This window comes from Oryx dammah, unplaced genomic scaffold (genome assembly GCF_014754425.2).
Source record: "Oryx dammah isolate SB20612 unplaced genomic scaffold, SCBI_Odam_1.1 HiC_scaffold_10, whole genome shotgun sequence".
NCBI lineage: Eukaryota > Metazoa > Chordata > Mammalia > Artiodactyla > Bovidae > Oryx > Oryx dammah.
The window spans coordinates 23,760,643-23,818,917 of NW_024070194.1; the positions used below are offsets into that span (position 1 = coordinate 23,760,643).

Here is a 58,275-nt window from a genome sequence, read left to right on the forward strand (position 1 = left end):
ACAGTTCAAAAGTATCAGTTCTTCGGTGCTCAGCCTTCTTTATAGTCCAACTCTCACATCCATACATGACTACTGGAAAAATCATAGCTTTGACTAGATGGACCTTTGTTGGCAAAATAATGTCTCTGATTTTTAATATGCTATCTAGGTTGGTCATAGTTTTCATCCAAAGAACAAGTGTCTTTTGATTTCATGGTTTCAGTCACCATCTGCAATGATTTTGGAGCCAAAGAAAATAAAGTCTGTCACTGTTTCTAATGTCTCCCCATCTATATGCCATGAAGTGATGGGACCAGATGCCATAATCTTAGCTTTCTGAATGTTGAGCTTTAAGCCAACTTTTTCACTCTCCTCTTTCACTTTCAACAAGAGGCTCTTTAGTTCTTCGCTTTCTGCCATAAGGCTGGTGTCATCTGCGTATCTGAGGTTACTGATATTTCTCCCAGCAATTTTGATTCCAACTTGTGCTTCATCCAGCCCGACTTTTCGCATGATGTACTCTGCATATAAGTTAAATAAGCAGGGTGACAATATATAGCCTTGACATACTCCTTTCCCAATTTGAAACCAGTCCACTGTTCCATGTCCAGTTCTAACTGTTGCTTCTTGACCTGCATACAGATTTCTCAGGAAGCAGGTCAGGTGGTCTGGTATTCCCATCTCTTAAAGAATTCTCCACAGTTTGTTTTGATCCACACAGTCAAAGGCTTTGGCATAGTCAATAAAGCAGAAATAGATGTTTTTCTGGAACTCTCTTGCTTTTTCGATGATTCAGCAGATGCTGGCAATTTGATCTCTGGTTCCTCTGCCTTTTCTAAATCCAGCTTGAACATCTGAAAGTTCACAGTTCATGTACTGTTGAAGCCTGACTTGGAGAATTTTGAGCATTACTTTGCTAGTGTGTGAGATGAGAGCAATTGTGCGGTAGTTTGAACATTCTTTGGGATTGGAAAGAAAACTGATCTTTTCCAGTCCTGTGGCCACTGCTAAGTTTTCCAAATTTTCTGGCATATTGAGAGCAGCACTTTAACAGTATCATCTTTTAGGATTTGAAAAAGTCAACATTTTAAGTCAGGAGATTTCACACTCTTTCAATGCAGATGGCAAGCCTTGGTCAGTTAGCATTTTCTGCGTGATACCATTGATGGTCCTATGATTCTAGGGTTCAGAAACTTGGGCTGGGCTCAGCCAGGTGGCTCTCCTGGACTGGGATGTCTTGGCTGATCTCTCCAGGCTTGTTCACGTTTGTGGTCAGCTGTCGGATCAGAGCGGGGCTGGCTGGTGGAGTGCAGCCTCAACTGGGACAACAGACTCTGTTCCATCAGGTCTCCTCCCCTAGGGCAAGAACAGGGTGTGCAAGACTTCTTAAAGCCTGGGCTCAAACTTACACATGCCATTACTTCTGTTGCATTCTAGTGGCCAAAGCAACTTCACAGACTGGCCTAGATTCAAGGGATAGAAAAAGATTTCATCTCTGGATAAGAGGGGAAGAATTTGTGGCCAATTTTGCAAATTTACAAACAGCTTATCTTAAAAAAAAAGTCAGTAGGACTTCCCTGGTAGTCTAGTGGTTAAGAATCCACCTGCCAATGCAAGGGACGTGGGTTTTATCCCCAGACAGGGAACGAAGACCTCACATGCCACGGAGCAACTGAGTCCGAGCACCACAACTACTGAGCCTGTGCTCTAGAGCCCAGGAGCTACAGCTGCTGAGCCCATGTGCCTCAACTACTGAAAGCTTGGGGGCAACTAAGCCCTTGTGCCCTTGAGCCCGAGCTCTGCAACAAGAGAAGCCATTGCTGTGATAAGCCCAAATACCGCAATGGAGAGCAGCCCCCTCTTGCTGCAACTAGAGAAAGTCCGCACACAGCAATGAAGACCCAGCAAGCCACAAATAAATAAGTAAAAATTAATTAATTAATTTAAAAAAGACATCAACAGATGTGAACACAGTGTTCTAGAGCCTAGAGGAATCTTCTCCCTATGAGGGCGATGTCAGCACCCCTCTGCACAAGCTGTGCCCTTGGGATTCATTTACACAATCATCTGGCCCTGAGGACCTGGCAGGGTTTGCCATTCTTGATCCTGGAATAAGTTCCGAGCCGGTGTATCACAAAGCCCCATCCCAGCCACGACTGCTATCTCTGTCAGGAATCACTGGAATTATATACCAGACCCTGGGGTCACGTTTCACTTCTCAGGAACATCTCCTTTCAGTCCATCCTATCTCCCTCCCCCCAATAAATATCCCACTTCCTACTATGAGAATCAGTGAGGGAAGGAGCTGTGTAAGGGGGAAGGAGATGACTCTTCAGCAATGGAAGACCCAAGAAAGAGCAGCTTTGGAGCCAATGGACTTTGGTTCTCCTCAAAGCTCAAGGATCCCCATTCATTTAGTCTCTCTAAGCCTGTTTCTCTTCTGTAAAACCGTACCTGCTATGTTTGCATACTTCTCCTTGAAAAGTAATTATGTTAAATGATCCAAACATTTTGCATAAATATGAACCTGTTTTTAGTGTAACAGAAAGTTAGCCCCCCACCCAAAAAAAGAAACATAAGTAATAACAACCCAGAAAAGCACTCAGAGAAATGAGTGGTTAATGTCATTTTCCTGCTCAGCTGTGAGTTTACATCAGGCTCCCTACAACAACAACAATTCAAGACTCCGGTGCAGAAGTGATTTGCTGAAAGATCTGGAGACCCAAGGGCCCAGGGGGCTGTTTTAGGACCTTGAATTTAAAAACTGTATCTTGCCCCAAACCTCAGAAACACCTGCAGTGCTTGCTGCTCCTCGGTTGCCCTTGGGAGAGCCTGCAGTGCCACCTGCTGGCCAAGAACGCCAGGGACAGGGTTATCGCATTGCGCAGAGCAGGGTTACTGAGTTAAGTGCAGCACAAGATCTGCACCCTAAGGGACCTGCAAGCATCACTGAGAGGTAAGCCAGCAAAGCTGGGGTCCCCTAACATTCACTTCAGAGACCCAGCTCTGCAGCCTCTGCCCCCTTCAGAGCCCCCAAACACCTTCTCCTTAACCTCTCTAACCTTCAGTTCCCTCGTTTGCAAAATGGAAATGATGTTGATCCTTGGAGGTGGCTGTTAGGGGCAAATACACAGACCCAGAAGAAACCCTCAAAGCCTAGCAGCAGAGTGTGCAACAAGAAGCAGCTATTGATGTTAGGCCTGAATTTCCAATGAATCAAATAACAGAACAGGAATAACCAATAGTGCCCCCCCACCATCCACCAGGAGTGAGATACCCAAGAATTACTATCAGTCAGGCTCCAAGACCCTTAGATGTACTGAACATTTTTAAACCTCAAGTATTCCCATAAAGGCACTTTAAAGGTGGTGCTAGCAGTAAAAAACCTTCCTGCCAATGCAAGAGACATGAGACGTGGGCTTGATACCTGAGTCAGGAAGATCCCCTGGAGGAGGGTGTGGCAACCCACTCTAGTATTTTTGCCTAGAGAATCCCATGAACAGAGGAGGCTGGCAGGCTATAAGTCCACAGGGTCCATAGGCAAAGAGTCAGACATGATTGAAGCAAATTAGCATGCATGTATGCATTTCCATACAGTCAGTAACATTTCACAGATAAGGAAAGCTGAGGGAGATTAAGTAACTCGGTCGAGGACAGCTAGAAGCAAGTAGCAGGACAAAAAATTCAAAAGCCAGCAACCTGTATCTAGAAGTAAGACAAATTTTCTTCCTGGATGGATATTGGCAGGTCAGATCTCCCTCACCCCCAACCTTTTTTCCTGGATAATCTATTTAAAAGGGGAAACTAAGAGAATCAAAGAGTTGGACATGACTTAGCCACTGAACAACCACAACAGAGCAAATCAAATAGTTTTGTTTTCCCCCAAAGATCCTCCTCCACACTTTTACTACCCAACAAGCTCCTCTGCCGCAGGGCCTGCACTTGGCTCTGGGACTCAAAAGCACGGAGTTCCGGGGTGCAGTCCAAAACTGACCCATGTGAACCGGGCCAGGTGAGGCCCCAGAAAGAGGCGTACCCTCCAGATGAGTGAGTGGAGCTTCCAAAATGCAGGGAAATTATGCACGAGGCTTGTAAGATGTAACAAGCTGTTCTCCCCCCCTCCCCCCACGCCCAAGAATCTGAAAGATTTATACAGAGGTTTTAGACGGGTTCAGTCATCCAGACAGCCTGGGACAACACATTATTCTCAAGGGTACCTCCTTGAAATTGTTTCCACTGCCGTTTGGTGGGCAGAAGGTGCTTTTCCAGGATAGGGGAGGAGCCTCCAACTCTCAGGGCTTAGTTCCAGAGTCCAGCGGAGGTCAGATCCTCTCCTCCTGGCCTTACCTCCAGGCTTCCCACTTCCCACATCTCCCAAGTCCGCCCACTCAGCCACCCCAGGCGCCCCCTCCTTCCCATTTGCCTCCTCCACCCATACCTTCATGCTCCGCAGTTTAACATGGTCATCAGATTGTGTCGCTCCCTTCACTGAAGATGAAGACCCTTCAGTGCTTACCCACCGCAGCTAGAATAAAATCGGCTGATCTGCGCAGCACCCCACCCCACCCCCACCCCCTGCAACTTTTTCCAGGCCACTTCAAGCCCCTCACTCCTTGCAGTCCCAGCCACTCAGGCCTCCTGATTTTCCCGTCCCCAGTCCACCATTCACATTGCTCTCTTCCTCCTTGGGACCTGCACCCAGCCCTCCCTCGACTTGGTGCCTTTTCCCCAGAAGCTCTGTGTCTACTCCTTGGCACCTTTCACATGTCCAATGCCTCCTTCTCCCAGAAGCCTTTCTGATCACCCCTTGCCCACCACAGATTCATGATGCTGGCTTCCACTGGCGATGTGTTCTCTGTCCATCAGCCCCACCCAACTCTAAGCCCCCTAAAGGTAGGGACCATTTCCAAGCCATTCACCTGCATAATCTGGCAAAGGAGTGGGCAGAAAAATATTTGAGGAAGGGACGGAAGGAATGAGACGACAGAAACAGCCTTCATGGGTGATCAATCAGTGATTGTTAATGTAATTTGTAATGGTAACAGCTGACACCAGGATGGGCCTACTCTGAGCTCTGCACTGTTCAAACTTCACATGTCAATGCATTTAATCCTCACATTGTGTCCTCAGTATATTATCCCCATCTTACACGTGCAGGAACTGAGGCTCAGGTTAGGTTGCCCAGTGTCTTCAGGAAGCAAGCAGTGTGCCTTGACCATGAACCTGGGCTTCCCTCCAGAATTAATGCTCTCAGCCCCCACAAAGGGGGCCCTAGATGTCCAACTCATGAGGAAAAGGACACCCCCTTTTGCAGGGAATACAAGGCAGATACTTAAAGATGGATTTTTGTGTTTACTGACATGGACATGTCCTTGATGGGACAGTGGGTGAAAAAAGCAAATGAAAAGCGTGAGAAATGGTATATCTCCTGCCAAACTGGTGACTAAGAGATATTACAATCATCAGCAATTACAACCACCACCAATGGTGAGCTGGTGAGCCCTGAAGGCACTCAGAAAGGAAAGAATACCTGCCATCTAGCACCATCAGATTGCAGCCACTTCCCACATTGAGCCCTGCGGAAATGCAGGATGTGAAAACACAGGATGCTGGCCCCAGAAAGTGGAGGTGCATATCAAAGGAATGAGTTCAGTGAGCCCGGTCTCTTCCATCTTCCCATACAAAGAAAAGTGCCCAACTCTTTGAGATAAATAATCTGGTTTTCTTTAACAATAATCTTTTCACATTCAGACTATCTGCCCTTTGATGCAAAACTTCAGTATAACCTGGCTCTTCCCCTTGCCTCCTTGAAGCAATTCTCTCAAGATTACTTGAGATGCTGCCTTCCAAGCTTGAAGTCCTAAAAATTCCTGCCAAATGAAACATAGCTCTCAACTTTTAGGTTGTGAATATTTTTTAAGTCAACAAACACATGTTATTATCCCATGTTTTTAGAAAACATCAAACAAAACAACCACCAGATGTGATTGTTCATACACAGAAAGGTGGCTGAAAGGACACGCAAACCTGGCCACCTCAGGGAGGGCATCTCATTGTCTTGCTCCAGGCTCTGGGCACGTGGAATTCTCTGAGACCTAGCAAGGCTGTCTTGTCCAGTCACAGCACCCAACTCCCCAGCCCCTTACTTGACTGACACCGTAGGGCTCACTTATTTGTTTAATGCCTGTCTCTGTAAAGGCATTAAACAATTAAGAATAAATTGAAAAAAGTTGATTTTTCAAAAGAAAAAAAAAGAAAAAAGAGGTGCAAAAGAAAAAAAAAGATGAGAGCCTTCTCATCACCACTCTCCTCTTCTTAGAGCAATTAACTCTTCCTCTGCCCCTTTGAGTTGTATGCAAATGTTTTAAAGGCAAACTAAGCCACTTGCCAGTTTTTATGACCCAAGAAAATGTTAGTTAAGAGTCTGAGAGCTGTCTCCTTGAAATGTGAACATCAAGGAAGACAGCAGCCTATCTCCTAGTCCAGGTGGGGGTTTAACTTCGGTGGCCAGCTCTGTGTTATCATTACAGGTTTGTCACAGAGATGGGAGAAGTGTCTATTCCTTTGGATAGACAATTAGCAAGGACAAACGACCTCCCCAGTTACCAGCGGATTTGGGGTGAGCTATGTGTGACAAATGGTGCCATCAAGTCCTCTTACCTGAGAACTAGTTATTTTTTGTCTTCAGATGAAGCATAGATTCAGCTGCATAAAAGGAGGAACTTCCCATCTTGCAGTCTCTAGTGAATTGCTTGCGATCTGCATCACATTTTATTATACTCATCTATTCTATAATAACTTGATGTTTATTCAATAATTAAACTCTTGTTTTTCTTATCCTTTTGTGGAAAGATTTTCTGGGTCAGCAGATTTTGTCTTGAATTCCTCCCACCACTCTTCCCTGCCTGGCAACTCTTCTCTGGTGGAACATAAGCTCCATGGGGCCTTGTCTTCCTACTTCACAGCTGTGTGCCCAGCACTTAGGAGGTGCTCAAAATGTGTTTATTGACTGAATAAATGATGTTGCTGGCTGTGTCCTTTGAGCTTTATTTTTTACAATGAGCAACTGTTACCCATTACAATAACTAATGTATTCTTAATTATTAATTAATAATAAAGTATTCTTGCCTGGAAAATCCCATGGACAGAGGAGCCTGGTAGGCTACAGTCCATGGGGTTGCAAAGAGTCAGACATGACAGCGACTTCATTTTCACTTTCTTTTCTTTACAATAATTAAAGCAAAAACAAACAATGGAGCCTTTAAAGACTCCATAGTTGCCCATAGAACAGACAGCAGCTAGTTTGCTTTACGAATACTGATTTTATTTCCTGTTAATCCCCATGCTTCTCAGACATGAGTCAGTAATTTTTAAATCGTTCTTTCTAAGTACTTCAGACGTTCATATTAGCAACCCTCCAGACATGGAACAAACAAAAAGGGATCTTCATGCATCATGGTTCCAACTAATTCAGACCTTTCCCGAGTACTGAGAAGTGATCATTTCTATCTTAAAGGCGGTAGAGGGAGATTCCTAGAAAACCAGCAAGTTCATCCTCTACAGGCTATTGCTTTTCTCAGTGGTGGTTTTATAAGTCACATCTCTCTCCCTAGGTGGCCTCATTGGACTGGACAGCTCAGGTCCCACACCCTGTGTCCCTCCCACACACTCAAAGCCTTTAGTCATGTCTAGCCCACACTATTCCTCCTCTTCTCAGAATGAATGAATGAAGAGAAACAGTAATAATAATAATGATGGCCACTGTGCTTACCACAATCAGCTTTAGGAGGGCACTGTGCCAAGCACACAACTACATGAAATTTCTCTTCTTCACAGCAGCTGTGTGATATGGTTGCTATTATTATTCCCATCTTACAGATAAGAAAACTGAGGTTCCGAGATGTTGATTGATTCAACCAGTTACATGGTCAGTGCACCGTAAAGAGGGGGACACCCCCGCCAGGCAATCTGACCCCAAGGCCCCAGCTCTTGGCCCCAAGCCATAAAATGTTATTCGTTTCAAAACAGATTTCTGGAGGCTGGAGGTCTGAGATCAGGATGGCAGCATGGTCAAGTTCTGCTGAGAATTCTCTTCCTGGCTTGTGGACTGCCTTCTTGTTCTGCCCTCTTGCTGCAGAGAGACTGAGAGACTGGTGGCTCTTCCACTTCCTAGACGGGCATTAATACCATTACGTGGACCTGACCCTTACGACCTAACCTAACTGTATTTACCTTCCAAAGGCCCCATCTCCAAACAACATTGTATTGAGGGTTAGTGCTTTAACATATGAACTTGGGGAAAGACCCCTTCAGTCTATAACATTTCTCACCAAGACACTGGATTAAATAAGTCATGGAGTATCTATAGACAGAATGTTCTACAGCTTTTAAATAATATTCCACAATTATAGTTCCAACAGGAAAGACACTAGTGAGAGATTAAGTGAAAAAGTCATATTATGATGTATATATTCAGCATGACCCCATTTTTACTAGTACAAGGGGCAAGTATCTCAAATCCATCCCCTGACCAGAGGGCTACTGACCACTAAGATTCATACAAACTACAGTAGAGAGGGACAGGCATCTTTATTAGAAGGAGAGAGCTGGGTAGATAAAAAAGAAAGAAATGCCAGTCACATTTCCATGTCCTGAGTCTTCACTGTGCCAGACTCAGTTCTGCAAGTACTGAAATATATTATCTCCTTTAACCTTCCCAGTAACCCTTTGAGACAGGTGTTATTACTCCCACTTCTTACAAGTGAGGAAACCACCAGCTTAGACAGTTGGAATCACCTAACAGAGATTCTAAACCAGGCCTGCACTGCATCAAAGTTATGACGCTAACCACCAGCTCACGAAACAACAAAGTCTTATTTTCACTGTATCACCGCTGCTGGCACATGGCAGGTATTCAAAATAATGAATGCTGATTGGAAATGAACAGACAGGAGGCATGAAGCCATACGTGGGAATGGGTAGTTTGGTTTGCTTTGGAAAAGGGGACTGAAGCAGGAGGTGGAGAATGGTGGAGGGAAACAAGTAGGTGGGCTGCAGCCATCAGTTAAGACCCAGGCTTCCCCTGAAAGGTAGGAGGCAAGGGTGTGTGCCAAGAGGGAAGGCATCAGAGCAGGAGGGAGGACCCCAGGTGGGCAGAAAATGTTTAGAATAGGCACTGCAGAATCTGACAGAGAAAGAGAACCAGAATAAATACATAGGTACAATCAGAATATGTAATTGGAGAAAACAAGGCAATTTGTCCCAAATACTGTCCACTTTTTATTTTAACACAGTCTGTCTGCCAGATCTACCTTCCCACATTCCTATAGAAATGAGCCACAGTGAGTAACTCTGAGGCCCTGGACCCCCAGGCAGATTCCCCTGGAAACTGGGGCAGAGTAATTCTTCCATCAGAAGGGAAAAATCCTTGTTCTTCCTCCAGCATCCCAGCCCCCTTTCTGTTTCAACCCCCTCACATACACACTGACTTGTTCCCCTGTCCCCTGGTACACGTGCACTTCCCATGTGACACTCACCACCACACATGGGCACACAGCCCCATCCACTTTCTGGAATTACCATTCACCCGTACCATCCCCCCAGCCATCCTCCTCTACCTCCCTGCCAATAGAACCCCAAGTGTGTTCAGGAGGACAGTGTGGCTGCTCTGATCTAAGCCAAGTCTGTTTCTTTGCAGGATCCTCAAATTCCAGACTCCCCTGCAGCTAACAGTATCATGTGACTCAGTTCTACCCAGTGAGACAAGGTGGGGGCAGGTTAGGAGGCGGTCTGGAGGTACTGAATTTGGGCACATGGATTCCCATCCCTTTGTTGTGCACCTTCTGGTCAGCATGGCTATAATTTCTCTTTGCAGCTAGGTTTCTGGGTACTAATTTCTTTCTGCCAACTGGATGCACTCGTAAAATATTTTGAAGGCAGAGGCATCCTCCTGTGGCTTGGGTTGTTTGCTGCTGGTTAACAAGTTGGCAGAGATGTGGGGTTTTCTGCAGCAGAATCCAGGTGTCCAGTTGCCAGTCCACGAGTGTGGACAGTTAGTGAGGACAGAAGCTGCAGCCTGACCCTACCTTCTGGTATCCAGTGGCCTGTTTTGTGGAAGGCAGCTGCAGTGGCAGCTTTCTGATCATGGGGTCACTGTCTCTGGCAATGTGCTCTAAAATTCATTCTTTTCGCTAGCTTGCTCCTGACACTCACCTTCCTGCTTTTGACTGAGGGGCCACTCCCCTTGCCCACTGGTATTGCTCTAACCAGTCTTTCCTGGGGGCCCAGCCTAATGTCCACTCCTCCAGCTTTTCCAGTGGTTTTCCAAGCAACAATTCTCCATGCTATTCCCCCCCTACCACCACCACCCCTGCTTAAAAATAGCATAGATGGAGAAGGCAATGGCACCCCACTCCAGTACTCTGGCCTGGAAAATCCCATGGACGGAGGAGCCTGGTAGGCTGCAGTCCATGGGGTCGCTAAGAGTCAGACACTACTGAGCGACTTCACTTTCACTTTTCACTTTCATGCATTGGAGAAGGAAATGACAACCCACTCTAGTGTTCTTGCCTGGAGAATCCCAGGGATGGGGGAGCCTGGTGGGCTGCCGTCTATGGAGTCACACAGAGTCGGACACGACTGAAGTGACTTAGCAGCAGCAGCAGAAACACTTTGGATCCTTAGTTTCAACCAAAAGTTCTACCAGGGGTCAGGCATGAGAAGAGGATGAGGATAAGAGGCCTCGGGGAAGGCTTCGTTTCTGTAAGCCTCAGTTTCTTCTGCAGAATGGAGACCAAAGATTAGTATCTTTATTGCAGTTAATAGTCGAATACTGTTGTAGATTGCAGTTCCTAAAGATGGTCACGACAATATTTCCCACTCCACAAGCCCTGCCACCCGTGACCTTGCCACTTCCCATCAAGTCGGAAGAATCTAACCCCTTCATCCTCGAATCTGGGCTGGGCTGGGCTGGCCTCCGACTCGCTTGAAACCAACATGATGAGTCAGGGTCCTTGGGGTGGAATTAACCCGGTGTCAGACAGAGCTCGCGTCTCCAGCCCTCGCATTGGGCACTGGGTTCCCGCTCCGGCCCGCCCACTCTGCGCGCGGCTCCAGCTCCGCCCTCGCCGCTCTGGCTGCGGCGGGGGGCGGGGCCTAGGACTGGGCGCGACTCTGGCCCCGCCCCGCCGCTCCGGGCTCGGGCTCCCGCGGGCCCCGCCCACCGCGCTGCTCCCCCCTGCGGTCTGCTGCTAGGGCGGCAGCGCCCGGCTCTGCCTGCCATGGCCGGGCTGCTGGCGTTGCTGAGCCCTGCGGGTCGGGTGGGCGCCCGGGTTCGGTGCCGCTCCACCTGGCTCCTGGGCGCCGCCGCCCCCTGTGTCCCGCCGCCGGTGTTCCTGCCGCTGCTCGGGCCCGGGCCGGACGCCCAGCTGCTGCGCGCCGCCCGCGGGAACTACCAGGGCCGCCAGGTAAGCCTCCCCACCCCCACCCGGATCCCCGGGCGCTCGGATCGCTGGTCCACCTGCGCCGGAGGAGAGCTTTACACTCGCAGCTGCTGAGACCGAACACCTTCAGGTCCCAGATCCCAAATCTCTTCAAGCCAAGGAAGCGATCTCCCAGTTGACAACCGGGGAAACTGAGGCTCAGGGGGGCGTGGCGAATGGCCAAGGTCACAGCCTCCAGGGTATCCCAGGTGCCCAAAGCTGGGCCTGCGCTGTGGTGGCGGCCGAGAGTATTGGAGGTGGGGCTGGACTTGGTATCGACGTTGTCATCCGGCGCTTAGAGTTCCCTTTGAAGTCACGCTGCGGCCCCTCGCTGGGCTGAGGAGGAAGTCTCGGTGGGTGCTGCTGTCTCTACCACCACCACCACCACCTCCACCTGCCCCCGCACCTCCCTCCCCCCACCCCCAGTACTTGCTGCCACTCCCTTTTTATCTAACCGCGAGAGCAGGCCTCCCAGTCAGACTGCGGGCGAGACTGGCGCCTGAAACGCAGGGTTACTTCTTTGTGTATATCTTCACTTGCCTTCTATGCATGGTAAGTGAAAACTGGTTTTCATTCAAAATGCAAATGCAGACTGCTCCTTTCTGTAAATATGTTTCAGTTTGATTTTGAAGTGGGTCTCCTTAAAGAAAACAGGTGGTGAGCAATGCCTTCTGGAGATGCAGAACTCAGTTGGAAGGAGCAGTGTCTGGAGCTTTGCCACTCTGGTCCAACCTGCCTGCGTCCACTCACCAGGGTTGCTGTCTCACCCTGTCCTCAAGGTCTCTGAGGCCTGGTTGCTGACCTTTCAGGGGGCTAAAAATAACACCTTCCCAACAATAGTTTGGGGACCATTCCATGAGCTGATGCAGGCCTGAGCATGGTGTCACTGGGAGCCAGTGCTTCTTGAGTGTTCCATAGGCCTTTGACCCATGACCTTACCATGCCTCCACCACAGATGGAGAAACCTCCTTCTCTGCCTTGTGCTGTGCCATCTGACAGGCAGTAGATCTTGTCTTTGCCTCCTGAGCCCAGCTTGGGGATCCTCACATGTCTAGCACCCTCTGCATACACCCAGCTGTGTCCTGGTGATTCTCCATACATCAGCCTAGCTGTCCCTTCCTCCTGGAAGCCTTCCCTGACCACCAGTGATCCCTTGGATGCCTCCACTGGCCTCTCCTCAGCCTCGTGGGAGTACATCTTCTATGCTCTCCTCATATGGAATGTCCTTCTGATTTGCTTGTCTGTCTTGTTAGTCTGGCACTGGCAGGTGTGTGTGTGTGTGGGTGGGTGGGTGTGTGTGTCTGTGTCTGTGTGTGTCTGTGTCTATGTGTCTGTGTTTGTGTGTGTTTGCTGCCCTCCCTCCACCAACCCCAGCCACCACTGCTGTATTTATTAAAGTAAGGAGGCTGAATGAGAAGAGTCAAGAAGTTTTGAGGAATGAGCCAAAAATCTTGCTTAAAAGGTCAGATTGTTAAGAGTGACACCTGTTTTCATTCATGCAGTAAATAATATTAATGATAAACACTATATTGTGTTTACTTTGTAACAGGCACTGTTCTGAGTACTTTGAAAATATCAATTCATGTAATTCTCACAACAACCCTGAGACATAAGCAATACTATTATCTTCACATAAGCCCAAAGAGGTTGAGTAACTCTCTGAGAAACACAGAGATTACCTGTCAGAACTGGGATCCAAACCAGTCTGGTTCCAAAGCTTTTGCTCTTAACAACTGTTCTTATTTGTGAATGTCTGCTCTGGCTTGGCACTGCTTTGACTCACTGAAAGGCAGCATGTGAGGGAGAATTGGGAGATGAGGAGAACGCTGGGGCTCAGAAAGCCAAGCCATCCGCAAGTATATGAAAGCACTTTTATCTAAAAACAGACACCAGGGGAGGTACAAAGTTATCTGCAACCAGGGCAGCAACTAAGAATATAAGGTGACATCTCACCAAGAAATGAATGTTTGAAAGATTCCTATTCCTTGCAGGTCACCTCTTCATAAATTCCTTTTGTTTTAACCTCTTTCCTCTCCTTCAGGCTTAGGAAGAAAAATAGAAGACTCACAATGATTAAAGAGATTTTCAAAATAAAAGGAAGAAAAATGTCCATGTTTAAAAAAAAATCTAACTCTAGAAAGTTAAAAACTAACCTTGGCACCAGCTAGCAGGAAATTGTCCATGTGTCTGAATATTTCGTCCCTCCCGTTGTCTGGCAATAGATACTTGTTATTCTGTAGCTGGAAGTCTGGCTGCCTTTTTATTTTTCTTTTTTAGCCAAAAGGCCATTTGCCAAAGTTGAGGTTGCACAGAAGAGGGAGGGAGGGAGAGAGAGTGGCAGCTCCGCCCCGTCCTGTGAGTGGACAGATGGGGCGGAATGAGGTTCTGTCAGGCCAAGTGTCGGGGTGGGAGTGAAAAGGGCTTCCACCCATCGTCATCTGCCCCAGGAGGACATGGTTTGGCTCTGGGAGCCATCCTATCAGCGCCCGGCAGCCCTCCCATCTGGGGCACTTCCTCCGCAGCCAAAAGGCGGGTGGAGACCTGTTTATCAGAAAGAGCCTGAGCTCCCAGCGGCCATTCTGGCTGGTGGGCGTCGGAGAACTGGGAGCGTGGGTGCTGGCCCAACCAGGGAGGCTGAAGACAGTTTTCCTTCTCCCCTCCAGAGTCCTGAAGTTCTGAAACAGGCTCTTCCTCTAGGAATGTTCAACTCTTGGGGGACAAGAAGGGGAGTCTGTAGTGCAGCACCCAGTCTGGGCACTGCCAGCCAGCTCACAGCTTCACCCCAAAGCCCTGGTCTCCCATCTGTCAAAGTGGAAATGACAGAGGTACCCGTATCATGAGGTTGTGAGGGTTTTTATAAAACCTTTAAAGTGCTAAGCTTGGTGGCTGGCTCAACAGAAGTGCCCTCTCCTGAGGATACTCATGGTTTTCCTGCTGCTGCTGCTGCTAAGTCACTTCAAAACCTTTCAAAACATGATAGGCTTTCCTGTCTATCAGAATCAGTCTCTGGGACCCCATAAACGGATACTGGCTCAGCGATAAAGAATCTGCCTGCAATGGATGAGACATAGGAAACGTGGATTTGATACCTAGGTCAAGATCTCCTGGAGAAGAAAATGACAACCCGCTCCAGTATTCTTGCCTGGAGAAACCCGTGGACAGAGAAGCCTGGCGGGCTACAGTCCAGGGGGTCGCAAAAGTCAGACATAACTGAGCAACTAAACCACGCACCACCACCTCTTTTTTTAAGTGTGTTTCGGGGGGGAACATGAGTATGTTTGTTTTTTCAGTCCTAACTGCAGTTTGGGAACAAAAGAGATGCTCTTTCAATTGGGAGGTAATGAAAAGACTCTTAACTCATAAATCTGAGTTTTGTACCAGCTTTTGGGAGAAGAGGGGCAAATGAGTAGCTGTTGCGTATGATTATACATCAAGGATGACTCTGGGCAAATTTTGTTTTCTTTTGGCCGCATAACTTGAAGGATCTTAGTTCCCTGACCAGGGATTAAGCCCTCCCCCTCAGCAGTGAAAGCAAGGTGTGAAAGCAAAGCGGTGAAAGCAGTGAAAGCAAAGTGGCCCTAACCCCTGGGCCGCTACGGAAGTTCCAATTCTGAGCAGGTTTCAATCCAAGACTGGATTCCATCCCCTCATTGCCATGCCCTGGTCTCCCATGGTCTCCCAGTGAAGAACATGGCTCTTTACTGAGCCTTCCTCTGGGGACAATACGATGGTCTGCTTTTGTATCTTACCTTCCACAAACGTGCAGCACGTACACTTGATCATTCCAGCAGCTGACCCAGAGCCAGGCCCTCCTGTCCTGCATGAAGCCAGGGTGAGAGCCTGCCCCAGAGGTTACCAGGCACAACAATGCTCCCAGACACAGCAGACATTCTTTCTAGGGCAAAACTCTGGTATGGCTCCTAGCTTAGCCCGCAGGGTAAATTTTAGAATCCGTACTTTGTATTTCAGTTGAATCAAATTCTACTTCATAAAAAGGAATGAAGTTGGATACCTGCTACAGTGTGGATGACCTTTGAAAACATGATAAGTGGAAAAAGCTGTGGTAGTCTGTTAAGGCTGCTATAACAAAAATACCATAGACTGGGCAGCTTAAGGGCTTCCCAGGTGGTGCTGCTGGTAAAGAACCCGCCTGCCAATGGAGGAGACATAAGAGATACGGGTTTGATCCCTGGATTGGGAAGATCCCCTGAAGGAGGGCATGGCAGCCCACTCCAGTATTCTTGCCTGGCGAATCCCATTGACAGTGGAACCTGGCAGGTTACAGACCATAGGGTCGCAAAGAATCAGACACGACTGAAGTGACTGAGTATGCAAGCACAGGTGGCTTAAACAGCCAACATTCATTTCTTACAGCCCAGGAGGCTGTAAGTCCAAGGTCAAGACACTGACAGATTCAGTGTCTGGTGAGGGTCCGCTTCCTGGGTCATTGTCTTCTGTCCTCTTGGCGTGTCCTCACATGTTAGAAAGGACAAGGTAGCCCTCTGGGGTCTCTTTTATAAGAGCCCTGATTGCATTCATGAGGGCTTCACTCTCATGACCTAGTCACCTTCCACCTCCAAACACCATCAGGGTGAGTGAAGTGAGTGAAAGTCTCTCAGTCATGTCCGACTGTCTGCGACCCTGTAGACTATACAGCCCATGGAATTCTCCAGGCCAGAATACTGGAGTGGGTAGCCTTTCCCTTCTCCAGGGGATCTTCCCAACCTAGGGATCGAACCCAGGTCTCCCGCATTGCAGGCGGATTCAGGGTGGGGATTCGGTTTCATTGTATGAATTTGGGGGAGGGAAGACGAGTTCCACAAACATTCAGTCTGTAGCAGAAGCCAGTCACAAAAGGTCCCCTGTTGCATGACCCTATTCATAATAAAAACATCCAGAATGGGCAAATCCATAGACAGAAAGGAGCTTGGTATCTCCATTCCCCCCTGGCAAGATGGGGGAGAGGGGAATGGGAAGTAACTGCAGATCGAGTGGCGAAAATCTTCCCAAATTAGACCCTGGTGATGACTGCACAATGGCAGACACACGTGAACCATGCAACTGTATACTTTAAACGTTAAAGTGGACTTAACGGTTTGTAATTTCTATGTGGGCAAAACCGTTTCCCAAGTGGATGGGCCCCTCCCTGGGGAGGAAGAGGAAATGCACGGGGGATGTTAGATGATGAAGTCAGGATGGAGGGAAACGCACAGGAACCACAGGGTGAGGGGCTCTTGGTTTTAAAGAGAGCAGTCCAGGAGGGCCTCCCTGCGGTGGTGCTGGATAAAGATCTGGAGGCAGCACTATGAGGCCCTCTGGGGAAAAACTTGCTGGCAGATGGAACAGCAGATGCCAGGGCCTGTTGGGCCTGGCCTGTCCTTAAAGCAGCAAGGAAGCTGGGCGGCTGGAATGGGAAGCAGGAAGGAAAAGGGTGGTGGGGAGGTGGAGGTGGTGTCTGGAGGGCCAGGGGGGCTAGTGCACAGACTAGCTTCCAGGAGGCTTCTGAGCGGGGGCGGTGCTGTAATCCCACCTCGGATTTCACAGGCTGTCTCTGGCCACTCTGTTGAGGGGTCAAAGGTGGGATTGGGGGACAGCTAGGAGGAAGCCATCACAGTCACCCAGGAAAGAGGTGAGGAGCTTGGGCCACGGTGATAGGAGTGTTGGGTGGGGAGGGGAGGGGCATTGAGTTTGGACCTGGTGGGGTTGGCTGATGGCTGGTTGTGGGAGTTAGTGACTCGGGTTTCAGACAGAGCATCTGGGAGGATGAGGTTTGCCGAAACAGGAACAGCTGTGACCTGGAGAGAAGCATGTGGGTGGGAGTGGGTCAGGAGCTCATCCAGACGTGTTGTGGATGTGTGACCGTGGACATCACAGCCAAGGCAGATGCGCCAGCTCAGAGTTCAGGGAGACGCGCATCTGGGTCACCGCCCGAGGTGGGGTGTCAGCAGGGCCCAGCTAATGTCATGCGGGGGTTTGGACCAGTGCCCTCCCTTGGTGGACACACGGGGTGACTAGAGAGGAAACCCAGCGGCCACCTATGCCTCCAGAGCAGGGCGGGGCTGGGAGGACCGCTGCCTCGTTCGGTTTGGAGGCTGCTGCTCTGGATATCTGGGTATCATTTAATTTCATTCCTGGGGTCTCCATGATGCATGTCATTGTCCCTACTGCCCAACCCCTGCCTTGCCAGCTTTTGAGGTATGCCTGTGCCCCCGCATGTTCTAAAAATATAAGGAAATGGCCTCCGCTTCAAAGTCTATAACCAGAGCTGGCTGACCCAGATCCTGTCCTTGAGAAGATCTCTGTGAGGTCTGTCATGAGAGCTGAAGCAATCCTTTGATGAAAAAGCACTCTCCACATGGAGGAGTTTTGTCTTTTTAATCCAATATTGTTGTTTTTGTTCCAGGCCTTGTAGATGCTCAATAAATGTTAATGGAACACCCTACACAGTAAATAATTTCTCTGCAAATCCCCAATGCTGCATTTATGGCCTGGGAACTAGCCCTCCCCCTGTATCTGTTCAGATCTCAGGGATAAATCTTGATTCCAAAAGTAAATATATTACAGCTTCTGCTCCCATTTATTTCACACCCACTGTCTTGTAGAGTCTAGCCTGGTTGTCGTGTGCATAAGACAACACCCATTTGTTTTCTTACAGTCAAGGAGGTCAGAAGCCCATGAGGTCTCATAGGGGCTAACCTCAGTGCATCAGCAGGGCTGGGTCCTTCCAACTGCTCTGGTGGTGGTGGTTTAGTTGTGTCTGACTCTTGTGATCCCCATGGACTCTATGTAGCCCACCAGGCTCCTCTCTATGAGATTTTCCAGGCAAGAATATTGGAGTGGGTTGCCATTTCCTTCTCCAGAGTATCTTCCTAGTAGCTCAGACGGTAAAGCGTCTGCCTACAATGAGGGAGACCCAGGTTTGATCCCTGGGTCGGAAAGATCCCCTGGAGAAGGAAATGGCAACCCACTCCAGTATTTTGCCTGGAAAATCCCATGGACCGAGGAGCCTGGTAAGCTAGAGTCGATGGGGTGGCAAAAAGTCGGACACAACTAAGCGACTTCACTTTCTGCATTGCAGGCAGATTCTTTACTATCTGAGTTGCCAGGAAAGCCATTTCCTGTCTTTTCCAGCTTCTAGAGGTGCCTGCATCCCTTGGCTTGCCCCTTTCCTCCATCTTCAGAGGGAGTAGCACCAGCCTCTGCAAATCTGACTGTGCTTCTGTCCTCATGTCAGCTTCTCTGACCCTGCTGTCTCCCTCCCTTCACTTACAAGGACCCTTGTGGTCACACTGGTCCCACTCAGAAGATCCAGGATGATTTGCCCATCTTAGGATCCTTAACTGAATCCTACCTGCAAAACCCTTTTGTCACATAAGGTAACATATTCACAGGTTCCAGGGCCTAGGAACTAGACATCTTTGGGGCCATCGTTTTGCCCATCACATGTGGTAGCCAGCCCTTCAGTGCACTCAGTGGCATAGCGGGCATTAGCCTCATCTCTCATTGGATGAGAAAGAGCAGAACATCACATGATTCTGGAGGTGGTAATGTGGTAATGCCCACTCACATCCTTGCTCCTGCCCTCAAGTGTCTCCCTTTCTTTGGTTTGTGTGCAGGACCCCAGCAAAATCACTGTGACCACAGGCAGCAATATCAGGGGCACAGAGGAGAAAAAGCTAAGCAAGTCGCAGCAGCTGAAAAAGATTTTTCAAGAATATGGTGCCGTGGCAGTGTCACTGCACATTGGAATCTCATTAATCTCCTTGGGAATGTTTTACATGGTTATTTCAAGGTAAGATGGGGACAGTAATAGGTATTTGTTTTTTGCTATCATGTAAGAGTCTTTGGGAGTAAGAACTTTCTTCCTAAGATTTAGTATTCATCTAGCTACTTTTATTTACATTTTTAAAAAATACTGTAAATCTCATAGCCAAATTGAGTGCTTAACTTAGTCCCTTGCTGTAGTAAATATCTTTTGTGTTTCTGTGTTTGTCTGTCTCCCCTCCAGTGGTGTGGACATGTCAGCTGTCCTGCTTAAACTCGGCTTTAAAGAGTCACTGGTCCAGTCGAAAATGGCGGCCGGCACAAGCACCTTTGTGGTGGCCTACGCCATCCACAAGCTGTTCGCACCTGTGAGGATCAGTATTACCTTAGTTTCTGTGCCCTTGATTGTCAGATACTTTCGGAAAGTGGGAATTTTTAAACCTCCCGCGGCAAAGCCTTGATGAACTCTTCAACTGTGGGCCTGAAAACCTATTTCTTTTAAATGACACATGCTAGATTGGTTTTAGGATGTAGGTTTTGTGGTGGGTGGGTAGCAGGGGCTAATTGTTGCATTCTCATGAATAGGATTTACTTTTGCCAGCAAAAATTCAGGGTTTCACATCATTGTAGTTTTTCTGCTTTAAAGTTTGGGTAATGCTATTCATCACAGGGCTTGTCTGCCTCCTCTAAAAATGTCAGCAGAACACCACCAATGAGTTGTCATCTCAGACAAAACTGTCAGCCAGGAAATGTTCCTTCAGAAGACCATTGGTGAGGGTCTGCCTGCAAGAGCCTCAGGGGTTCATCTTTGCTCAAATTCTTAAAGGGTAGTGATTCATTAAGCTGATTTTTAAAATGCCCCTTCCTACCATACTTGTCAGGCTGCCTACAGTTTAATATGCAATATTGTGCAAAACAGAGTCCAGTGCTGCAATTAATGAAGCAGAATTGAGGACTTCCCAATATGTAATCAGGATCTATATTAGCATCAACAGTCTGACATTCATTACACTTGTTTGGGGAAAAAGAACAAACAAGTATTTCTGGTATGTCTCATTGATTCCCAAACATCTTTAAATCTGGACATGCAGAGCCTGCCTCAGCTGGTTTTTCACAAATTTCATTAAAGTAGGTCAGAATCATTTGTCTCTTTAGGTAAAAAATGGAAACTTTGTCCAATAGTAATGGCATCAGTTGGCTCCACTGCCTGTATATGGAAAGCTGAGACAATCTTGGCCTAACTCACTCTGTCTCAGACTTCAGACATTCCAGAATCACTGTCACAATGTTTACACTGAGTTGCTACTTCTATTTTTTAATTGAGTTAAAATTATGTGTGTAAAAAAAGATTTTATATCACTCTCTAAAAAAGGAAAGTTGCTAGCAGTTGCTGTAAATAAGAGGCAAGTACAAAATATATAATACAGTAATAATACAAGCCGGGGAGGGATGGAACCAGTTTACCAGATAAAGGGTGTATGACCTGAGACCCCACATTCCCTGTTAGGGACATTTAGGAATAGAAATCGAAGCACACACACTCAAATTGAGACTTTCTCTGCGGAATAGTCAGAAGCAGGCAACAGAGAAGGAATGTCTCCTGGTAGGCTTCAGCGTCATTGACAGCCGCCCCGCCCCGCCCCAGGCCAGGTTCCTGCAGAGCAACCGCTCCACACCCGGGAACCCCACTGTAACCCGTCTGCCTTTCTGCCATGGATGAGGGGTTGTGTTTATCTTTCTGGCTCCCAGATTTACTTTTTATTTTAGTTTTTTGGTTTGATTAACTACACTTGTGACAATCAGAAAACTAAAGCAACTGTAAACTGATCATCTGACTATTGACATTTTCCTAGTTAGACCTTAGTAATCCATGTCAATCAGTTATTTCAGTTAACTTTTAAAAGTATCTTCGTCGGACAGATTCTCCACTTGCAAGATCTTTAAAGTACATTGGCTATTTTCTCCCCTTTTAAAGCAGCCCGTTGCCAAAAAGTTTTAGCCATTTAAAGTTGGAACTGTCTTTCTGGGGTCTAATTCCAAGGACCATGGACACAGCAGAACAAGATGAAGACACCAGGGCTAGGTAATTCCATGTGAGGGCAGGACCAGCACTTCTGTGTTGCTGTCCCTATGGGAACAGTTAGCTTTGGGCTCCTAACTACCTTCCATACCGGCCTCCCAACCCATTCAGATCCTGAGTAATGCCTATGCAAAACAGCCCACAGGGATTCCTCCAAGTTTAAGGGCTTAAATCTCAAACTTTGATTCTGTGTTTGGAGAAGTGAGAGTGGACTGAAAGGGCAAGCAATAAATTATCATACCAAATAGCCATAGCATTCGTTTCTAAGCCCCAACGCCACTCCACTCCTGTGGCCAGTGGTCAAAACAGAACAGAGTGACTAGAGAGAAGAGAAAGTCAAAGGATCAGGGAACTAGAACATTATGTGAATTCACCAGCAAGATGTACAGATCGCTTGTATTTATCTTGTTTTTATGGGACTAGGGGCATAGAACTGATGATCTATTTTAGAAATGTAAGCCATTGTTCACATCTAATTTTTTAATCTGACAAAATGAGCAGCTTAAGTTCCATGAAACAAATAAACGTCTTTGTAAAGCCTGTGAAGAACGTGTTATTCCTCTTGTGGTAAGCCATCACTGCTGCCAGTGACAAACCAGCCCTGCGTGTGATTGGTTTGCTAATGTGGCCCCAATGCAGTGAGCTCTTTTCCGGGCCTGTGTGGGATTGTCTGGGGTAAACATGGCTTAGCTAATGGCCCTGGTGGGGTTAGTCATGTCATGGTGACCACGGCTGGGGTAGATGGATGAACTACTACTTTGGGATATAAAGCTCAAGACTGTGGGAACTGGAAGTTCCTTTGTCCTAAGGCAATCGGATACTGCAGTTTTACCCACTTGTTTTGATGTTTCCATGATGACTTCGCCAACTCTGCCATGGAATTGTATAGCACTTGTGTGTGGACATTTCTGATCTCTGGTACCTCTTGCGTTGAAAGTTGGCCATGAAAGTTTATTTCCTTTCCTCATTCTCAGTAAGTTCAACACTTCCACCTTGGTCTTCATCATGGTCAAGTTCACCATCTTGGTTGATGCACACGTGTTGGCAGCTAGAAATATGTAATTTTACGTGATAGGAGCACATAGAACCTGAGACCAAAAATGGGAGAGACCAGCTCCTCATGACACCTCATTTCTAGGCAGAGACTGAACAGCTGGTGAAAAGAATTAGCTGTGGGCTGCAAGCAGACTCATCTGTGGACTTGGGTTTCAAGTTGACACAGAGGCCACAGCTGTAGGGTGTCCCATGGGGACCAGGTGACCAGGGTAAGGGAAGCCCCGGCCAGCTGTACTGAGGGGGCAGCAGTGTCCACTTGTATGAACCTCTTTGAACACTGGCAGCACCCAGACTCCGGTTTGGCTGGGGAGGGAGTCCAGCTGGGTAAACACTTTGACCACAGAATCAAGACCGAGGGCCAAACTGGGAAAATCAGGTTCCCAGGAGCTGGCTCACCCGACATGTGGAGCTCTTCACCATGCTGTCAAGACCATGGTCAGAGCCCAGAAGTGGGTGGCTGTGGACATGGATGGTTGACCCCTCCCCTCTGTCCAGCCAGACCACCTGCAGCTCTAGTGAACCCCCAGCGGCCCCCAGCTGTTGCTGACTGGGCAGGTGACTACTCCTGAGGATGAGGACTCCAGCAAGCTGTGGTCATGCACAACGGTGAATGTCCACTGCCCAGGACAGGGACCAAGGCTCGGGGGCACAGGGTGCTGGCCGCCCTCACACCTACTCCTGGCGTTCCCCGGCAGAGCACCCCACTTCCAGTTCCCCCCACCAATGGGCCACATTTCCTGCAGGCCCCTCCTCAGGCTGCAAGGACCTCTTGCCACACCTGCCTCTAAACTTTAAATCCTGTCTTTCAAGTCCAACGGAGAGGCTTCTTCCCCGGGGCCCTGCTCCCGCTTTCTGTTCCCTAACCCATCACGAGGTGCCTGCTGGTTGACTCTTCCTCCCTCCCCCACCCCCAGGAGTGTAGGACGAGGGCTGAGGGAAGAAAGGGAATGAAGGAAGGCCCATATGTCCGTGGGCCTGCCAACCTCCCCCCTCCCCATCACCTAGTGACAGACACAACCCAGCGTTTCTCAAAGTGTCTGTCGAATGTGAACTCCTGGGAGATGCACTTTAATGTCAAGGTCACACATGTGAGAACTTAATAAAAACATCAACACCATGAGAGAAAATAAGGCTTTACCATTTAGAAAGGGCTGAGATAACCCTGTGCCCCAAGACTGAGGCGAGCCCATGCTCCTGCCTCAGTCTCACCAGGTGAGTGACTGAGGACCCACAATCAGGCCAAGTGGGGGTGCTGGACAGACACCAAACAGTCCTGAAGGGATGCTGTGGAGGTAAAGATACAAGTCTATACAAAAATCTTTATTTTAACATTTAAAAGGAAGAATCACATGTTCATTCTGACAGCGTTACCAGACTGGGCCACCCGATAAGTTACACACACACAGGACTGGGAAGGTTATTGCACAGTGTTTCAAGGGTCAAGGCAGGACTAGGCATGACTCCCTTCCCCACAGCCAGGCTCTGAGTCCATCTTCCACGAGGACACCTTACTCCAAACAGGCTGCGGGGTGGCTGCCCTCAAACCTTGCCTCCAGATTGATACTATAACCAGTGAAGTTAACACGATTCTCACAGCTGCTCCCACTGCTGCAGAGTGTCGTGTCTGTGGAAGTGGGACTCCGAGCACTGCCTGCTCGTCAGCAGCATGTCCTGCAGTCTCGATGGCGGGCAGGCCACAGGGAGACATGCCAGCAGCCTGCTCCAGGACAAGGCAGCCCTGGCCTAAGGATCTCTGCCCCCAAAGATTAAGACTGTTTGCTAGTTGACTCTTTTTTCTGACAACTTGATGGTTTTGAGTTGGCTGTGATCCAGGGGTGTTCAAGTACTTCTTTGAGGGTGGGCCTCTGGCTGGGGTTGTGCTTCAATAGTCTTGAAATGAGGTCCCTGGCTCCCTCGGGCACGCAGTCAGGGAATGTGAATTCCACCTGGATGAGTACACAATAAGTGACAAGAGTCACAACGTGGCTCAGAGAACACGAGAAATACTCAGATCATAGCCTCCTGTCAAGGCTGATAAGGAAGGAATTCTAACAACGATGGGTCCCTTTGTAGTGAGGCCTTACCCGTGATATTCTTCTGTAGGTCTCCTGGTATGTGTCTGCCTCAAAAGGAGGCTTCCCGACGAGGAACTCATAGCAAAGCACCCCAAGGCTCCAGAGGTCCACTTTCTCATCGTGCATCCGGCCCTCAATCATCTCAGGGGGCAGGTAGTCCAGCGTGCCGCAGAGGGTGGTCCTCCTGAAAACACAGGCAGGCTCGGGTTGACGTGCTACTGTTTCTATTATCACGACAGCTGCTCAAAGTCACCAACCATTCCACTAACACTGAGTGCTTTTCCTAGGCTAGCTCCTGTGCTACAAAGCAGGTGCTATTATAAACCCATTTTTAGACAGGGCGCTATACCAGACCTCACAGCTAGCAATCATGTGGCACCCCCAAATATGTCTAATTCCAGAACTTCCTTAAATGATATATGAGCTTTAAAGTATCACCACTATAAAACTGTGTGAACAACTAGGGAAATTCGAACATGGACTAAGTAGTAGATATTAACAAGACTAGGTTTCTTAGGTGTGATAATGGTTGTGATTATACAGGACAATGTCCTTAGCCTACTACTGAAGCACTCAAAAGATGAAGCATGCTGTCACTTATTTTTGAAGGTTCACCAAAACGTAGACACACTCAATATGGTAAAATGTTAACAACTATTGGGAGTATAGGCACTGGATAGGCAGGTGATCAATTCAGTGTGTCTGTTTTTATAACAGAGGTTGGAAACAGATATCAAAACAGGAGCAAAGGCTAGGCAGATTTTGCTGCCCTGTACCAGTTATTCTTTGGTGCCACTGGTGCCTGGCGAGCGCACAAATGTTCACTCACCTAAAGGAGCTGCCACCGCAGACTCCTAGCCTCTCACCACTGGATTCGGGAGAAGGCCCAGGTCAAGAGCCTCAAAAGAGACCACAGTAACCTGAGAGCTCTTACAGTTAACCAGCTATGGGAAGCCGGGCCAAGTGACCAACATTTTATATGATATCCTCTTTAGAAGAGGATCAGCCATCTTTCCTGTCGTGATGACACCACTGGGCGGGCCAAGGTCCAGCTTAGCCCTGTGATCATACAGCCATTGCTGTTTGCCTCACCAGAGGCCAACAGCTCCCACTTGTGACAACCAGATTTTTTTCTCCCCAAAACAAAAAGAGACTGCAACAGCAGATTCAGTGCCTTGCTGCAAACAGTTAGGAGTGATCTGTATCAAAAACAAATCTCACACTCAACAGCATCCATTTTGGACTATACAGTTTTTTAAACTGGCTTTAAAGTAATCTGGTTACAATTTTTTAAAGACCTACCCCAAAGCTGACAAACTCTTAGCAGTAGATGTATGCTTTTAATTGCCCTACTTCACACATGGTTTCAAAAGCTCACTGAAACCCAACCTAAAAACAGGAGAAAATGTTTTAGCTCTGTTTGCAAAGTTCACTTAAATTGTTTCATTAGGTTGATCTCTCTGCTTTAAGAGATAAGAAAGGACTGTTCTGTTGACAGGAGCAGACCAAAGAATCTTTAACCACCACTCTGAAAGCTCCATCCAAACTAGTTTGGTTCCTTTAAGCTCCCAGTTCTAGAGCTCTGCAGGTGCTGCCCTCAGAACTCGTAGAACTCGTGTCTCCTGGCCCTGGAGGCAGTGGAGTTTCCCTCCCAGTCAGTCAGGTGTTATTCCCCCTCTACACACTGCATTTCATTCTGTGATACACTTGTAATATCTTTTACCTATTTGTCCCTTTCACTGGCCTCTAAGGATAGTATGCACCTTTAACCCCAGGTTGCTGCTGCTGCTAAGTTGCTTCAGTTGTGTCCGACTCTGTGCAACCCTATAGATGGCAGCCCACCAGCCTTCTCCATCCCTGGGATTCTCCAGGCAAGAATACTGGAGTGGCTTGCCATTTCCTTCTCCAATGCATGAAAGTGAAAATCAAAGTGAAGTTGCTCAGTCAGGTCTGACTCTTAGCGACCTCATGGACTGCAGCCTACCAGGCTCCTCCATCCATGGGATTTTCCAGGCAAGAGTACTGGAGTGGGGTGCCATTGCCTTCTCCGTAACCCCAGGATAAACATCCACAAATGGCTGCACAGTAAAAATGTTCTTGAAGACACTAGTTTCCTGCCAGGCCTAAATTACTCCAAAGCATGTGTGTCAGTTACTTGACCCAACCGCCTACAACATCTACGCTTACATTTACTTATAGTAAATATTTTACTATTTAGCTCATTAGCCCCTAGGCTTTTGCTAAACCAAACAAACAAGTTCCATCTCTGAAGTTATATACCTGGAGGATGGGGCATGTACCGACCACCCAAAATCGGCGATCTTAAGCTCTCCAGCTGATCCAAGGAGCAGGTTCTCTGGCTTAATGTCTCTGTGAATAACTCTCTTTGAATGACAGTAAGACAAGGCATTTGCCAATTCTGTGATATACTATTAAAACAAAAAGTATTGGAAATCCGTTTTAGATTTATATAACACAAGTTAATTTTAGACATCTCTTCTGAAAGGAAACTCAACATAGATTTTAACATGTTTTGTAGATTTGAAAGCAAAAACTAGAGACAGTGGATGACTCTAGAAGAAAACAAACCAATTTAGTGTTCAGCGTGAAGTACAAATGACTCTGTGCTAGGTTATCTGCTAACACAGCAGGTGCGACACGGAAAGACAGGAGAACACCAAGGTATACCACTACATCCCCACCTGGCAATTTATGGCCCAGAAGCCATGAATTTTGACAATACTGAAAAACTGGTACAAATGAGGGAGTCAGGCCTGTACACAATTTTTAACATTCTTAAAAAAAGAAAAACTTTAATGTCCGTCCCCATTTTTAAAACTAAGGCAAAATTACAACAAAAGGGTTTGTTTGAAGCTATAAACTTAAGCAAGCCCAGGGTTTGCTTTAACATGTAAATGAGAATTGTTTTCTAATATATTGAATATATTTAGTTCTGACTGACGTTTAAGAAGTGTTGGTTTCTCAAAGAATAATTCTAAATAGGACTGAACATTATGTTATACCAAAACGGTTTACCAAATGAAGGGGTACAAACTAGATGTTATTATCAGAAAGGACATTTTTCATTGCTTTCAGCCAAAAGGCAGAGACCAAACTTTAGACCATAAACTTAAATAAACCATAAATAAACTGAAAGCAAAGGCAAAGAAAGCTCGTCTCCTGCACCAAAGTGGGTGATGCTCTAAGAGGATACAGTAGGATTCCAGACGACAATGGGCTGCCCCTGCTCAAACCCGGCAGGAACAAGTGCTCTCTGCATCCACCCCCTCCACACGCCCACATTAAGATTATGGATTATGTGTAAAGGTCCCTAACACTTCTCCAGAACTAGTTTTAATTAATCAGGAAAGAAAAACAGGTGTGTGTGTATAAACTACTAGGGAATCTAGAAAAAACCAATCTTTTACTTCCTTTCAAACAGCTATCTGTTTACACCAAAGTAAACTCCACCGGATTGAAGAAAACTGAGTACAAACATTACTTGCCAATTAAAGAAGAAACTAGCTTGGCTAGTTAATATTTAAAAAGCAAATAAAATAGATTTCTACTTATCCAAAGGGCAAATATTTAAGTTGAAATAGTATGTCTTCATTGCACAGACAGAACCAGAGGGGTCATTCACCAACAGTGCTGTGATTTCAGTAGAAGATGAAAGTAAAACCACTTGAATTTAATGCCATTTAGATCAATGCCAAAAAGATAAGTGTACATACTACCCAGAGACCTCCACCAAGAAACAGAACAAAGTAACCACCATTCTATAGGCCCTTCATCTAATTCAACAAAAAACAGTCCAAATTAAGACAACTTCTTCCAACAATTTTCACATTAATAAAGAAGAGTACAATCCATGAAAAAAAGAAAAAGGCAAAACAAAAAACGTGATATGTTGGAGTTTAAGATTATAAATGTCTGCCCATGAAAGACTCAGTTAAGCGAAGGAAAGCACAAGGCACAGAAGGGGAGAAAATGTTTGTAAAACACATGATAAAGGACTCATATCACAAATACACGTGGATTCTTAAAACTCAGTGAGACAACAACAAAAAAATTTTTTAATGGGCCAAAGGTCTGAACCTGGGTTCGATCCCCGGGTTGGGAAGATCCCTTGGAGAAGGGAAGGCTACCCACTCCAGTATTCTGGCCTGGTGAATTCCATGGGCTGTACAGCACTGTATAGGCCATAGAGTCGCTAAGAGTCGGACATGACTGAGCAACTTTCACTTTCAAAGGTCTGAACAGACCTCAAAGATGCTAACAGAGATGGAAAATAAACATCTGAAAAGATGCTCAACCTTGTATGTTATTAGAGAACTGCAAATTAAAGCAATGAGACACTGCTGTACACCTACTGGGAAGACAAACTCAAAAAGCACGCCGGCACCACTCGCTGGTGGGGAGCCACAGGCACTCACGCGTGGGTGGGAATGCACAGATGGCAGGCATATCCACTGCAGAAACCGCCGACAGATTCCACACAGCTAAACGCAGACTTATGTGCAAGCCAGCAGCACCCCCTAGGTATCTACCCAGCAGATATGAAAACTTGTGTCCCACAAAAAGCCACATGCAACTCTTTATAAAGACTAGAAGCAACCAAGATACCCTTCAACAAATGAAGCAATAAACCAAGGCAGAGCCCTATGATGGAGTATTATTCACCAATAAAGAGAAATGAACCATCAAACCCTGAGAGGATACAGATGAACCTCAAATGCATACGGTTGTTTCCCACAAGGGTAACTGGTTAACAATTCTGACACCACTACACATGAACACTGGAATTGGATAAAAGGATGGCCGATGCTGGAATCCAAGTTTCTCAGTGTTGGAGTGGAGGCTACTATAAGCAAGGGAGGAGAGTAAAATGATCCATGTGATAAGGGACTCATGTTTAGTATAGATACTATAGATACAGGTGGATAATTATAAATACTTTCATATACATGCAAATACTGAGATTACAATACACACATCTCAATGTTCTCTTTCAGCTGAAAGCCCAGAAGTGGTAACCGTAGCAATGAGCATATCCAGCACCCAGATCAAGACTTCTAGTAACATTTTCCAATAAAAGGAAGCAAAGCTCCTTAGAGAAATAATGAATTCTAAGACTTAGAAAATGTATAAGACGAAGCTGGAGCACCTTATGGCACCGACAAACAGAAAGTGCTTTTAAAAAAAACACAGGCCCGCACTCCCCACAATGTTGGGGACAGGTCAGAAGGACACAGACACTGTGTTAAAGAGCAGCCGGTGGCCAAATCTGGAACGAACAATGAGAACAAAGTGCTATTAGATTATCCTCAACGTATCAAGCGTCTGAGTCCATATTCATAAATATTTGAGCAAATCAATAAGGGAGAAAAGACAGCTCTGTAGTACAGAATTCCAAGTCCTGTAGGAGAAGAGCTGTTCCTCTGAAAAGGGAGAGAGAGTAACTCTACAGAGGAGAAGCTTGACAAACACTACCCCAGCCGGGTGGTCGAGACCAACACCTGGGGAGGAGTCAGGTCAGTAGCTTGTATCCTTAGAGAATGCCTTTCACCTCTGACCTTCCTCCAAAAACCCATGACCCTCATCTAAAATTATGACCAACCTAGACAGCATATTAAAAAGCAGAGACATTACTTTGCCAACAAAGGTCCGTCTAGACAAGGCTATGGTTTGTCCAGTGGTCATGTATAGATATGAGAGTTGGACTATAAAGAAAGCTGAGCGCTGAAGAATTGATGCTTTTGAACTGTGGTGTTGGAGAAGACTCTTGAGAGTCCCTTGGACTGCAAGGAGATCCAACCAGTCCATCCTAAAGGAGATCAGTCCTAGGTGTTCATTGGAAGGACTGATGCTAAAGCTGAAACTCCAATACTTTGGCCACCTGATGCGGAGAGCGGACTCATTGGAAAAGACCCTGATGCTGGGAAAGACTGAGGGCAGGAGGAGAAGGGGACGACAGAGGATGAGATGGTTGGATGGCATCATCAACTCGATGGACATGGGTTTGGGTGGACTCCAGGAGTTGGTGATGGAGAGGGAGGCCTGGCGTGCTACAGTTCATGGGGTCACAAAGAGTCAAACACGACTGAGCGACTGAACTGAATCTAATCATGAGAAACAAAGGAAATCTGAATCTAAGTGTGGATTTCAGACAATAGTTATGTACTAGTGCGATGGCACCCCACTCCAGTACTCTTGCCTGGAAAATCCCATGGACAGAGGAGCCTGGTAGGCTCTAGTCCATGGGGTCGTGAAGAGTCGGACACGACTGAGCGACATCACTTTCACTTTTCACTTTTATGCATTGGAGAAGGAAATGGCAACCCACTCCAGTGTTCTTGCCTGGAGAATCCCAGGGACGGAGGAGCCTGGTGGGCTGCCGTCTATGGGGTCGCACAGAGTCGGACACGACTGAAGCGACTTAGCAGTAGCAGTGGTCCATTAGTTATAACAGTTGTACCACAGATATAAAATACTAATAGAAGTCAGATGTGCATGGAAAAAGTAAGTCTGCACTATCTTCAATTGTTCTGTAAATCTAAAACTAATCAAAAATACATTCTTCTCTTTTTTAAACAGGGTAACTATTTATATATATTTCCACAGAAACAGCTGTGGAAACCAACCACAAGATTTCATTTGGTATTTGATTTTATCTGTATATAAGGTACACCTAAGCAAAATGGCTATCTAGGGAGGCCTTACAAATAGCTGTGAAGAGAAGAGAAACGAAAAGCAAAGGAGAAAAGGAAAGATATAAGCATCTGAATGCAGAGTTCCAAAGAATAGCAAGAAGAAATAAGAAAGGCTTCCTCAGTGATCAATGCAAAGAAATAGAGGAAAAGAACAGAATGGGAAAGACTAGAGATCTCTTCAAGAAAATTAGAGATACCAAGGGAACATTTCATGCAAAGATGGGCTCGATAAAGGACAGAAATGGTATGGACCTAACAGAAGCAGAAGATATTAAGAAGAGGTGGTAAGAATACACAGAAGAACTGTACAAAAATCTTCACGACCCAGATAATATGATGGTGTGATCACTCACCTAGAGCCAGACATCCTGGAATGTGAAGTCAAGAGGGCCTTAGAAAGCATCACTATGAACAAAGCTAGAGGAGGTGATGGAATTTCAGTGGAGCTATTTCAAACCCTGAAAGATGATCTGTGAAAGTGCTGCAGTCAATATGCCAGCAAATTTGGAAAACTCAGCAGTGGCCACAGGACTGGAAAAGGTCAGTTTTCATTCCAATCCCAAAGAAAGGCAATGCCAAAGAATGCTCAACTACCGCAGAATTGCACTCATCTCACACGCTAGTAAGTAATGCTCAAAATTCTCCAAGCCAGGCTTCAGCAATACGTGAACCGTGAACTCCCTGATGTTCAAGCTGAATTTAGAAAAGGCAGAGGAACCAGAGATCAAATTGCCAACATCCACTGGACCATGGAGAAAGCAAGAGAGTTCCAGAAAAACATCTATTTCTGCTTTATTGACTATGCCAAAGCCTTTGACTGTGTGGATCACAATAAACTGTGGAAAATTCTGAAAGAGATGGGAATACCAGACCACCTGACCTGTTTCTTGAGAAACCTATATGCAGGTCAGGAAGCAAGAGTTAGAACTGGACATGGAACAACAGACTGGTTCCAAATAGGAAAAGGAGTACGTCAAGGCTATATATTGTCACCCTGCTTATGTAACGTATATGCAGAGTACATAATGAGAAATGCTGGACTGGAAGAAACACAAGCTGGAATCAAGATTGCCAGGAGAAATATCAATAACCTCAGATATGCAGATGACACCACCTTTATGGCAGAAAGTGAAGAGGAACTAAAAAGCCTCTTGATGAAAGTAAAAGTGGAGAGTGAAAAAGCTGGCTTAAAGCTCAACATTCAGAAAACAAAGATTATGGCATCTGGTCCCATCACTTCATGTGAAATAGATGGGGAAACAGTAGAAACAGTGTCAGACTTTATTTTGGGGGGCTCCAAAATCACTGCAGACGGTGATTGCAGCCATGAAATTAAAAGACGCTTACTCCTTGGAAGGAAAGTTATGACCAACCTAGATAGCATACTCAAAAGCAGAGACATTACTTTGCCAACAAAGGTCCATCTAGTCAAGGTTATGGTTTTTCCAGTGGTCATGTATGGATGTGAGAGTTGGACTGTGAAGAAAGCTGAGTGCCAAAGAATTGATGCTTTTGAACTGTGGTGTTGGAGAAGACTCTTGAGAGTTCCTTGGACCACAAGGAGATCCAACCAGTCCATTCTGAAAGAGATCAGTCCTGGGTGTTCATTGGAAGAACTGATGCTAAAGCTGAAACTCCAGTACTTTGGCCATCTCATGTGAAGAGTTGACTCATTGGAAAAGACTCTGATGCTGAGAGGGATTGGGGGCAGGAGGAGAAGGGGACGACAGAGGATGAGATGGCTGGAATGCATCACCGACTTGATGGACGTGGGTTTGGGTGAACTCTGGGAGTTGGTGATGGATAGAGAGGCCTGGCGTGCTGCAATTCATGGGGTCGCAAAGAGTCGGACACGACTGAGCGACTGAAGTGAACTGAACTGAAGCCAGTGGTCCCCAGCCTTTTTGGCACCAAGGACCCATTTTGTGTACGATAATTCTTCCACAGACCTGGGGCAGGGCAGATGGTTTCGGGATGACTCGAGTGCATTACATTTATTGTGTGCTTCATTTCTATTATTATTACATCAGCCTGACCCCAAATCATCAGGCATTAGATCCCAGAGGTTAGGGACCCCTGTATTAAGCTAGCTTTCCATGAAACGAAACCCCCTCTATTATATAATGAAAGGTACAGCACTATGTAGGACAGGTATAGCATAAACAGAATTAGTCTGGACAATAAATGAAAACTCACTGTGGCAGTTCTCTGCTCATCAAACTTTGACAGTTTCTGAAGTTCTCTATAGACAGCTCCGAGGGGTGCATATTCCAAAATTAAGTAGACTCTGGTAGCATCATGGAAATAACCATATAGTCTGAGGATGTTTGGATGCCTGCAATGAAAGATGGACACCTGGTATGGGGGGGCACCTGTACTGAGTGTCAGATCCCTCATGTGAGACCAGTGGTGAGAACTGCTGCTGGTCACAGATCCCACCTTCCGCTGCCCTTGAAAATGTGAAGCTAAGAACCCACTGTAAGAAAAATACGTACACTGCTATCAATTTACATGCATTTCAAGGTAGGGCCTCAGGTTTAGTTAAGACTATTTCCTTCCTTTGAACCATCTATATTCTTAGGGGGACAGAATTCAGCTAAATATTAAGTCTCCGCAAATTGAAAGGAAAAAAAAAAAAAGACATGCCATTCCCACAGTAGTTTGAAACTCAAATTCCATGAGACAGACAACACAGACCATGTTCAATAACGGCAGCAGATGTGCTGTGGAGGACTTTGTACAGCTGAGCACAGGCTAGCTGAGATTTTTTAAATTCACTGAAAACAAAAAGATCCACTGGCTAAAGTCAACCTATAGCCTACGAGTGTGCAACCTGAACTCAAAATAAGAGGTATCATTCCTTTAATTATCCACCAAAACAAAACAAAACTCATCCAGTAAATTACTCCATTAACAAGACAAACCTTCAAGCAATTTTTCCAAACCACAGCAGTTAAGTCTAGATAAATCTTTGAAAAAATGATGAATTTAGTCATTTTTTGCAGTACTATGAAGCCAGCCTTCTACAAAGAAGTTCATAAACACTGAAGTCTAAGTTCCGTACGCCACTCTCCCGGACACCATTTGAAGACTTACCTGAGATGCGACTGTATCTCTACTTCTCTTCTCAGCTGATGCTCAACGCCTGCCTTCTCCAGCTGAGCTTTGAATAACACTTTAAGAGCCAGAATAAACTTGCTTTGTTTCTCTCTCGCCAAATAAACATTACCAAACTTTCCTTTACCCAGCGGGCGACCAATTTCAAAATCTTCCAAAGCCCATTGCCTTCTGGGGAAGAATTGAACATTTTAAAGTGTGAAGAAAACACATCCTTTCTAATGAGGTATATTAATGAGTAGCAGACATCCCAGTCCTATCAATAATTCTATACTCAAGTGGTACTCAGCACGTATCCTCGGCAAGAACCAAACCATAGCCTCCTCTGAATGAGTCTGTGACAGGGAAAAATCTGGACTTCTGGAGCTAAGGCACTTGCTGGGAAGTGTTCTGAGACAGTACTATGCTCTGAGCACAGACCTATTAGCAACAATGCTAAGACCACAGGAGGACTGGATGAGGAACTGGAGAAGGAAGAAGGTTCCAGAAACAACTGGGAACCTCTTTCAAATGGCCTCCTCTAGCCGTGGAGATGCCACCACTCTCTGCGGTGGAGAACCACTCTGGGAAAGCAAACAGGATGGAGCCTACAGGACAGTGGGCTGGGAACCACTGGAGGAGACTCTCAGAAAGTTTCTGGTAGGCAGATAGAGCAAAAAAGGCTGTGGCTAGAGTCTAGACAGTTCAGAGACTGAGAGCAAGGGAAAATACAGCCAAGCTTTTTATGAAGAACAAATATAGTAAGTGTATGAATACTTTCAAAGTACTCTACAGTCAAGTATCTGTCCATAGGGCTGCAAGAGGACCATATTTTGTTGTTTAACTGCCACCTCTTTATTAGAAGTAGCAGAGAAGCATACAGAAACTGTATGCGGTAGTTACTTCTGAGGGTCGAGAGGAAGTTTCACTTGATTTCTGTAACAGATTCTAGGTCAAATGTAAGTCCTTTCTAAATGTGAAAAGCAGTAAGAAAAACTCGAGTCTCTCATAAAAATCATTAAAATCCCTTCTCTCTTTGAAGATTTAGAAACTATAGATGTTCCAAATTTCCAAGTGAAAGTACAAAGGTCTATTTTTAACAGGCCTGTTCCTATAACTAAATTTGCAATTAAATGACATTAGTATGTTCTAGTAGAATGATGGTACAGAACTTTGGACATAAGATAAAACTTACTTTTTTGATTCTTCATTTTTTTGTTTTGATGCCACTTCCTTCTCAGGATTATTTCCTAAATAGAATAAGTTAACAGTCTTTGATTAGAGATGAATCAAAGAGTGGTCACCAAAATATCAGTGGTATGCCCAGAATGACAGATCTGGACTATTTTTGGTTTTATTTTAAAAAGGAAAAAAAAAGACGACTACACTGTAACCTGACTTCTGCCATCTGAAGTCTGCATAAAGCTTTCAGAGTAAAAGATAAGCAGATACATCATAGGCCCTCAGATAATCTAAAAACCCAAGGCTGTGTAGATTCTCCCTGGAGCCTCAGTTTCTAAATGCAGAGCTTCTAAACAGAGTTACCAGTCTTCCCATTCATAACAATTCATCACCTCTTACCCAGGAGGTGGGTCAGCATCAGACAATGTGCAACAAAACATGAGCCAACCACCACCCTCCTTCCACTGTGTTAGTAGCCAAGGGGAAATTACACTGGACATTTCTACTTGCGTATTTCCAGCACTTCAACCTCCAACAGTAGCACAGTTTGCTCTGGTGAGATTTTTGAATTCAGGTCTAAACTGTAGTCCTCCCCTCCACAGTTCACGATCTCAGTTTAATGGTTTAATGCCACCGGTATAACCACCGTCCCATGTCTGGCTTATTGCCCCATTCTGTCAAGCTGGCATCCTAAGTGAGCTCTCAAATCTGTCTGAATCACTCTGCCCTGGCTGTGTTTGAATAAGTTAATGCTTTGAAGTCTTAGCTTCCTCCTCCACAAAATCGAGGTAGAAACTACGGTTGCCTCTGTAGAGTGCTTATGAGGACATAATGACACAACGTGGATGAAGAAAGCCTGCTATGGAGCACTCAACAATTGGTAAATAATAACTATTAACACCGACCCAGCTCAGGCCCCTGCAATACTGGAGACAAAACCCAATGGCCTCCCTCCTACCTGGTACCCCTGGGTCCAGCATGGCTACTCTTCAATTCATCCCACATATCCAGAAAAGCTTTCTCTAAGAGGCAAGTCAGCCCCACCTCTGCTCAAAAACCGTTCAGCAGCTTCCCAGTACATAGGGGACAGAGCCCTGCTGAGGCCGACAGTGCCCACCCTGACCTCGCCCTGCCTGCCTCAGTCCACTCACTTCCCCAACCCCCAGCACTTCCCTTCACGCTCCAGAACCTTGGAAATTTTCAGTTCCAAGTGTACTTGCTAAAAGAATCCCCTCTGCCCCAATAAGCAATCCAAAGAATACGGGGCTGCTGTTGTGTCTTCCCTGACTGCCCACCTCTTTCAGGAGGGTGGGGGTCAGGCCTGGCCCACAGTAAACTTGTTACTTCACCCCGACATCAGATGCTCTCCCCATCCTCAGTAGAAATGACGTAAAAGCTAGGGTTTCAAATAGTAAACACATATCTGTATATGTGGGAGGTTTTTTTTTTTTTTTTTTTTTTTAGCAAATAAAAGAATGGCTCCCCAATGAGCCTAAGAAGACTGCTTACCAGGCGCTGGTGGCTGGGGCTGTTTGCTCTTCTGGGTGTTACTTGGCGGCCTGATGACAGGACGAGGGGCACTGGCTGCCTGCGGTGGCTTCTGCTTCAGGGTCTGTACTGGTTTCTGGATGGAGACTAGCTTCTGTGCTTGTGAAGGAACACGCTGCAAGGAATTTGTGGGACACAGGACGCGCTGAGCCTGGCCGCTGTTCACAGACATCGGATTCTGAGAGGGAAACTGCTGAGCCACTGGAACACGTTTTGGGCCATCACTAAGTGGAACTGCAGTCTAGATTGGGGAGGAAAAAGGAATGTGATGGTCTTCATGAAGGAAAGCTGAGTATCTTGAGAGTATTCCAAAGGTCTGTCTTCTAATATCGCAATATAATGACTGTCGCTGGAGAAGGAAATGGCAACCCATTCCAGTATTCTTGCCTGGAGAATCCCAGGGACGGAGGAGCCTGGTGGGCTGCCATCTATGGGGTCGCACAGAGTCAGACACGACTGAAGCGACTTAGCAGCAGCAGTAATGATAACAGATGGACAGGGAAACCAACTGGAATCAGCACTTGCAGACGATACAGTTAGTATAGGGTTGAAATACCTGAATGACACCTCCTACCCGCTCCCCAACACTCTACCCCTAAAAGTCATGTCCCCATTAAAAAGTTCATTAACTAAACTTTTATCTAAAAAGGGAGGCATTAAACACTTTCTAAGAATTCTCAGTGACTTGGGATTTATTCTTTAGCAAGAAGCTACAATTCAGGAACTTTATACTAAAATCCCAATTCCACTGAAATTTCTTCAACAATGTTTGTATTTTTTCAGTCTTTTCTCTGAACATATCAAATATTCAATAGTGATTATTTTTGCGTGAAGTTTTATATTTGCCACATGTTCCATAAAAAGCTCATTATATAATTTTTTAAATAATGATGAACACAGTTTTAATAGTCCCCAAAGCTAATTACTATTGATTTATTAGTGTTTCAGTTTCCAAGTACTCACAAAACGGATCTGAGGCAAAAGAGGAAACAAACACAGGCTCTTCAAAAAGTTAGAGCGAAATAAAAGTTACACTGAGAGAAGCAACAGAGCCTTGTTGAATGCCGAGAAAAGCAACGAGTTCCCACCCAGGGACGCGGTGGAGGAACCACAGTCACATCTCAAAGGAAAGGTGACAACAACTCTAGGCTTAAACCCAACTTCCCTTTAGGTCTTATAAAAGGGATCTGAGATTCCTGATTATTCAATTTACCTTAGGCCCTGAGATGCAGTTTTCTTTACATCTGTCCATGATGCCTGAAAAGAAAAAAAGAACCACCTTTAATTTGTAAAAATCCATCTGCTTCAAAGCGTCACACTGGATCAGGGTTAAAAATCCTGATGAAAAAGCCTCAGCATCACATAGAATTTTACATGATTTGTCGTCCATGAAGGCTGATAAGGGAGCAGCATTTTCTCCTGTGATAGAGCACAAGTATGGGGTTTAGATCAGGTACACATGTGGGGCCTTTCTTTCCTCTCACACAATGTATCCCATCCTCTCCCCTCCCTGGTACTCCAACCCCACTCCTGAACTGCGTTACCCCACTCTCCCATCATCTCTCTAATGAATCCCTTCCATCAGTCTACAGGCTGGCTTCCTTAAGTGCTGCCCTTAAAAAAAAAAAAAGTCCACTTTACCCTTAAATTGACTCAAACTATGACCACATCTCTGGCCTCCCCTTTCAGCAGCAGAACTGGGCAACAGTTGTCTCAATCACCTCCCTCACCGGGCTGCAGGCTCCCTCCCACAGGGTTTTCATCCCCACCAGGCTCCGGCAGAGGGTGGGTAGAGGGCAGACCCACTGTTGCCAGATCCAAAGGTCAATTTTCAGCCTTCCCCTCAAGAGCATTCCTGGCATTCCAGGGGGTCCTGCACTCTATTCCTGCACAGACTTGTCTACTAGCTGTCCCAAAGCAAACACCTTAGCTGATGAGCCTCACCTGTGCCACCCATCAGTGTCTAGGGTAACCATGGAAGGGATTCCCCACTCTCTTTCTACACTTTCCTAGGGTCCCAGGGCTCTAAACATCTCTATTAGGAGAATGCAAATTGGTGCCTTCTGCCCTCTCCTCTCCTGCCAGGCTCTCTATCACCTGCTGAGCATGCCCCAGGAAAGCCTGCCAGGCATCTCAACCCAACACACCAAATGAAACCTCTTCTTCCCCAGCTTTTAATACCATCCACAGGCTGAGGACCCCCAAATTTCTATCTCAAGCCCAAAGCTCCCCTCTGAACTTCTACCACCTGGTAATCTGAGTGGCATCACAATCTTAACCTGTCCCCAACTGACGTCCTGCTTCCTCCCAATACTCATTCCCCTTAACCTGCTCTCTCCATCCTGCCAGTTGCTCAAGTCTAAAGTCTTATAATCTTTTACATGGTTCTCCCTCAAACCCTGTATCTAAGCCATCAGCGTATCCTACAGGCTCTATTTTGAAAATCACTGCTCACAACCTTTCCTACTCCCACCTGGTCAAACCACAATTTTCTCTCCCTTCAATTATTTGCAAAAAGCTCCCAGTGGTCACTCTGCTTTCACGTTTGCCCCATTTATGGTCCATTTGCAACACTGTGCCCAGTGATCCCTCTAACAAGTCAGATATATGGATCCTTGGGCCAGAGAAACCTTTACCCATTTCTCTTGCTCCCTAAATTCTAGAATCCAATCAGAAAGCAGTCTTCAGACCCCCACTTTCACATCCACTTTATAAGCAAACAAATAACTCCACCTGCAAGAGGAGACCAGACTAAAGAATCTGGAGTCTTTATATCAAACAGCCATTGGGAAATAGACAAGAAAAGGAAATACATTCTCATACCATGTGAACGGTAATTTCACCCATGCTGTGGTGCCTTCTTCACTCTCCCTGACAGTTACAAGTAGCTGACTCATGAGATCACACAGCTCTACAGACACTGGTTTTACAGAAGCTACCAATATTCATTCACTCCAGGTAACACACTTTTCCTTCTCAGGAAGAATAATGGAACAGAATGGACTAAGTCTCTGCTTCAGAATTCCGCAGAGAGCCACAGAAGAGAGTTTCTCAGGTGATTCTGGACTCCAGCCAAGTTCGAGAGTCTCATGTCCAGACGACCTGCATAAGATCCCTGCACTTCAAACTGGAGATCCTACTAGTCTACATAGAAAAGCAGATTTAATTGCACTGTGGGTGGAGACTTCTCATTCCTTCATCAAACCTGCAAATTACCCACACATATGAAGGTGAGTGGAGAGGAAATGAGTATGCTGCTGAAACACGTTTAATTCAAACAACAAGGAAGGTTAAGGATGAGAAGAAAACAGTCAAAGTCAAGGATGGTAGCCACATGTACATCAGGAGGACAACTGTTAGAAATGGAGACTTTGGAGCCCAACTCTAGACCTAACAAATTAAGACCCTGCATTTCAAAGACATCCCCAGATGACCAGTATACACGGGGCATACACTAGTTCTCAAAACATCAGAATCACCTGTACAGCTTGATAAAAATACAAACACCTGAGTCCTAGGCCCAAGCACTTCTGATCCCTTCCTTGCATGGGTCGAGTCTAACCCTGTGCAACTCTATGGACTGTAACCCACCAGACTTCTGTCTTTGGGATTCTCCAGGCAAGAATACTGGAGTGGGTTGCCATGCCCTCCTCCAGGGAGGGCCAGGGATCGAACCTGAGTCGCTTCCATCTCCTGAGGGTTCTTTACCACTAGCGCCACCTGGAAAGCCCCTCTGATCTCTTAGGTGGGTTCATATTTTTAACTAGAACGCTCAAGTAATCCCGATAAAGGGAATCCAGCGTCTACGGTTTGAGAAGCACTGGCTTCCAGGTTTATTTATTCACCCTCTCATCCATCCTGCCCGGACAAGGGCCTTTCCTGGCTAGTCTATTCAAACTAGCCCACTTCCTAGTACTCATCCCTATCGGAAGTTATCTTGTTAGTTTATCGTCTGTCTCCTCACCCACCACCCCTAGAACGTAAATTCCAAGACGGCAAAAAAACATTTTGCATTCTTTCTTACCCAGGTGCTCACTTAACATGAGAATCCCATCAGAAAGCAACCTTCCCACCCCCACAACCCGATTCACTCCGGGTGTTCAATAAACACCAGGAGGCATGCTGTAGGGAATATCGATATCCAAGCACAGAAGAGAGGGTGCAAGGAAAGCGCGGGGGAGGGGGCGCAGGGAGGAACGGGGCGGGGGGGGGGCGGAAAAGGAAGCTCTGTCGCCCCGACCACCCCTTGTTGACCCAGCGACCCCCAAGACTGCTTCCCTCCCACCAACCCGCAAAGGCCACCCTGGGTCGGTCCGCCCGCCTGCCAGCCCGCCCCAGAGAGATGCCCCAGGTCTACGCACCTGTGGACTCTCACCTCCGATCCAAAGAAACCAAGTCCTCCCGAGAGCTCAGCCGTTAAGATTCAAAGTCTTCATTTTAAATAGGAGTTAAACCCTCTATTCCGAATGCTGATTGGTCGGGGCTAGAGAGGTGCTGCCTTTTCATTGGTTCAAAGCCAACTCTACAGCTTGTGTCACAGGCCGGCGGAGAAGGCGCGCAGGCGCATTTGCTCCGTAAGGCCCCGGAAGTGGTGGAGCCAATGGCCCGACACACCCGTGGCCGTTCTAGCGCCCGCGGTGTTCTCTGGATCTGACATTTGTCCGTAAAGCAACAGTTCCTTGGCGTCAGGGTTGTCGCGGAGTAAATAAAGTTGAAGGAGGTGAGAGTCTTTCGGTCGTGCCCCTAAGTAAGATGGCGAGAAGGGCAGGAGCAAGTTGAGGGGTGCGGATCGATAGCGCAGCGCTCGGCGCGATGCCCTTTGCGCGTGCGCAGTGAACGTGCGCACGGAGCGATTGATCGGACAGGATTCGCGCCTCCATTTTTCCAGGAGAGAGCGGGAGACGGAGAGAGCGGGACCAGCGGGTATGGGGAGCCAGGGTTGCGTGGAGAGTGCTGGTGCGGTCGGCTGGGACCCTTGGGGAACCATCGGGAGGACCAGAGCGGGGCGGGAAGGGTCATTAGTGAGCGGGGTGGCGTGCGCCCTGAGTTGCTGGGTTCGGCCTGCACTGTCCCTCCTTTTCCTTAATGGCCTTGCTCACACTCTCCCGTCCATCCTTCGTTGGCCTCTAGGTCGGGGTCATAGCGGAGCGTTCGGTGAGAGGGCGTCTGTGTTCTCGCCTTGGTCCTTCTTCCAGCTCCTGGTACAACTTGTCCTGCACTGGGCTCTTCCTGCCCTCGGGCTGTAGCCCCTTCATCTGCCAATTTGGGGATGGTAATTACCTGCTTACTAGCGCAGCGAGCGAACGTTCTATGGGAGTTAAGCGGGGTTCGTCCTCTCTTTTCTTTTTTAATCTCTTGGTACGCCGGTTGGTGCGCCTAACATAAGAGAAGAGACAGGATGACAAAGCCACATTTTCCTTGCAGTGTTCACTGATTTCTTTGAGCGGCTTTATCATCTCTGTTGTGTCCTAGTGTTTACACAAGCATGGATTTACATGTATTTGCTCAATCTCCATCAGTACAGCACAGGCTCAGGGTTAGGATTCAGGCTCCGCCATTTACAACCTCTTGAATCCTGGGTGAGTTAACCTTTCTGGGCCTCCAGTTGCCCACCTCTAAAATGAGATTCCATTCATTCCAATCCCAAAGAAAGGCAATGCCAAGGAATGCTCAAACTACCACACAATTGCACTCATCTCACATGCTGGTAAAGTAATGCTCAAAATTCTCCAAGCCAGGCTTCAGCAGTACATGAACTGTGAACTTCCTGATGTTCAAGCTGGTTTTAGAAAAGGCAGAGGAACCAGAGATCAAATTGCCAACATCCGCTGGATCATGAAAAAAGCAAGAGAGTTCCAGGAAAACATCTATTTCTGCTTTATTGATTATGCCAAAGCCTTTGACTGTGTGGATCACAATAAACTGTGGAAAATTCTGAGAGAGATGGGAATACCAGACCACCTAACCTGCCTCTTGAGAAATCTGTATGCAGCTCAGGAAGCAACAGTTAGAACTGGACATGGAACAACAGACTGGTTCCAAATAGGAAAAGGAGTACATCAAGGCTGTATATTGTCACCCTGCTTATTTACATCATGAGAAACGCTGGACTGGAAGAAACACAAGCTGGAATCAAGATTTCCAGGAGAAATATCAATAACCTCAGATATGCAGATAACACCACCCTTATGGCAGAAAGTGAAGAGGAACTAAAAAGCCTCTTGATGAAAGTAAAAGTGGAGAGTGAAAAAGCTGGCTTAAAGCTCAACATTCAGAAAATGAAGATCATGGCATCTGGTCCCATCACTTCATGGCAAATAGATGGGGAAACAGTGGAAACAGTGTCAGACTTTATTTTGGGGGGCTCCAAAATCACTGCAGATGGTGACTGCAGCCATGAAATTAAAAGACACTTACTCCTTGGAAGAAAAGTTATGACCAACCTAGATAGCATATTCAAAAGCAGAGACATTACTTTGCCGACTAGAGTCTGTCTAGTCAAGGCTATGGTTTTTCCAGTGGTCATGTATGGATGTGAGAGTTGGACTGTGAAGAAAGCTGAGTGCCAAACAATTGATGCTTTTGAACTGTGGTGTTGGAGAAGACTCTTGAGAGTCCCTTGGACTGCAAGGAGATCCAACCAGTCCATTCTGAAGGAGATCAGCCCTGGGATTTCTTTGGAAGGGATGATGCTAAAGCTGAAACTCCAATACTTTGGCCACTTCGTGCGAAGAGTTGACTCACTGGAAAAGACTGATGCTGGGAGGGATTGGGGGCAGGAGGAGAAGGGGACGACAGAGGATGAGATGGTTTGATGGCATCACGGACTCGATGAACGTGAATCTGAGTGAACTCCGGGAGTTGGTGATGGACAGGAAGGCCTGGCATGCTGCGATTCATGGGGTCGCAAAGAGTCAGACATGACTGAGTGACTGAACTGAACTGAAAGTGAGATTAAATGAGGGTTGAATGAGGTTTGCATATTTGTTGCTTCCAGCATGTGTATTATGTACTGTGGCTTGGCGTGCATACTCAGTCACGTCCGACTCTTGTGACCCCATGGACTGAAGCCTGCCAGGCTCCTGTCAGTGGGATTTCCCAGGCAAGAATACTGGAGTGGGTTGCCATTTCCTCTTCTAGGGGATCTTCCCGACTCCGGGATCCAACCTGGCAGGTGGGTTCCTTACCACTGTGCCACCTCGTTATATGCTGTACTGAATGTCTAGTGAATTTTAGCTAACTTTATTAATATCATTAAGGTTTTAAGGAATTGTACCAGCAGTGGTTAGTAACAACACAGTCTCTAAAGTCAAACCACCTACATTCCAATCCTGATTCCTTCCAGTTCTGAGACCTTGGGCAGGTTGTATCCCCTCCTCACCTGTAAACAAGATTACTGGACCTCTTTCACAGGATGTGGTCGAGGTTTGAGATGAAACCTGGTCAGCACCCAGTAAATGTTAACTGTTCTTATGATCAGTAGCCTCAGTAATTCTCCAGAGGGCATTGTGCAGTTAAAGACATTGTTCCCCACCCCTTTACTACAATCTCCCACTTTCAGAATTACTCTTGTGTAGTGCAGCAGTACCAGGAGGTGCTGGTGTTAATAGACCGCTGACCACCCTTCTTATATTCTCTCTCCTGTGGTCTGTCTTTCAGTTTTCTTCTCTGCCACAGCCACCTGTCTGCCAGTGACTTATTCTTTATTGTTTCCCATCTCTGGTGTCTGTACAGACCTACACATATATACAGAGGTTGATTTTTGTAATCAGATTATCTAATCATGTTCACCAGTTGGAGTTCTGGGGGTTTTTTCCCCATAAACTCAAAAACCAACAATTATTTACAATTTTCTCCTTTGCTTTCTGAGACTGAGAACTTGTAAATCAAAGTGCACAGTCCTTCCAATTTTTCCATTTTTTAAAGTAGTTGTTCTCGCCATATCCTGTTTGCAAATATTTTATTAAGCAATGCTTTCCAAAGCATTCAACTTGACTTAGTTTTCATTACATGATAGCTTTTTGCCCTTATGTTTTGATTTACTGTGTAATTAAATTATGTAACATAACAAGCTCCATTGTCTTAAAAGATGTTTTAAGAATAACCATAACTGACCTTAGTAAATGTAACAGCTTAGGCTGGTGTAAACAGTAATGTCTGGGCATCCTACAATAGCAGCTCTCTTAGCTATTACAACATTATCAGTGTTTTATTAGCAGAAGAAATGGAAGATTCTGGGGATTGCAGTGAAAAAGTTGCGGGTGGCTAATTTGGCAAAGAAACAACGATGAAGAGAGATTTAGTTGTAAATGTTGGCTGACATATTTTGAGCTGTTTGTATGCCACTGTGCACAAAAGAATCTACATGCCCTGTCATGTTTAACCTTTACTGACTTTTGAGAGCTGAGGCCCCTGATCTCAGAGAAACATAGTTGCCAACCAAAGAGAATACTGCTAGAGCTGGGATTTAAACCCTGAAAAGTCTGACCAGATTCCTGTGTTGCTTCTGTGGTTTACTCCTGCCTTTGCCCTTCATTATCACCTGTTTTCTCTTCTTACAGCTTGCAGGAAAATTATCTTCCCCTTCTCCAAGATGTACAGAACCAAAGTGGGCTTGAAGGACCGCCAGCAGCTCTACAAGCTGATCATTAGCCAGCTGCTCTATGACGGCTATATCAGCATTGCCAATGGCCTCATCAATGAAATCAAGCCTCAGTCTGTGTGTGCACCCTCGGAGCAGCTCCTGCATCTCATCAAACTTGGTAACTTGTGAATGCAAGTTCTTCGTTGAGCCCATGACAGTTTCAGATGTTTTTCAAGATGATTGCCCTTTCATTTTAGTGCTAGTATGTATCAAGTAGAGTGCTAGATACTGGAGGAGTAAACAAAGTCCAGATTGTGAAGGTTTTGAGCTGATTCTTTCTAGGCTCTGGATTTTCATATGAATTATCTCGTGCTTTCTGCTGTTCTATTTATTATTGCTTCAAATCTCAATTCAAATGTCATCTCAGAGTCTTCCTCATCTCTTCTAAAATAACTTGAACATCTTTCCCATATTTCCCCATTTGCTCTGAACAACAGTCCTATTTTCCTCATTATAGAATGTCTGTCTGAACTTCTCTTTATTGTCTAGAGTTGTCGTTTCCCTCACAATCCTACCACCCACCAGAAAACTGAAAGTTTAATAAAAACCTTGAACCTTGTCTTGTTCAACAGTATATCCTGGTGCTTGCCTGTGTCATAGGAAGCAATAAGAATTACCATACATGTTTGTACCCTTTGACTTGGCAATGTAAATTGTGAGATTAGGCTTGGGAAATAGAATGATTCCCACTGAAATGCCCAGCAATATGGAATTGGTTATAAAGGTTCTCGTACCCATAAAATTGGGTCCAACAGTGTGATGTGGATGAACATTTATTACACTGACCAGGTGTGTGTTCTGTATGGTTAAATGACCAAGTAAGTTCCAGCATGTTATATGGTGTGGTTTTATTTTTGTTTTAAGAAATGAAACAACTGTGTGCATGGAGAAAGGCTCAGAAGAATTCATATCACCATGTTAGCAGTAATTATCTCTGGGTGATATGTCATACAAGATTATGTTTATTTTTTTGTTCATCTGCATTTCTGATTTTTTCTATACTAATCAACATTGTTTGTACAATGTCGTTATTTTGCAATTCAAAACGAATATTCTTGATTGACTTTATTCATAGCTTAACACTTTTCAAAGATCTTTCACTGGTGCTACTACTAACACTATGTCTGACTTAATGAGCTTCAAAGCTGCTAATGACAGATCTCAACACTCAAAATATTAAAATTCAGAACAGGAAAAAGTGAGCGATTTAACTACAGAAGTGCTTTCTTCAGCTTGTATAGTTGTGGTTAAAGTAGAACATTTCAGAGGCACATATCTGGGGAGAGGACTTCACCTAGTGGAGCCTAACTTCCCACAACCCGTATTGCCTCACAGCCTTGTCACTGTGCCCCCAGCTCAACATACGTAATTCTGTACAGTATTAAGTGTCATGTGGCTCGAAGAACTAATATATTGATATTGGCAAACAGCATTCCCAGTTTGGATCGAGAACTTTGCCTTGTCCTTTTAAAATAATGTTTTCCCATGCCTTTCATCTTTACTGCTTTCAGGAATGGAAAATGACGACACTGCAGTTCAGTATGCAATTGGTCGGTCAGACACAGTTGCCCCTGGCACAGGCATTGACTTGGAGTTTGATGCAGATGTCCAGACTATGTCCCCAGAAGCATCAGAGTACGAAACCTGCTACGTCACGTCCCACAAAGGACCCTGTCGCGTAGCTACCTATAGTAGAGATGGGCAGCTAATAGCTACTGGATCTGCTGACGCATCCATAAAAATCCTAGACACAGAAAGAATGCTGGCCAAAAGTGCCATGCCGATCGAGGTGAAGATCCCAGTCACATCTTACTGTTTATCTTCTGTTGTCCCTTCTTGGAAGAACGAGAGTGAGTACACTTAGAGTTTCTCTTCTCTCCTTGTCGGCCTAGGTCATGATGAACGAGACTGCACAGCAGAACATGGAAAACCACCCAGTGATTCGAACTCTTTACGACCATGTGGATGAAGTCACGTGTCTCGCCTTCCACCCAACAGAACAGATCCTCGCCTCTGGTTCAAGGGATTATACTCTTAAATTATTTGATTATTCCAAACCGTCTGCAAAAAGAGCCTTCAAATACATCCAGGTGAGGAATATTTGGAAAGGAGCTTCTTCTTTTTTTTCTTAAATACAGTGAGCTGATGTGTGACTCTTCTCTATCTAAAAGTTGTCTCAGTGATCATCCTGTAAACAACAAGGAGGATGCATTGCCTGCCCCAGGTGGCACGGCGCTCCTCTGGCCACTCAGGACAGCTTGTGGTCAGAGAGATGGTTCAGAACTTACATCACTCTAAAGGCTGCAGATTCTTGCTTAAAGGCAAAACATAACCAACTTCTCTACAGTGTAGCTTACGGGAATTACAAAATTATTTAGTTGAGACACAGGTATTTGCTGAAAAAGCAACATTTGGTTGCCTTATTCTGAATACACAGTTCAGACCTTCTGGTGTTTTAGTAGTGGCTTCCACCTCAATATTTGGAGCCCTGGGACAAAGAAGCTATTCTTTGGGGGCGGATCTTAGTTCCCTGCTGCTGCTGCTGCTGCGTCACTTCAGTCGTGTCCGACTCTGTGCGACCCCATAGATAGCAGCCCACTAGGCTTCCCCCATCCCTGGGATTCTCCAGGCAAGAACACTGGAGTGGGTTGCCATTTCCCTCTCCAATGTGTGAAAGTGAAGTTGCTCAGTCATGTCAGACTCTTAGCGACCCCATGAACTGCAGCCTACCAGGCTCCTCCGTCTATGGGATTTTCCAGGCAAGAGTACTGGAGTAGGGTGCCATTGCCTTAGTTCCCTGACCAGGGATCAGATCTGTGCCCCCTGGAGTGGAAGCACAGAGTCTTAACCACTGGACTGCTGGGGAAGTCCTAAGGAGCTATTCTTAAAGTACAGTTGTTTATTCACTAATTGTATATGAAGGTATCGTGTGTGTGTGTTAGTCTCTCAGTCATGTCCATTTCTTTGCAACCCCATGGATTGTAAATATAACCCGTCAGGGTCCTCTGTCCATGGAATTCTATAGACAAGAGTGCTGGAGTAGGTTGCCATTCCCTTCTTTGGGAGATCTTCCGACCCAGGGATTGAACATGGGTCTCCCGAGTTGTAGGCAGATTCTTTATGGTCTCAGTCACCAGGGAAGCTCCACAAATGTATCATAGAATGATAAGATTCCATTCTGAGTTCACCCGTTGTTTATTTGAAAATAATGAAGCTCACTTCTGTGTTCTTTGGAATAATCTCACCAGTAAATAGTTTCGGAAATCTTTGTTTAAATGATTCTCATTAAGTTTGTTCTTCTCGTGCCTGTGTAATATCTGGTCATTGTTTTATGGATTCCCTGCATTGGCCAGATATTCTGTGCATTTCCTCTAGGTTTAATAGTGGTTTCTCTCCCCACAACCCCGCCTCCCACCCCCACTCCTGACAGGAGGCTGAAATGTTACGCTCCATCTCCTTTCATCCTTCTGGAGACTTTATACTTGTGGGGACTCAGCATCCGACACTTCGACTTTATGACATCAACACATTTCAGTGCTTTGTCTCTTGCAACCCTCAAGATCAGCACACTGATGCCATATGTTCAGTGAATTACAATCCTAGTGCCAATATGTACGTGACTGGTAGCAAGGATGGCTGCATCAAATTATGGGATGGCGTCTCAAATCGGTGCATCACAACGTTCGAGAAAGCACATGATGGCGCAGAAGTTTGTTCTGCCATCTTTTCGAAAAATTCTAAATACATTCTGTCAAGTGGAAAAGACTCTGTAGCTAAACTTTGGGAAATATCAACAGGACGAACGCTGGTCAGATACACAGGTATGTAAGAGGTTGATATCAATTCACGTTTCTGAGCTGTTTTAGTTTCCAGAACTCGAAACAGATCCACATAGTAAATCCGTGTGAATCAAACAAGAGGCAGAGTTGGAAGTAGAAGCCACAGTTTCTTAACTTGGCTCATCTAAAATCAGATCTAAAATTAGATCTGATTCCATGCAAGTAACACTTGAGAGTTTGGAGGTTCATTTGTATACCCACAGCCTGCCTGTTGCCCACAAAAACATGAACATAGTGCAGAGAAAACCCTCAGTGAGTGAGAGGGAAGATCTTGCCTTGTGCCTGAAGAGAGGAAGCCCCCAGAAGAAACCCCAAGTGTTCTCCTAAGTCACTTCAGTTGTGTCCAACTCTGTGTGACCCCATATGGGGCAGCCCACCAGGCTCCCCCATCCCTGGGATTCTCCAGGCAAGAACACTGGAGTGGGTTGCATTTCCTTCTCCAATGCATGAAAGTGAAAAGTGAAAGTGAAGTTGCTCAGTTGTGTCTGACTCTTAGCGACCGCATGGACTGCAGCCTACCAGGCTCCTCCATCCATGGGATTTTCTAGGCAAGAATACTGGAGTGGGGTGCCATTGCTTTCTCCCCCAAGTATTCTGAACCTGTATAAATACGTGATGATGTTAGTCTGATTCTCTGATTAATTCACATTGGTCTCTGGTTGTAACAATTGTGCTAGAGCTCTTTTTACGAGATCCATTTAAATGGATCCTATCCCTAGCAGTCCATGTTCAGATTTAATTATTTGACAGTAAGTGTTAAAATATTGTGTTTCATCCTTTTGATCCTCGTAGCATCAAAAGGCTGTTTGGTAGAAAACCAGCTAGTTTCCTCTGTTGTGAGGTGTTTGTGTCACACACTGAAATCACTGTGCCCAGAACTTAAAACTCATAAGAAAACACTATTGTAAGGGATCTCCTGTGGTGCTAGTAAGTGGAGAAGATTGGAGAGTTAGTGACCTGGGAACCGCTAGGGTGCAGCATAACCTACCTTAGGATTATCTCATGGTGACCAGAGTCAGCTTCCTCCTTGGCTTCCACTGTAGCTGGTGCAGTGCGGAGGAGTCATTTTTGTTTTAGGAATGTTTGGAACATTTTTGTGGTTATATGTGGTTGATTGGTTGGTTTTGCTAGAGAATTTGGATTTGGTTTTTTAATGAGATTATACTGAATTTATATGCAAATTGCCCTTTTTCCTAATTCACAGTTTAAGACCCCTTCATGTCAGCACTTTTGGATCTGTTTTTCCAGTTTTAATGTTTAGTTAGAATTCAAAGGGCTCTTGAAATAATGAAGAAGGGAAAACTATCAAGTAAATATTAGACATTTTGATATTAGAAGTTAATTTTAAACGCTGTAAACAAAATTAAAATGATGGACTTCGGAGGAAATATCCATAGCGTATGTAATAAACATGTCAGATATTGGTCAGTGAACCCAAGAAAAGATGGCCAACTTCACCAAAAACCTAAGAAACAAAAATGGAAGTATCCTTTTCTTGCTCATTAGATTTTAGGAATTTAAAAGATTGGTATTATCTAGTATCAATAGACATTTTGGGAAATCACATATTGTTAGGAATATCGATTGGTAAAATATTTCTGAAGAGCAACTTGGTGTATATATACATATATTTTTGACCTGCTATACCCACTGTTAGAAATTTAAGAGTCTTGGGAAGCATGCACACACACTCATAGTAATGTTTGTTGAACACTGAGCCTGCCAGGTGGACTGGACATCACACCTCCTTTTAATCCCCACAGCATCCTGAGGACAGGTGCTCTGATTATCCCCACGGAACAGATGAGGCCTGGGGAATAAGTCATTTGTTCAGGGTCATGTCCAGAGTAAGTACTGAGTCCAGCACCACAGTGTGTATTTTTACCCATTGAGCTGTATTCCCCTCTTTGTAGGTCTCCACCACATGTAGTAGGCTCTGACTTATATAAATTAGAAATGAGTGTACAGTGCACAGAGATATTTAGAAAAGTTGCTCATCAAAATGTTAACCCTGGGTATAAGGTTATCAGACAGATTTTTTTGTGGGGTGGGTAATAGTTTATGTAATACTTTAAACATAAAATACGGTTTTTTATTCATGGTCATTAAAAAGCATAAAACTGCCTTCTGGAGAGTGGCTGCTCATACATCCCAGGGCTTCTAGTGCTGGGAATTTAATCCCAAAGAAATAATGTTTTCTCCACCGAGGATGTTTATCACAGTATCCCTATTGGATACAAACTAAATGCATGGCAAGAAAAGGATCATTAAGTAATGGTGCTTCCAAACAGTGGGATACTTTGCAGCTAGGAAGAAAGCGTGGAGAAGTAAGTGTACCCAACATGAAGTTAGATAATGTGGCACCACTTGTATATTCTTTTTCTTTTTAAGGTGTTTTTAAGAGTTTCCAAAATCGAACAATAAATGTGTATTACTTCAACAATTAATACTGTGTTTATATCAGTACAGCTAATAACAAAAGTAGAACTGTTGTCTAAGTTCTAGATGTGAACCTGGAAAGCTGGCCCTGGCACCCAGGCCCCTAACCTCTTGGTCTCTGCACAGGCGCTGGCTTGAGCGGGCGGCAGGTGCACCGGACGCAGGCTGTCTTCAACCACACGGAGGACTACGTGCTGCTGCCCGACGAGAGGACCATCAGCCTGTGCTGCTGGGACTCGCGCACGGCCGAGCGCCGGAACCTGCTCTCGCTGGGCCACAACAACATTGTGCGCTGCATCGTGCACTCGCCCACCAACCCTGGCTTCATGACCTGCAGCGATGACTTCCGGGCACGGTTTTGGTACCGGAGGTCGACCACGGACTAGAGCTGCCTGCGCTCCACAGGGTTCTTTTCTGGAGGACTCTGCCCTCTTTTCCACCAACCCCCTCCTTGTCCGTCACCAGCCTCAGTAGTAAGTCATCGCTCCACCTCCGGCGGTTGTGCTGCCGCCTCTACATCTGTCTGGGATTTGTATGAAAGAATCTTTTTTTACCTTGATGGAGAATCATGGTGGAAAAAGTTGGGAACACATCTCTGCGGTTGTTCTGCACTCACTGATTATTACAGTGTGATTTTCATCAGTTTTGTAAATACAGGACTGGCTTTCTTTAGACTCTTGATCACTTGAAGGATAGGGTATTAAAGTGCTTTCTGGATCCCATGTGGATCTGTCATGAGGAATGTGCATCCGGATATTTTTGTCAGCTTCTGTGCCTGTTCTGCCTCCTCCTTGTATATTTCCAAAATACATTTCGGCAGATATATAGGCATACAGCTCTGAGAATCAAGAGTTTTATGCCATATTAAGTTCGTTTTAGAAAATCTATCAATTCTATCCTAAAATGACGTCATTCTGATAATAAAGCTCAGATCTGCAACTTTACTGTCAACACACGTTTCACTTCAGTGAAATGAATGGCCAGCTTTTTCTGAAGATTCGTAGGAGGTGTGTGTCGGTCGCAGCACACTTCCCTCATAGTCCTATCACAACCTCAAACACTTCTTCAGTAAGATGACCTTGTTACCCTTTGATGGGCAACATTGACAGTGTAGTCAATCTAATCAAAATTAGGTGAACCGGCTGCTGCTGTCTGGTGTTGCTCATCATCAGGAATGATCTCTATCAGTTGACTTTCTCCTCACGTGATTTTAAATCTTAGCTTTCAGTTCCCTGCAGCATGTACCATGACTACTCATCTTGGATGCACCCAGCAGCAGTGTTCTCAGAATTTTTTTTTCTTTTTTCTTTTGCAATTAACCAAATAATACAGGTTTTCTTATTCTTAGAATTTTTTATATAGCGACAGTACTTCTCTGGATTCAATTCTAGCCTCATCAGAGAGCACTGAGCTCCTCTTACCAGATAGATGTTCTGGTTTATCATCCCCCAATACAGATACCTCATGATCTGAGTAGGAGTACCTAGAAATACAATCTGGGATCATTTGACAAAGATACTAAATAGACTAATTGTTTTATGTTATAGAAATTAATTTATAGTCTTCTGAAGTTTACTGTTTAAAACTTCTGCTTTAGACATCATCCTTAAGGATCATTTTAACTCTTTGATCTATAAAACCATTTTCATGTTAAGTCACAGGTTATAGTTCAGGTTTCCAAAGAGCTATATTTTGGGGTCCATAGTGAGTTTAAATTTATTTTGTGTCTTGATTCTCCAATATTTGAGCTTGGCCATCTGTGGGTGCCATTTTTATAAGACTGAAAGAAACCTGCTGAGTAGAATAAAGGATAACCAGTTCTACCCAAGAAATTACCAACCAAAAACTACCCACATTTTGTGACTTTCAGCCTTCGAAACGGTAAAGTCGAGGTCTAACTTTTCTGCTGCTTCTCTCTGAGATGCATTGGGATGAGCACACTACACTCTTGATACTGGTTCCATTGGACCTTTTTAACTGTTCATGAATTGAAATGATAATGCCTACTTTTTTTCAGCTTTTGGAATAGTCTCAGCAGTGTGTCTGTAGTTTCAGGACTTCTGTTTACAAGATCAAGATGCTTCCATGTGTGTTTCCAAAATAACTTCTTTTTAAATGTTTTCTTCTTTTAAAACTCACATTCATGTTTCGAACTAGTGTAAAGGGACTTGGTTTCCTCACATCGTTAATTATACCACAGAACACCCTGACATACAGAGGGTGAGTAACATTCAGTCAAGATCAGAACTTAAAACTTCAATGTTATTTTTTTTAAAGATATGTGATTTCTAAAATAAACTTTTTATATATAATGATCATTTAAAGCTAGTTCATTTTTGGGGGGCGTTCTCTTGCATGTTTCTGTGTTACAACATAAGGTCTTCAACAGCCATTGTGAGTTTGGATTGATATTTCTCTTGGTTTCTTTAGTGTTTTGTTCTGGAAACCAGACTTAACCACCTGTAGATGTGTATCTTTGCTCTTCTATGATTTTAAAATTTTGAGTATAATCTGTTCCTTTAGATCATTCAGAGAAATCTACCTTTTGTCTTTTAAGTTTTGGTTTCCCTTGCATGCATGCCTGCATTCTCAGTTGCTCAGTCATGCCCAACTCTTTGGGACCCCATGGACTGTAGTCTGCCAGTCTCCTCTGTCCATGGGATTTTCCAGGCAAAAATACTGGAGTGGGTTGCCATTTCCTTCTCCAGGGGATCTTCCTGACCCAGGGATCAAACTCAAGTTTCCTGCATTGGCAGGCAGATTCCTTATCAATGAACCACCGGAAAGAAGAGATTGTTGGGGGGAATCCCAAGTCTCAGCTCGCTTAAGGGAAATCATTTCTCTTCCAGGCAATAGTTTCCTTTTCTGTGATTGGAGAGCTTATCAAAATCATCCCCAACGTGCACTTCCATCAGTGAAGCTCCTTTTTAAAAAACACATCATGATATAAACAGAATTGGGGGAGGGGGAAGACACTGAATTCTGGGGGGAAACTTCTGCTTTTGAAAGAAATAGCGGACCAGGATCCTCCAAGAACCCCTCTCACTACAAACCTGAACAGATTTCGTTTTTAATCACTATGTAGATAGCTGAGCTAGCAAGACAGTATAGGAGTTCCTGAGGCAGACCCCACCACACAGCCCACATCCAGAGCACTGATAGTGACAGCTGCTGGTAACACCACGGACTTTGGTAGTCCCTTTTAGCCTAGACTCCTTGAGCCGTTGAGTTTTCACAAGGTAGGAACTTTGATCAAGACCCAGAAAGAAAACCCAGAACCCAAAAGGTGCTTCCTCCCACCAGCTAAAAGGTGATGTTGACAAAATTCCCACCTCAGAAAGAGGAATCCCACCTACAGCACTGGTTCAGGTTTGTGGAAGAGGGTCTGCGGTGTTGACACAGGGGAAGGCTGTTGAGAATCCCCCATCCACAAGCTGTTGGCTTCTTGAGCAAGGCTAGAACAAGTTGCACCGCTTAGTGGTTTAGAGAAACCTCTGTGGTTTCAACTGAGAATTTAAAGCAGCTCTAGCTGGTAGTGGAGTGTCAGGCTAGCACCTCTGTACAGCTAGGGTCCCTAAACTCAAGGATCTAATGCCTGATCTGAGGTGGAGCTGATGTAATAATAATAAAGTGTACAATAAATGTAATGCACTTGAATCATCCTGAAACCATGTCCCCCCGCCCCCCCCGACCCCAGTTCATAGAAAAATTGTCTTCCATGAAACCCATCCCTGATGCCAAAAAGGTTGGGGACTGCTGCTCTTCATAAGAGCACATCTTAGCCCCAGGCCTCAATAACTTCTCCCAGAGAAACTCTTAAGAATCGTTTTCAGGGGCTTCCCTGGTGTTTCAGTGGAAAGGAATCCGCCTGCCAATGGAGGAGACTTGGGTTCCATCCCTGGTCCAGGGAGATCCCACGTGCCACGGGGCAACTAAGCCCATGTGCCTAGAGCACATCACAGCTACTGAAGCCCAAGTGCCTAGAGCCCGTGTTCCACAAGAGAAACCACTGCGATGAGAAGAATACATACCGCGACTGGAGAGCGGCTCCCACCTGCAACTAGAGCAAGCCCATGTGCAGCAATGAAAACCCGGTGCAACCAAAAATATAAGTAAGTGAATCTTAAAAAAGATCATCACGTGTTCTCGAGTGTAAGAAACAGCCATGGTGATGAGAATCAGCAGAAACGAGTCAGACAGTGGAATTAGCAGGTGCGTGATAGGTAAGTGTTGTGTAGAATACGTCTGAAAAACTAAAACAATAAAATGGGGGTCAAGGATCAAGAGACTTTAACAGTAACCAAGTAGATTTGAACAATAACAACAAAATAACTTGAGAAAAACTTTCAGCATTTTCGTAGCTTTCATACCTCTTGTCTGGAGCGGGCAATGGCAGCCCACTCCAGTACTCTTGCCTGGAAAATCCCATGGACGGAGGAGCCTGGTAGGCTGCAGTCCATGGGGTCGCTAAGAGTCAGACATGACTGAGCGACTTCACTTTCACTTTTCCTTTCATGCATTGGAGAAGGAAATGGCAACCCACTCCAGTGTTCTTGCCTGGAGAATCCCAGGGTTGGGGGAGCCTGGTGGGCTGCCGTCTATGGGGTCGCACAGAGTCGGACACGACTGAAGTGACTTAGCAGCAGCAGCAGCAGCACCTCTTGTCTTTGCCCTGTGCCTTTGTCTTCCTTTTCCCTTTAGTAGCTGTTGTCATCTGTGAAGACTCTTTCCCAGTCATTTTCTGGCCAATTGTTTCTTCCCTTCCTGGTTGCACCCCCATAATGACTACTGGCTCGTGGTATCATTTTCTGCATTCAGCCTTGCCCTCCAGCTTTACACACCTTTTTCCACCTGTAGTGTTTCCTCTGTAGCGTTTTTCAAGTCTTGCTCTGATTCCTTTTTCCTTTCAACCTTGGGATCAAAATTCAGGCTAGTAAGCTGAGCTATCGCTAATTATAATACCTTCGGTATTTCAGTCTTCCCCATATTATCCCTGTACTCGGGTTTTTATATGAATTTGTTGGCAATTTATGAAATTCTACTTTGACCAAAGGAGCTCTTTTGAGTTACCTTCTTGAGGTTACAATCTGCCCGATAATCAGGTGATTTTAAAGCAGCACAGGGGATTCCCTGGCAGTCCAATGGTTAAGACTTTGACTCCCAATGCAGGAGGTTTGGGTTCTATCCCTGGTCAAGGAGCTAGGATCCCACATGCCTCCTGACCAAAGAACCAAAACATAAAACAGAAACAATATTGTAACAAAACCAATAAAGACTTCTAAAAAAATAAAGCAGCACAGTCTGAAATGTCCTGCCAGGACTTTAATGCTCTGGACATTCTGAGTCTGGTATTCGGCTGGACTTAAATGTCAGATAAAAGTCCACACAAAAACAATATAAAAGCATATGAAAAAGAGTATGCCTTCCTGCACATTTGTTAGGAGTTATGAAAATGATCAGACTCCCTAAGTTCTGAAAAGAAACTCAACTCAAAATTCTGTTCTCGGGGACTTTGCTGGTGGTGCAGTGGCTAAGACTTCACACTGTCAATGCAGGAGGCCTGGGTTTGATCCCTGGTCAGGAAACTAGATCCCACATGCCACAACTAAAGATCTGGCATGCCACAATGAAGATCGAAGGTCCTGTGTGCCTCAACTAAGACCCGGCACATCCAAATAAATAATAAAAATAAACAACAACAACAAAAATACTGTTCTTAGCAGCATATTACTTACGAGAAGGGGAGATTACCTTATTAGAAGCTCTCTCATTTGGTTCTCTTAATTCTAGCTGTTTCAACCTTTGGTCTGTGGGATATTGCGAAAACAACCCAATTTCCTAGAATAATCAACTCTCGCAATGTTAAGTTAAAATGTAAATATGAATGGACCGCAGCGAAATGTCTACAGCTTTCCATTCAGAAAAATCAGCTGATCACACAGGAGTCTGAGAAGTCAAGCCCCTCATTCACAAAATACCACACTGAATATCCATGCAGGGGTGAGTATTTAATTTTAGGGTCAAATCCTATTAGTTTTGTTTTTTGGTTCAGAATGTTTTTCCTTGAAAAAGACATGCAAATGACAGCATTTTAATCTGTATAGGGACCTTCAGGGTCATCTCTTCAGTACTGGGAAGAATTGCTGTCTGGAATTTGCCAAAGTGATGGGAACCATCCAAACTTGAATTGGCATGAAATCTATCTGTTGTCTTTTCCAGGAGACTTGGATTCAGAGTCTATATCTGTTCATCACTTGAGCAAGTTTGTCCAGCCTTTCTACTTTTTTTCAATACAATAAAAAACAGTGGTTGCCAGTGTGGAGAGGAGAAAAAGGAGTGACTGCTGATAGGTATCATCTTTCTCATTGGGGTGATGAAGT

The 58,275-nt window shown here is 45.5% G+C and overlaps 3 protein-coding genes across 6 annotated transcripts; 2 read left to right on the plus strand and 1 right to left on the minus strand.

Annotated features, from left to right (window-relative positions):
* Window positions 1–11,191: 11,191 nt before the first annotated feature.
* On the plus strand, window positions 11,192–21,849 carry FAM210B (family with sequence similarity 210 member B). 2 transcript variants are annotated; one of them, XM_040248630.1, is made up of 3 exons: window positions 11,192–11,444; window positions 19,076–19,251; window positions 19,468–21,849. In XM_040248630.1, exons 1-3 carry the CDS (start codon window positions 11,259–11,261, stop codon window positions 19,682–19,684), a joined length of 579 nt encoding a protein of 192 aa, XP_040104564.1. In that variant the 5' UTR covers window positions 11,192–11,258; the 3' UTR covers window positions 19,685–21,849. The 2 variants fall into 2 exon arrangements, 1 of the variants encoding a protein (XP_040104564.1); XR_005722530.1 differs by lacking the exon at window positions 11,192–11,444 and adding an exon at window positions 16,926–17,088.
* Window positions 21,850–23,658: 1,809 nt separating this feature from the next.
* AURKA (aurora kinase A) lies at window positions 23,659–41,584 on the minus strand. 2 transcript variants are annotated; one of them, XM_040248634.1, is made up of 9 exons: window positions 41,335–41,584; window positions 38,187–38,230; window positions 36,935–37,214; window positions 35,439–35,493; window positions 34,244–34,435; window positions 33,344–33,482; window positions 26,715–26,863; window positions 24,444–24,618; window positions 23,659–24,305 (listed from the first exon to the last, which is right to left on the minus strand). In XM_040248634.1, the coding sequence occupies exons 2-9, from the start codon at window positions 38,223–38,225 to the stop codon at window positions 24,126–24,128; spliced, it is 1,209 nt and encodes a 402-aa protein (XP_040104568.1). In that variant the 5' UTR covers window positions 38,226–38,230; window positions 41,335–41,584; the 3' UTR covers window positions 23,659–24,125. The 2 variants fall into 2 exon arrangements, with proteins under 2 accessions (XP_040104568.1, XP_040104569.1); XM_040248635.1 differs by having other exon boundaries at window positions 35,435–35,493.
* On the plus strand, window positions 41,534–54,213 carry CSTF1 (cleavage stimulation factor subunit 1). Of its 2 annotated transcripts, none has more exons than XM_040248632.1 (6): window positions 41,534–41,693; window positions 45,535–45,735; window positions 47,129–47,406; window positions 47,510–47,707; window positions 49,048–49,438; window positions 52,022–54,211. In XM_040248632.1, the coding sequence occupies exons 2-6, from the start codon at window positions 45,567–45,569 to the stop codon at window positions 52,279–52,281; spliced, it is 1,296 nt and encodes a 431-aa protein (XP_040104566.1). In that variant the 5' UTR covers window positions 41,534–41,693; window positions 45,535–45,566; the 3' UTR covers window positions 52,282–54,211. The 2 variants fall into 2 exon arrangements, with proteins under 2 accessions (XP_040104566.1, XP_040104565.1); XM_040248631.1 differs by lacking the exon at window positions 41,534–41,693 and adding an exon at window positions 41,787–41,896 and having other exon boundaries at window positions 52,022–54,213.
* The last annotated feature ends 4,062 nt before the right edge of the window (window positions 54,214–58,275 follow it).

What these genes read in the sequence shown, in the direction of transcription:
- FAM210B (XM_040248630.1), top strand. Translation starts at nt 11,259, where the DNA reads ATGGCCGGGCTGCTGGCGTTGCTGAGCCCTGCGGGTCGGGTGGGCGCC. An exon ending in GGAACTACCAGGGCCGCCAG is followed by an intron (nt 11,445 to 19,075) that starts GTAAGCCTCCCC and finishes GTTTGTGTGCAG; the next exon opens with GACCCCAGCAAAATCACTGT. An exon ending in TTTTACATGGTTATTTCAAG is followed by an intron (nt 19,252 to 19,467) that starts GTAAGATGGGGA and finishes TCTCCCCTCCAG; the next exon opens with TGGTGTGGACATGTCAGCTG.
- AURKA (XM_040248634.1), bottom strand. Translation starts at nt 38,225, where the DNA reads ATGGACAGATGTAAAGAAAACTGCATCTCAGGGCCTAAG. An exon ending in GAGATACAGTCGCATCTCAG is followed by an intron (nt 33,483 to 34,243) that starts GTAAGTCTTCAA and finishes CTTTCATTGCAG; the next exon opens with GCATCCAAACATCCTCAGAC. An exon ending in CCTACAGAAGAATATCACGG is followed by an intron (nt 24,306 to 24,443) that starts GTAAGGCCTCAC and finishes GTACTCATCCAG; the next exon opens with GTGGAATTCACATTCCCTGA.
- CSTF1 (XM_040248632.1), top strand. Translation starts at nt 45,567, where the DNA reads ATGTACAGAACCAAAGTGGGCTTGAAGGACCGCCAGCAGCTCTACAAG. An exon ending in CCTGCATCTCATCAAACTTG is followed by an intron (nt 45,736 to 47,128) that starts GTAACTTGTGAA and finishes TACTGCTTTCAG; the next exon opens with GAATGGAAAATGACGACACT. An exon ending in AAAGTGCCATGCCGATCGAG is followed by an intron (nt 47,407 to 47,509) that starts GTGAAGATCCCA and finishes TTGTCGGCCTAG; the next exon opens with GTCATGATGAACGAGACTGC.